Source organism: Oncorhynchus tshawytscha, linkage group LG12 (genome assembly GCF_018296145.1).
Source record: "Oncorhynchus tshawytscha isolate Ot180627B linkage group LG12, Otsh_v2.0, whole genome shotgun sequence".
NCBI lineage: Eukaryota > Metazoa > Chordata > Actinopteri > Salmoniformes > Salmonidae > Oncorhynchus > Oncorhynchus tshawytscha.
In genome coordinates, this window is record NC_056440.1 from 19,338,896 (window position 1) to 19,390,538 (window position 51,643).

At 42.2% G+C, this 51,643-nt stretch overlaps 1 pseudogene; it reads right to left on the minus strand.

Annotated features, from left to right (window-relative positions):
• Positions 1 to 247: 247 nt before the first annotated feature.
• On the minus strand, positions 248 to 42,521 carry LOC112263926 (annotated as a pseudogene).
• Positions 42,522 to 51,643: the final 9,122 nt, after the last annotated feature.

The window sequence follows — 51,643 nt, forward strand, 5'->3', positions numbered from 1 at the left end:
CAAGAGGAGGAGGTCCTCAGCTGCAAACAATTTCAGTCATATTCCACTGCCTGCCCCAGCCCTCTGTACAATTAATTTGGATGTTGAGTCAGTCACTCAGGCTGCACCCCACACACTTGGAGAACAGAGACTGTTTCTGCACCCTATGATTTAATGCAGATGAAATGGATTAAATATAACTTTTATCTGGTGTTATTACAGGGTACCACTAGGTTTTCTGTGAGCTGTCCAGACTCCTGGTTTCCATTCACAGGCAGGCAGGAAGTGGTTCTGGAGGGGAGCATACCACACAGTGCTCTGGGTATGTGTCCCAAATGGCACCCTATTCCTTATGGGGCTCTGGTCAAAAGTTGTGCACTGTAAAGAGAATAGGGTGCTATTTGGGATGCATCTGTGGTAATACCACATAACCACTCGGTCGCACATCGGCAGCAGGTCACTGTGAAACTAGCTAGCTAGCACTGCACAACACATCAATATGGAGCTAGCCCAGCCCCTACTTTAACATCTAATATCAGGCTGCATCACCCAACTCATTGTGCTGTTATTGTAATACAAGCAGTTTGTATTTCTGTGTTTACATCTGCAAGGTAAACCATTTCTGACAGACTTAATGAAGGCGAACGCATTGAAGGCGTTTCCAAATGCCCTCAAATGGCCAAGTTTTCTGTGGGTACTGAAAAAAAGCAGAATACTAATTCTAAATAGTGTTTTTTCTATCTAACTGGTTTACCCTGTGTCCCTAGCACGTATTGAGACTGCATCCCAATAGGCACCATTTCCTATATGGTGCACTACCTTACAAAGTAGTAGCCTTAATACAGTAGGGTGCCATTTGGGACAGTCTGAGTCTCCTTTCAAAAATAGACATGTTGCTTTGATGTCTATAAAACTGCTTGGTGTAGAAGGATATACCTCTGAGGCCTCTCTCAATAGGGTCGATGAGGAGAAGACCTCGTGCGGCATAGATCTTACCATTCTGCTCCTGGATGAATTTGGCAATCTTCTTCAAAAGCTGAAAAGAGACAAAATAAAACATTTCAATTTTATAGCTGTCCTTGCTATACATAGTTTAAGTTCAATTATTCCATGTTGGAAGATTGCCAACTTTATTTTCAAGCTGGAGAATTTCCTTTCACCAATAAGGAGAGTAGACTTGTGTCTCTCTCAACCTTGACCTCACCCCCTCATGTTCTAAGTGGACAGGAAGGAGGTTCATGGCTAGAAGGTAGTGTATCAAGCTTTTGTCAGACTTGACTTTTTGGAGCAGGTTTAGGAGAACTTACGCAGCAGGTTAGGATAAATAACAGAGCAGGTTAGGAGAATCAGATTAAGGTTAGGAAAAGGATTAGGGTTATCTAAAATGCAAAAAACACATATTAATCAACTTATGATGTACATTTTGTCAAATTTACTGTAGTTAAATCTTTTAGGTGTGCTCAGTTAAGAAGTCATTTCAAATCATTCATCTTGACTTCTATCTTTATGAGCCCTCATAAAATATCAAATCAAGCCAATGGTTCAAATCATCCCATATCAAATCTGTCTGGTCGAATAGAAATCCAGATGAGATTGGAACACCAATGACACACTTATTCCTGTACATAGTGTACTATAACTTTTCTATGGTACCAGATTCATATAAATCACTTTGTCAAATGTCGATTTACAGCCAAGCCGCATAGATGCTCTCCATTACGACCCATTTTCCGTCTATGAAAACAGTGATGGACGATTTCACAAAGTCCCTGTCACTTTATTTTCATTAGGGGGCGATACAGTCTCTAATATAATGAGCCTTATTGGGCCTTTTTGGGATGTAGGCTGTACTTTGTAGGCCTATGCAACCAGCTATTTGATAGGCCATAAAGGAGTCTTAATGCTGAGACATACAGTATATAACAATATTTCACCAATATGCGAGAGCCCATGGTTTGCTTCCTAATAATCTCACCTTTCTCCCAAAGTGTGCACTTGTTCACTTCAGGGATTTGAAAGAAAATGACTGGCATATGGACATTCCCTCTAGCTTGCCCAGGGCTCCAAACTAAGATTTTCACCTGGTTTTCAGTTGGTGGCACCAGCCCATGATTTGGTAGCACAAAAAAATAAATGCGGTGTCACAATAGAAAAAATCAGTAGTTCAGTTGGTAGAGCATGGTGCTTGCAACGCCAGGATAGTGGGTTAGATTCCTGGGACCATCCAAACATAAAATGTAGGCACGCAATGACTACGTCGCTTTGGATAAAAGCATCTGCTAAATAGTATATTATTACTATAGTCTATAAAGTCATTCACTGTGCTTTATTAAAAAGTGTAATAGACTACCGATATGGTATTTAATAAACAAGGTATTGTTGTATTTTACTGTTAAAATACGGCCCTAGAATTTTCCAATTTTAAAAACTATTTTTTATAGAGATGAATTTGCCTGCATCTTTATGTGATCTAATATCATAGGCCAATTTATTTGGGGCTAATTCACCACCTGAGAAAGTGGAGACTTTAAACACATTAGCTAGATCACTAACTCTAAATGTAATACCCACTGCTAGTAGCCATGTATTACATGTAATGTTCCAAAAAAAAACTTTGAAGTTGTATCCTACTGCCCAATGCAATGGCAATGCGTATTTCACGCGCTCAAGGATCTCAAAGCCATATCTAATATCTTCTTTGTAAAATAGTTGCTACTGACCTCAAAATTTAGATTTGTGAAATACAATGTATACCTACAGAAATCTGAGAACCTCCTCTCTCAGACCGTTGTTATACAATCAGAATACTTTGTTTTCTGCCGGAGCATTTTTCCCCCTGGGAAAAGAGAGAGAGAGTGGACCCTCCCCCTGGGAAAAGAGAGAGAGAGTGGACCCTCCCCCTGGGAAAAGAGAGAGAGAGTGGACCCTCCCCTGGGAAAAGAGAGAGAGAGTGGACCCTCCCCTGGGAAAAGAGAGAGAGAGTGGACCCTCCCCTGGGAAAAGAGAGAGAGAGTGGACCCTCCCCTGGGAAAAAGAGAGAGAGTGGACCCTCCCCTGGGAAAAAGAGAGAGAGTGGACCCTCCCCCTGGGAAAAAGAGAGAGAGTGGACCCTCCCCTGGGAAAAGAGAGAGAGAGTGGACCCTCCCCTGGGAAAAAGAGAGAGAGTGGACCCTCCCCTGGGAAAAAGAGAGAGAGTGGACCCTCCCCTGGGAAAGAGAGAGGGAGTGGACCCTACCCTGGGAAAAGAGAGAGAGAGTGGACCCTACCCTGGGAAAAGAGAGAGAGAGTGGACCCTACCCTGGGAAAAGAGAGAGAGAGTGGACCCTCCCCTGGGAAAAGAGAGAGAGAGTGGACCCTCCCCTGGGAAAAGAGAGAGAGAGTGGACCCTCCCCTGGGAAAAAGAGAGAGAGTGGACCCTCCCCTGGGAAAAGAGAGAGAGAGTGGACCCTCCCCCTGGGAAAAGAGAGAGAGAGTGGACCCTCCCCCTGGGAAAAGAGAGAGAGAGTGGACCCTCCTCCTGGGAAAAGAGAGAGAGTGGACTCTCCCCCTGGGAAAAGAGAGAGAGAGTGGCTCGCTAGAGGGTCGGGGAGGAGAAGACCCCGTGGGGTAGCAGGCCCCATTGAAACAGGTACAGGGGCAGGCAGGCACGCACTTTCATTACACCAATCTAAAACGTTTACATTTGTTGGGTGTAGTAAACAAGTGCACACCCATATCTCTTATTGGGGTCCCATTACATGCGTAGGACTGGCCAAGAGGAATAGCATTTATCCTCCTAAATTACAATGATCCATTTTCCCACTAGGATTTCCTTTAGGCACATGACCAAGTCTCCACATTATTTCCAGGTAGGAGGACGTTAACATGTAAGCCCCTTTATGACTCCCACGAGGAGTCTGAATCAATGGATCAAAGGAATAAATCAAATCCTATATGGTTGTCTGTGCCAACCGGTAGAGCTGGATCTGAGAAAGGCATTTGTGTAGTAATAGTATACTATAAGTCGCTCTGGATAAGAGCGTCTGCTAAATTACTAAAGAGGTACATTTTAAATCACATTTAAAATCATATCGTCTATATCTGCTTGTTTGGGCTCTACTGTTAGAGCTGCACTGCTCGCTGCCATTTTAACTGACTGCATTTCATAAAGGTGATTATATTAATATCAATGCCTCACATCTCATGTTCCCTTTACTGTACTGATTTGGGTTCCTTTCTCCTAATTCAGACTTACTAAATTGCAACATGAAGATAAAAACCATTGATCAAATTTCTTGATGGATTACATGACAGCGATAAAGACCTTCAGTGTGGGAACAAAATGCCCTTTAATTTCAAGCAATTTCTATGAGGGGGCCTTTCTTTCCAACTCTAAAATAGGGCTGCTGATTAGCATGAAATCTATTAAATCTGTTTGTCCTCGATCTAAATTGGATAACTACAAAGCATTTTTTAAAGTACATTGGCTCTACTTGGTGGAGCTTTGTTGTCAGCATACATTAAGTAGCATGCAGGGTTGCAGAATTCTGTTTTGTGTCTCAAAATTTCCAGGATTTCCAGAAATCCTTGAAGGATTCCACATTTCCTTCTCATTCCCTTCTGATTCATGGAATCTTTTTGTTGTTGTTGTCATTTAGCTGACACACTTATCCAGACCGACTTACAGTAGTCAGTAGTTTGTACTTCCAATCTCGATATCTGGAAACCTGGGAATCTGGGGAAAGTTAGCATATTTTACAACCCAAGTTGTGTGGCTGGGTGAGGGTCTCCCACCCTCTTGTACTGTGTCTCCATACAGAGGAAGATGGTGTGAGCTGTGAGGCAGGCCAGACAGCCCTCCAGGTGCGACGAGCCTCCCAGCATATCTGCCACAGCATACAAGCTGTTCAATGTCCTCAGTCTCAACAAACTGCTGCTTATCAATCTGAAACACCAACCACAATTGAAAAAAAGTTGTTTCTCAAATAGCACCCTATTCATAATGTAGTGCACTACTTTTGACCAGCTAGTAGTTAGTAGTGCACTGTACTGTACCTTTTGTTACGTTACAGCCTTAATCTAAAATGTATTAGAGTTTTTTTCCCCTCATCAACCTACACACAATACGCCATACCAACAAAGTAAAAACAGGTTTTTAGGCATTTTCGCAAAAAAAGAGAAGGAAATATTATATTTACATAAGTATTCAGACCCTTTATTCAGTACATTGTTGAAGCACCTTTGGCAGTGATTAGAACCTCAGGTCTTTTTGGGAATGACGCTACAAGCTTGGCACACCTGTATTTGGGGAGTTTCTCCCATTCTTCTCTGCAGAGCCTCTCAAGCTCTGTTAGGTTGGATGGGGAGTGTCACTGCACAGCTATTTTCAGGTCTCTCCAGAGATGTTCGACCGGGTTCAAGTCCGGGCTCTAGCTGGGCCACTCAAGGACTTTCAGAGACTTCTCCCGAAGCCACTCCTGCATTGTCTTGGCTGTGTGCTAAGGGTCATGGATCTGTTGGAAGGTGAACCTTCACCCCAGTCTGAGGTTCTGAGCACTCTGGAGCAGGTTTTCATCAAGGATCTCTCTATACTTTGCTCCGTTCATCTTTCCCTCAATCCTGACAAGTCTCCCAGTCCCTGCCTCTGAAAAACATCTCCACAGCATGATGCTGCCATCACCATACTTCACAGGAGCTCTATCAGAGTGACCATCATGTTTTTGGTCACCTCCCTGACCAAGGCCCTTCTCCCCCGATTGCTCAGTTTGGCAGGGAGGCCTGCTCTAGGAAGAGCTTCTTCCATTTGTGTTCTTGGAGAACCTTCAATGCTGCAGAAAGTTTTTAGTGCCCTTCCCCAGATCTGTGCCTCGACACAATCCTGTCTCAGGGCTCTACAGGCAATTCCGTTGACCTCATGGCTTGGTTTTTTCTCTGATATGCACTGTCAACTGTGGGACCTTATATAGATAGGTGCGTGCCTTTCCAAATCCTGTCCAATCAATTGAGTTTACCTCAGGTGGACTCAAATCAAGTTGTAGAAACATCTCAATGGAAACAGGATCACCTGATCTCAATTTCGAGTCTCATAGCAAAGTGTTTGAATACTATGTAAATAAGGTATTTCTGTTTTTTCTTGTTAATAACCTCTCTGGGATATGTGGGACGGTAGCGTCCCACCTAGCCAACATCCAGTGAAAATGCAGAGTGCCAAATTCAAATAAATTACTATAAAATGTAACTTTGATGAAATCACACATTCAATATACCATATGAAGGCTACACTTGTTGTAAATCCAGCCAACGTGTCAGATTTCAAAAATGCTTTATAGCGAAAGCAAACAATGCTATTATTTCAGGATAGCAGTAAACAAAGAGAGAAAAGCATATTTCAACCCTGCAGGTGCGTCACAAAACGCAGAAATAAAAATATAATTCATGCCTTACCTTTGACGAGCATCTTCTGTTGGCACTCCAATATGTCCCCTAAACATCACAAATGGTCCTTTTGTTTGATTAATTCCATCGATGTATATCCAAAATGTCAATTTATTTGGCGTGTTTGATCCAGAAAAACACCGGTTCCAACTTGCGCAACGTGACTACAAAATATCTCAAAAGTTACCTGTAAGCATTGTCCAAACATTACAAACTACTTTTGTAATACAACTTTATGTATTTTTTTATGTAAATAATCAATAACATTGAAGATGGGATAAACGGCGTTCAATACAGGATGATAACAATGTGTAGCGAGCATTTCTGGTCATGCGCCTCTATCTAACAGTACACTTCAAGTTACCCTCGTTCTGGATGGCCGTACTTCTTCATTACACATAGGAAAAACCTCAACCAATTTCTAAAGACTGTTGACATCCAGTGGAAGCAATGGGAACTGCAAGCCCCTGCCTTAGAATTCTAGATTACCAATGAAACCCATTGAAAAGAGAGTGACCTCAAAATATATTCCTGGATGGTTTGTCCTCTGGGTTTTGCCTGCCAAATAAGTTATGTTATACTCACAGACATCATTCAAACACTTTTAGAAACTTCAGACTGTTTTCTATCCAAATCTACTAATAATATGCATATCCTGGCTTCTGAGCAAGAGTAGCAGGAGGTTTACTTTGGACACGCTTTTCATCCGGATGTGAAAATACTGCCCCATATCCCAAAGATGTTTTAATGCAGTTGCAAATTTCTACATTTAAAAAAGTTTTAAAAACTATTTTTGCTTTGTCATTATGAGGTATTCTGTGTAGTTTGATGAGGAAAAAAATGTATTTAATCCATTTTAGACTAAGGCTGTAACGTAACAAAATGTGGAAAAAGTCAAGGGGTCTACTTTCCGAAGGCACTGTATAGGGAGCCATTTGGGAAGCAACCCGTCCCATGATAAATCAAAATCTGTACCCTTGAAGATGATACATATGGTGAGCTCTAAGGGAAGGCAATCAAGCTAGTAAGCAAGTGATGTATTTTTCTATTTTAAATGATGAAATGGAGTTTTAGATATCTAACAAATGGCAAGTACAATTTTTCCATTATATTCATCCTTGGGATAAATGAGTGGCTTGATTCCCAGAATCTATTGAATCAGAGAATGCTGCAATCCCTGTACACTATTGGCCAAGCCTCCCAAAATAATTAGGATGCCTTGGCCTTGTGCTCACCACATGTTTTCACTTCATACCCCTGCAGGACACACCAAAACCTCTAGTGAGGAATCTCTCCTTATCTACTGGCAGAGACTAGCATAGTAAAAGAAACTTTCCCAAGGTTTCCATCAAACCAGTGATGATAGGTGTTGCTGATATGAGAGATGCAATGTGGCTCTGACAGAGTTCAAGCAATCACACTCCCTAATTACATACAGAGTGAAAATAAGGGGTGGCTAACATAAACTCATCATGCCAGGTTAGGCCAAGGGGTGTTGGACCACTGGAAGTAGTGAAGACTGTCAGTGCGAGTCTCCAATCTGGTCTCCTGAGCAGGCCCATTGAAGAGACTGAGGTTGCATCCCAAATAGCACCCTATCATCTATATTGTGCACTAGGGCTACAGGATTAATAGAATTCAGATCGAAATTGCTATATTGACATGTGCAATAGCCAATAGCCAGGCTGCGATTTTCTCCTTTTTTTGACACACGCCTATCCCTATTAATTAGGGATAGGAGTCCCATCAACGGGACAGTTGTAAATCATGCAGCGCCGTTTGTCACGATTGCAGATTTGAGAGAAAAAACAAATGTCGGTACATATAAGTGTCTCATATCGGCTGAACGCTTAAATTCTTGTTAATGTAACTGCACTGCCCAAGTTACAGTAGCTATTACTGCAAACAAATGCCATGCTATTGTTTGAGGAGAGCTCCTAATAACAAAACACTTTTTACACTGTGATAGGTTTGATAAATTCACCTCTGAAGGTGAAATGTATATTTACATTCTGAAATTTTGCTCTGGTTTATCATCCAAAGGGTCCCAGAGATAACATGAAGACTTGTTTTGTTAGATAAAATCATTTTTCATATCCTAAAAAGGTCCATGCACTATCGATTTTGTATTTCCACTCATTCAATTTGCAAAGAAAGCAATCTGTGAAAATCTAACCCTAAACGTTGTTTCAACCAGTCAAATCACGTTTGTATTTATTCCTCAGAGATCCTAAAACGTAACCAGACTTCACCATATCATTAGGAGTGTAGTTTATCCTATAGGACACCAAATTTGGTCAGAGAGCGAAGCCTTCAAAGCACGCCGATGACGCGGGAAGTTTTCACTTGATTGACTGTAACTTTGTCAAATAAGCACCAATCGGGGTCAAACAATGATAGCTAGATAGCCAAGAGTTGGGCTTTAGGGGAACCCCGTATCTGTCGCAAGATGTTGCTGCTAACCTTATGCGACAGCAAGCCTTTTCCTTTTGGACAAAAATTATAAGAATATGGAGAGTTATGAAGTCATGAAAACTGGGTGTTTTGCAAATGTTGAACTTGTAATATGGCTACTAATACTGGAAAGCTAAATCAAAGTCCAAGTAGACAGATTTGACGATATTCTTGCAGAAAAATGTAATGTAAATGTAAATGTCTCCTTCACGATTTGCCCAAATGTACCTGGGTGACTTCACACTAAATGTCATGGAGTTTGCTCATACTTCAAGTTATCCATCTGACACTTTGCACATACACTGCTGCCATCTTGTGGACACCATCGGACTTACAACCAGAGTGATGGCTAGAGTTGGGACCTTTCTGTTGCATTTCAAAGATGGTGTAGAAAAATGTTGTACTGTTTTTGTCTTTGTATTTTATATTCTACCAAATCTATTGTGTTATATTCTCATACATTCAATTCACATTTCCACACACTTAAAAAGTGTTTCCTTTCAAATGGTACCAAGAATATGCACACCCTTGCTTCAGGGCCTGAGCTACAAAAGATTTTAGGCAAAAATTGAATGTTTTTTAAATTTATACCAGGGTCCAATGTGGCTCAGATGGTAGACCATGGCCCTTGCAATGCCAGGGTTGTGGGTTTGATTCCCACAGGGGACCAGTATGAAAAAATGAAAATCTATGTGCTCACTACTGTAAATCACTCAGGATAAGAGTGTCTGATAAAGTCTCTGAAAGTACAACAAAAACTATACGGTGCCTCCTCCAGTGAGATGTGCTAGACTCTGTTTAGTCACACTTTACATGCACAGAGGATGCAGACCAATCACAAGCAACCTCTCTCACTCTTTGCATAGCATGCACATACTGGTGAATCACAAGCGTCCCTGCTTAGATGCTGGTGGGGAGAGGCTATACGGACACGCCTGCAGGCGAGTGTAGAAACGAATGGATTCGGTCCTGATAAACCCTTGCTGCCCTTCCCAGCTAGTTTATGCTGTCTAGCTGGCAATAGCATGGTGCTCGTTGAAACTTGCACAAGAACGTGATGTTTATTTTTCGATGAGGGAGAAATAACTTGTAGTATTGATCACCATCTGGATTTGGTCACCATCTCCAAATTGTTCCATCCCACTTATTTTTAGTAGGAAAGCAGCCTTCATGAAAAATAACTTGTAATATTGGTAGTAACCATCTGTTGTCACCGTGATACAGTCTACACTGCTCAATGTGGAGAGTTTGCGCTGCAAGCCAACAACACTACAACACTTGGCACTGTCATTTTGCAAGCAAAATTCAAACAGGAAGTACCAGTGACGCTCAACACAGAAGTGATCTAATGAAGCCAATGCTAAGCTACAGGACCGTTTTGCTACTGGACTGGAATATGTTCTGTGATTCATCTGCTAGCATTGAGGAGTTTAACACATCAGTCACAAGCTTCATTAATAAATGCATTGCATCGTCCCCACGGTGACAGTACGTACATATCCCAACCAGAAGCCATGGATTATAGGCACCATCCACACTGAGCTAAAGGCTAGAGCTGCTGCTTTCAAGGTAGTGGGACACTAATCTGGACACTTATAAGAAATCCCACTACGACCTCCAACGATCCATAAAAAAAGTCAAAACAGGACTAAGATTAAATCCTAGTATGCCGGCTCTGATGCTCAACAGATGTGGCAGGGCGTGCAAACTTTCACAGATTACAAAACAAAACCCAGCCGCAAGCTTCCCAGTGACATGAGCCTACCAGACGAGCTAAATGCCTTCTATGCTCGCTTCGAGGAAAGCAACACTGAACCATGGATGAGAGCACCAGCTGTTCCGGATGATTGTTTGATCTCATTCCTCGTAGCCGATGTGGGTAAGACCTTTAAAAAGGGTTAACATTCACAAGACCGCAGACCACCATAGTCTTTGTGCTCAAGAACGCCAAGGTAACCTGTCTAAATGACTATCAGCCTGTAGCACTCAGATCTGTAGCCATGAAATGCTTGGAAAGGCTGGTCATGGCTCACATCAACACCATCATCCCAAGGCCATCCCAATTCGAAATCTGCCCCAATAGATCCAAATATGACGCAATCTCTAATGCACTCCACACTGCCCTCTCCCACCTGGACAAGAGGAACACCTATGTGAGAATGCTGTTCATTGTTCAACAGCATAGTGGCCTCCAAGCTCATCGGTTAGCTCAGGAACCTGGGACTGAACACCTCCCTCTGCAACTGGATCCTGGACTTCCTGACAGGCCACCCCCTGGTGGTAAGGGTAGGCAACAACAGATCCGCCACGCTGATCCTCAACACCGAGGCCCCTCAGGTTTCCGTGTTTAGTCCCCTCCTGTACTCCCTGTTCACCCACGACTGCGTGGCTGCAGACAACTCCAACACCATCATTAAGTTTGCTGATGACACGATGGTAGTTGGCCTGGTCACAGACAACGATGAGGGATGAGATCAGTGAGGGAGGAGATCAGTGAGGGAGGAGATCAGTGACCTGGCAATGTGGTGCCAGGAAAACAACTTACCCCTCAATTTCAGCAAGACAAAGGAGATGATCATGGACTACAGGAAACGGAGGGACATGCACTTCCTCATCCTCATCCACAGGGCTGTAGTGGAGCGGGTCGAAGTTCCTAGGTGTCTACATCACTAAGGATTCATCATGGTGCACACACACCAACACAGTCATGTAGAAGGCACGACAACCCCTCTTCCCCCTCAGGAGGCTGAAAAGATTTGTCATCCTGTATATAGCGGGGCTATATACAGGAGTGTACCGGTACAGAGTCAATGTGCGGGGGCACCGGTGTCGAGGTAATTGAGGTAATATGTACATGTAGGTATAGTCATTAAAGTGACGATGCATAGATACTAACAGAGAGTAGCAGCAGCATAGTCAACATGTGATCTCCTTCAACTTCTCCCTTAAATGCATACTTCGGGATTCCCCAGAGTAAGATGAAGTCGTGGATACCATTTTTATGTCTCTGTGTGCAGTTTGAAGGAAGTTGCTTACTAGCGCGAGAGCAATTGCTAACTATCATTAGCAAAAGGACCAGAAGTCCATGGGTATACCCATAGACTTCCAGTCATTGCATAAACGCTAGTTAGCATTGGCTTGCAAAACTACCTCTAACTTCCTTCATACTGGACACAGATATACAAATGGTATCCACAAGTTCATTGGACTCTGGGGAATCCCGAGAGTTCATTGGACTCTAGGGAGAAGTTGAAGGAGCTCACATGTTGACTATTACGTGACTACAACGAACATTTGGTCCAGTAGAACAACCGAGCCCTACATTAATTTTACAGAACACTTTATTGATGAGAAGCTTTAGCCGCCTGGGATCTGAATAAGTAGCAGCAAGGGTGCATAACGATATCGGTGCAAATGTGGTAAAGGTCATCCCGTTGAATGACTGGACCAGACTCCAATGTTTTGGACACAGGCTGCACCTTGCAATCGGTATGTGTTACATGTTAAGGCACTTTGGCTTATAATTTATATTATAATAAAGACAAAGCCTACTTATACATAATTACAGAATCATAAGCTACCTATTGCATTTTCAGCCTATAGCTGCCTGAATAAATTACTTAGGTTACTTAAGAACTCATAATGGTAAAATAGAAACTCATGTTATTAATTAATTAATGCTGCGCTCATAGTACACTATATTTAGATGATCATGTAGAAAAGTTATCTTTGTTAATAAGTAGGTGTAATAATCCTATTATCATATGTAGAACAATTGTGGAAAATATTTGTTTCATTTGTTTTTTTAAATTCAGTTAGCACAGTATGTATTGCACTATATAGGGAATAGGGTGCCATTTGGGACACATAAGAGAGGGGACTTGCAGTGTCCTGCAAACCAGACCAGATGAGGAGAGCAGGCAGGCCTTTCGGGCCTCTGAACAGCCTCCAAGTTATGTTCCCATGCACCCACTGCCCAAGGAATGTAACAACAAGCGCCAACAGATCAGTTGTCTTAGGCATGTTTGGTGCCCGCCGTGAGGAGTCTTTGTTCTTCCTCTAATTTCCCATCCAAAGGCTGGGATTCAAACCACATTTCTCCTTCGTCTGAACATATTTCCATTACGTTGGATGCAGTAATTTGAACATTAAAAACTGTACGGCACACAGGCTTTAGGATAAGAGTGTGCTACGATAGGAGTTTCTGAGGATAGATACCATCTTTAACAAGTTATTTAGCCTACTTTGTGTCAAGCGATCTACTGTAGATATGTGAATAAGGAAAATTAAAGGGAAAGGGGATGTGGAGAAAATTTGACAGCATTACCAATTTATTTTATTGTCCTTGGCTGGTCTGGCTCGCTACCTGCCAAATACACTGAATGCTTAGAGCTTCGCCAGACCTTTTCTTGTACTAAACCTTGGAATAGAAAATAACATTTAATAATAAGTCAATATTCTTCAATAGAGGTGGAAATCATCAACAAAATGTTCTGCCCCATGATATATTTCAGATAAAAGACCAACATGGATCCAAAGTTGAATAAAATAAAGTATTTTATGAATTTATGCATTTGGTATTTTGTCACTTGGACATCTGAAAAAAAGGAAGAAAAAGAAAGTCTGGTGAAATAAATATGACTGTATAAAAAATTACAAGCTCACTTAAAAAGTTTGGCATTACAATTCCTATGATATACTGCTAGCAAGGGGATGAGAGAAATGTTGTAGAGGTTTTATGATGAGGCACTGTAGCTGTGGATGGACTCCCTGAGGAGAGGCACGCTGTATTTCTTCAGCAGTGGTATGTGTAGTGCATCCTACAGGGGAAAAAAGTGTGCTAAAGAGAGACCACCCAATCAAGAGGGAAGTGCCATTAAACCACAAAGCTGTGTTGTAAAGCTACCTTTTTCATGTGGCACATGCATGGCAAGAAAAATGTTTTTGTCCTGTGAACTCTGCTCTAACCATTTAGCTAGCTGCACATTCTTTAATGTGGGCATATAGCAGAAGTGTTTATCCTCATGGACCTGCTTCACTCCATTCCCTGGATTATTACCAAATCCTGTTTTTCAAACCAGTTTCTGCTCTCAAGTGTGACAGTTCAACTGAGGATAAAGACCAGATCAGTGAAGAGTGCATTGGAGTCATCAGCGGCACTTCTTGACGTGTTCGGCGCCTAGTCTACAAAACCCCACAAGGCACTAACTAAAAGCAGGAGAACAGAGGAGCTGGACACGGGACATAAACATGTTATGTGTCTCAAAATGATTTATAGAGCAAATGGGTCTGACCAGCAGGAGCCTTAGCAGATCAGGGGCCGTAGGTATCAAGCATCTCAGAGTAGGAGTGCTGATCTAGGATCAGGGCCCGTATCCACAAAGCATCTCAGAAAAAAGTCCTAGGAATCCTGTTAAAACCTGTTTTAAGACTACAAAACCTCCCAGCTCAGAGTAGGTTAAAGGATGATGTTAAAATACTGCTCAAACACACTCTGAGCCAGGAGTAAAAGCAAGTCATAAAAGTTGCTCAGCTGGCAATCACGACAGCTTGAGGTACCGCAAAGGAAAGCTAGTGATGACGCTCGTTGACATTTTTGCAAATGGGGAAAAAAACAATGGCAATGAGGCATCACCAGCTGTGAACTTTATAGCAAGCTTCAGACTCCCACTGTGTACAGTGCATTCGGAAAGTATTCAGACCCCTTCCCTTTTTCCACATTTTGTTATGTTACAGCCTTATTCTAAAATGGATTAAATCACATTTTCCCCGTCATCAATGTACACACAATACCCCATGATGACAAAGCAAAAACAGTTTTTTTAGACATTTCTGCACATTTAGTTTAAAAAAACTGAAATAGCTTATACAGACGAAATTGAGCTCAGGTGAATCCTGTTTCCATTGATCATCCTTGAGATGTTTTACAACTTGATTGGAGTCCATCTGTGGTAAATTCAATTGATTGGACATGTTTTGGAAAGGCACACACTAAGTAAGGTCCCACAGTTGACAGTGCATGTCAGAGCGAAAACCAAGCCACGAGGTCGAAGGAATTGTCTGTAGAGCTCCGAGACAGGGTTGTGTTGAGGCACAGATCTGGGCAAGGGTACCAAAAAATGTCTGCAGCATTGAATCCCCAAGAACACAGTGGCCTCCATCATTCTTAAATGGAAGAAGTTTGGAACCACCAAGACTCGGCCAAATTGAGCAATCGGGGGAGAAGGGCCTTGGTCATGGAGGTGACCAAGAACCCGATGGTCACTCTGACAGAGCTACAGAGTTCCTCTGTGGAGATGGGAGAACCTTCCAGAAGGACAATCATCTCTGCAGCACTCCATCAATCAGGCATTTATGGTAGAGTGGCCAGATGGAAGCCACTCCTCGGGAAAAGGCGCATCACAGCCCACTTGGAGTTTTCCAAGAGACACCTAAAGGACTCTCAGACTATGAGAAACAAGATTCTCTAGTCTGATGAAACCACATTTTAACTATTTTGCACGAATGCCAAGGGTCACATCTGGAGGATACCTGACACCATCCCTACTGTGAAGCATGGTGGTGGCAGCATCCTGTTATGGGGAGGTTTTTCAACGGCAGAGACAGGGTGACTAGTCAGGATCGAGGGAAAGATGAACAGTGCAAAGTACAGAGAGATCCTTGATGAAAACCTGCTCCACAGCGCTCAGGACCTCAGACTGGGGCGAAGGTTCACCTTCCTACAGGACAACAACCCTAATCACACAGCCAAGACAACGCAGGAGTGGCTTCAGGACAAGTCTAAGAATGTCCTTGAGTGGCCCAGCCAGAGCCCGGACTTGAATCTGATCGAACATCTCTGGAGAGATCTGAAAATAGCTGTGGCGCGACGCTCCACATCCAGCCTGACAGAGCTTGAGAGGATCTTCAGAGTAAAGGGTCTGAATACTTATGTAAATGTGATATCCATATACATTTGAAAACATTTCTAAAAACCTGTTTTTGATTTGTCATTATGGGGTATTGTGTGTTGACTGATGAGGGGGAAAAACTATTTAATACATTTTAGAATAAAGCTATAATGTAACAAAATGTGGAAAAAGTCAAGGGGTCTGAATATTTTCTGAAGATCAAATCTGTACATCAAATGTTGCATTTGTAAAATGTTTTACCTATTTTTTTCACCTGACACAATAATTTTGCATACTCTTAATCATTACCAAACTATTGGCATGCATAACATTTGTTTTAACCAATTCTGAGGGCTGTTAAAAGCTAATTTTTTTACAATAATACAATAGTCAACACACTCCCCTTTAACAACTCTAAATAGATTTGGCACAGTACATAAAGTCACTTGCCAATGATGTTGCAGACAACGTTTGGAAGGTCTATTTTCATCTAACACAATCAAAGTTAACATACAGTGCATTCAGAAAGTATTCAGACCCCTTGACGTTTTGCACATTTTGTTGCATTACAGCCTTATTCTAAAATAGATTTTTTTTAAATTCCCTCCTAAATCTACACACAATACCCCATAATGACAAACCAAAAACATGTTTTAAGAAATGGAAGCAATTCCTAAAATAAAAAAAACTGAAATACCTTATTTACATAAGTATTCAGACCCTTTGAATTGTGCTTCAATAAAGTACTAAGGAAATGGTTTGAATACTTATGTAAACGTGATATCAGTTGTTTTTATACATTTGCAAACATTTCTAAAAACCTGTTTTTGCTTTGTCATTATGGGTTATTGTGTGTAGACCGATGAGGGGGAAAAAAAACGATTTAATCAATTGTAGAATAAGGTTGTAACGTAACAAAATGTGAAAAAAGTCAAGGGGCCTTTAATTGACCAATTTATAGGCATGCCTAATTTAGGCATCTTTCTTTTAACAACGTGATGTCGTGCTCCAAAATGATAACATGAATTAACATGATGTAGGTCATTAAATATTTGAAAAGATATTTATTTATTAGCCTAGTGGCAAAAAATATTTAGACATATCATGTGAAATAGGCCCCGTATGAAAAAATTGTCAAAAGCGCAAGAGATTATGCTACATGTAACCCTAGATTATTAATGGATTGATCATATAGAAATATCAACATATTATTTGAACAACTCCAAAGCAATTGCATCCACTGACTTCCTGACTGAATTTTTCTATTATCAAGAGACATGCTGTTAACTCTTAACCTCATGAGGTCTCCTAAATATCAGCCAACTAGGTTGGACTTATGACTAAAAAGGCTTCATGCATAGCTTTTATTTTTACTCATAAGAGTAGGAGTAAAATAGCTATTCTGAGCACTTATGACCAATGTTCTACTCTAAGATGCTTAGATACGGACCCTGGACCCATGTCCATGCAATCGTATTTATTGTGATCACAGTGCTATCAGAGTGCTATAGCGTAGCCTGTTCTCCAGTTCAGAAGGGAACATGTTCTGGAAATGGCAGACAGTGCCACTGGATGAACACTTTGGCAGCAGTAGCTGCCTGCTGCCTCATATCCTGCAAGCTGTGAGTCTAGAAGGAATTCAAGAAGGAAGGAAGGAAGGAAGGAAGGAAGGAAGGAAGGAAGGAAGGAAGGAGAGGGCAAACTTGCTTTAGTTGAAGAGCTCAGTGAGGATTTAACACATAATGAATACATGTTTAGGCCTAGATCGCACACATAGTTGACAGCCTAGAGCCACCCGGGCCACCCCCAGGTGGTGAGGGTAGGTAACAACATCTCCACCCCGCTGATCCTCAACACTGGGGCCCCACAAGGGTGCGTTCTGACACCTCTCCTGTACTCCCTGTTCACCCACGACTGCATGGCCATGCACGCCTCCAACTCAATCATCAAGTTTGCGGATGACACTACAGTGGTAGGCTTGATTACCAACAACGACGAGACGGACTACAGGGAGGAGGTGAGGGCCCTCGGAGTGTGGTGTCAGGAAAATAACCTCACACTCAACGTCAACAAAATAAAGGAGATGATTGTGGACTTCAGGAAACAGCAGAGGGAGCACCCCCCCTATCCACATCGATGGGACAGTAGTTGAGAGGCTAGTAAGTTTTAAGTTCCTCGGCGTACACATCACAGACAAAATGAATTGGTTCACCTACACAGACAGCATCGTGAAGAAGGCGCAGCAGCGCCTCTTCAACCTCAGGAGGCTGAAGAAATTCGTCTTGTCACCAAAAGCACTCACAAACTTCTACAGATGCACAATCGAGAGCATCCTGTCGGGCTGCATCACCGCCTGGTACGGCAACTGCTCCGCCCACAACAGTGAGGCTCTCCAGAGGGTAGTGAGGTCTGCACAACGCATCACCGGGGGCAAACTACCTGCCCTCTAGGACACCTACACCACCCGATGTCACAGGAAGGCCATAAAGATCATCAAGGACAACAACCACCGGAGCCACTGCTCGTTCACCCCGCTATCATCCAGAAGGCGAGGTCAGTACAGGTGCATCAAACAGGGAACGAGAGACTGAAAAACAGCTTCTATCTCAAGGCCATCAGACTGTTAAACAGCCACCACTAACATTGAGTTGCTGCTGCCAACACACTGACTCAACTCCAGCCACTTTAATAATGGGAATTGATGGAAATTGATGTAAAATATATCACTAGCCACTTTAAACAATGCTACTTAATATAATGTTTACATACCCTACATTACTCAACTCATATGTATATGTATATACTGTACTCTATATCATCTACTGCATCTTTATGTAATACATGTATCACTAGCCACTTTAAACTATGCCACTTTGTTTACATACCCTACATTACTCATCTCATATGTATATACTGTACTCGATACCATCTACTGCATCTTGCCTATGCCGTTCTGTACCATCACTCATTCATATATCTTTATGTACATATTCTTTATCCCTTTACACTTGTGTGTATAAGGTAGTAGTTTTGGAATTGTTAGGTTAGATTACTCGTTGGTTATTACTGCATTGTCGGAACTAGAAGCACAAGCATTTCGCTACACTCACATTAACATCTGCTAACCATGTGTATGTGACAAATAACTTTGATTTGATTTGAGATGTACACACCAGGCAATTTGGATTTCTACCACAAACCAATTATTTAGGCCTAATAGTCTAATTATTTAACATCTATTGCATGACGTTGCAGGAACAACAACCATATCAATAAGCCTCATTTATTTGATTAACTGATTAACCTATTCTGTTTACAAAATAACATGGCTTCCATTTAATAACATAGCTGCCATCTAATAACATGGCTGCCATTTTTGGCAGAATGAAAAACAGATTGCAGTTTCCTGTTGCAAAGATTACAATAGTGTGGACTCTGTCTGCTATGAAGCTTGTTTTATCTTGCACAGGAACACTGATAAATAATGAATGTTAACAAATGGAGCACAGTTGAAAACAAAATATGTAGCCTATGCATCATGAATAAGACTAGGCTATGCTTAAACAATAGTATGAACAAGGAAACATATGACATGAAACACTGCTCTATGAAGTGAAGACAATGAATTAGAACGGCTAACGTTAATCATTCATAATCCTATCCTGTTTTATAATGGAAACCACTACCAGACTGGGAGACCATCTACCGCCGTGGAGTAGGAGGGATGGCTTGATTTTTTTTTTACATTCCAGATGGCACCCTATTCCCTTTATAGTGCCCTATTTGGGCCCTGGTAAAATTTGTGCACTACATAGGGAATGGGGTGCCGTTTGGGACAGAGCCTCTGATTCATGATTAACCTACAGTGTGCTGTGCTAACAGGATATAATTTGTGATCCTTCATAAATCGTACAGTAAGTCAGTGTCTTCGACTACTGAAGCGTACGTATTAGGAACAGGATACAGCCTATATGATCTATTATGCTCATCACAACTTTGTTTGGTTACGGATAAAATGTCCTCAAAATACATAAACTAACTTTGTCTGTCTTCCATTTAAGATTTAGGCCCTACAGCTATTATGTGATAATCCATCACTCTGACAAGCTGTTTTAACACAGGTCTCTGGCTATTCCTCAGACAGCAGATAACATCAACTCTAATCTGACATGTTTATCTAGCTAGGTTATCATGATTTATCCAAACAATTATGTTTTAATTGCTGGGAGAGTAGGAGTAGCTAGCTATAGCCATTTCAGTGTTATTTTTTTTCTGAAGGAAAAATCAATTTGCTTTAATATGCCTGAGAAGAGGAATAGGCTAATATAGTTTATGAAGTGTGTGTGTGTGGGGGTGTCTGTGTCTGTGTGTGTGTGTGTAAAAGTTTGACACACAAAGGTTGGTTAAAACTACAACTTTAAATCAAGCACCAACAAACAGCTTATATGTTTTGTTCTCAACATAGCATTCAGAAAATAGGAATGAGGACCAGAAAATGCTAAACAAGAGCTACCGCTATACTTAATTTTATATAAGCCTCCTTACCCTCATGAAATGCTTCAGCCTTCATCATGACTAAATCTAACTAGCTTACGTTATCTAGCTAACTATAGTGTTATTGTAAAGTATGCATATACAGGCTTAGATAAGGGGCATTTAACTCTGTCCTAAAAGTTTTGATAAGCTAAAGTATGCAAACACAATCAAACCCACAATTAAATATCTACTCTCATATGCTGACTTGTCTAAGTTCTCTACCCTACAATTATCTACAAGGTGGGCCAATGAATCACTGACATTGCATTGTAGCTAATACGTGAATAGTTATTAGGGTGAAACATTTTCAACTTCAAACTCAGAAGACAGAGGAATGAGGGAATGTATTATTGTTTCATCAGATTTAAAGTGGTACTCGCAAATTTAATTTGCTAACTCAACTTCAAGAACAACAGAAGAATAATTAAGTTATCAATGTGTTGATTAACTAGCTGACTATCTAGCTAGCTAGTTAAAATTTGCATTTGTCAAAATGGTTAGCCAGCTAGCTAGCAGCTGCCTCACACATTCATTAAGAAAAATAACACCAGGAACAAGTTAGATAATACAATTTAATACAAAACAATTTAAAATTCAATAATGCTCCATCTTTAGTGATTAGTAGCTGAGTACTGCTACTAATGTGTCCATATACAAGTTGTCCAATTCACAAGGTTCCTGGCCAGCAAATTGATACATTTTTTTTGTGTGGGAATAATAAACCCAAAATATCTAATTTGCTATCAAATTTATAGATAGACTTTATTAAAATTATATTCACAGTAAGCATGATAGGAAAAAATGAATCAGAGTTTGAGTGAATTTTCTACATTTTCCAACTAGCTCTGGTCCAGGGCATCACGGCCCTGCACTCGAGCCCCTCTCAGATACTCGCCAACCAGTCCGTGCTATCCGGTTTCCTTGGGACGTCTTACTCCTACCCTTACCCTTCATTTTAGTCTTTCCCAAACCCTAACTTTAACCCTTACCTTAACCTTTTTAAATTTCAGCTTCCTGTGGTAGGGCCTAGTGATGCACAGATTGACTCATAACCCGCAGTCCCCATGGTTAACTCCACGGGGCACACGGGTTTAAGGTCATTAATTATTGTGTGGCTAAAGGGCGGGTGGCTGAAAGGCGGGTTGAATAAAGAGAAACAATACCTTTCCAAAATCGCCAAAGGTATAATTATTGTACAGTTTATATAGGCTACATTGAGGTTTTTCTTTCATTGTTTAAGGCTGTCTTGTATTACCGCATAAGCCTAAACAGCCAATCGCCAAATAATGCTTTCCGGGTGGGCAGAAAAAGTTAACGTCAATCCACAGAGTTAACATCAATCCACGTAGGAAAAATGACGAAGTTTAACTCAATAAGACAGAAAATAAGCTGCGAAAGGAGAGTTGAAAATAAAGAGAAGACAGGACCAGAAACGTAATGTTTGGAAAACATTTGGTGAAGTGGTAAAAGAGAATTATAGTAGTGCCGGTGTATGTGTGATGATTATACAAATTCGCAATCACAAGACGGGACTTCAAAATAGCCTATGGCAAGGGAACTGTAGCCTACTGTTTAGATGGGTTAAATGGAAACTGAAATCTGGACATTGACTAACCAGAATAAACTACTGTCTTTTGACAAATTCCAAAGTCCTCTGATAACACTAGTCCTGTGCGAAACGACATCCCTGTGTATCGAGATAAATGTCTGTGTTTGACAGGTGTTGCTTGCGGTTTGAGCAAGAAAACAAAAACTGATTCGATAAATCGAATGAAGTGCTGCACATAGCCTATAGATGAAGGGCCTACATTTATCGACTTTCACAGTGAACGCCATTGTTTATACATTTTGTGCGAATGAATTGAATCGCCAAATGCATCATAAAAAAAGATTGCGACTCTGAAATAACGGACATTCTGGAGTAATGCAGTCGAAGTCGGAAGTTTACATACAACTTAGACAAATACATTTAAAACCTAGGTTTTCACAATTCCTGACAATCCTAGTAAAAAGTCCTTGTCTTAGGTCAGTTAGTATCACCACTTTAATTTAAGAATGTGAAATGTCAGAATAATAGTAGAGAGAATGATTTATTTCAACTTATGTTTCTTTCATCACATTCCCAGTGGGTCAAATGTTTACATACACTCAATTATTATTTGGTAGCATTGCCTTTTAAATTGATAAACTTGGGCAAACGTTTCCTGTAGCATTCCACAAGCTTCCCACAAACAAATTGGGGGAATTTTGGCCCATTCCTCCTGACAGAGCTGGTGTATCTGAGTCAGATACAAGCTTTTTCAGTTCTGCCCACAAATTTTCTATGAGATTGAGGTCATGGCTTTGTGATGGCCACTCCAATACCTTGACTTTGTTGTCCTTAAGCCATTTTGCCACAACTTTGGAAGTATGCTTGGGGTCATTGTCCATTTGGAAGACCCATTTGCGACCAAGCTTTAACTTCCTGACTGATGTCTTGAGATGTTGCTTCAATATATCCACATAATTTTCGTACCTCATGATGCCGTCAATTTTGTGAAGTGCAGCAGTCCCTCCTGCAGCAAAGCACCCCCACAGCATTATGCTGCCATCCCGTGCTTCACGGTTGGGATGGTGTTCTTCGACTTGTCCTTTTTCCTCCAAACATAACAATGGTCATTATGGCCAAACAGTTCTATTTTTGTTTCATCAGACCAAAAAAATGTGCAGTTGCAAACCGTAGTCTGGCTTTTTTATGGTGGTTTTGGAGCAGTGGCTTCTTCCTGAGTGAGTGACCTTTCAGGTTATGTCGATATAGGACTCGTTTTACTGTGGATATATATACTTTTGTACCTGTTTCCTCCAGCATCTTCACAAGGTCCTTTGCTGTTGTTCTGGGATTGATTTGCACTTTTTGCACCAAAGTACATTCACCTCTAGGAGACAGAACGCGTCTCCTTCCTGAGTGGTATGACGGCTGCGTGGTCCCATGGTGTTTATACTTGCGTACTATTGTTTGTACAGACGAACGTGGTACCTTCAGGCATTTGGAAATTGCTCCCAAGGATGAACCAGACCTGTGGAGGTCTACAATTTTTCTGGCTGATTTCTTTTGATTTTCCCATGATGTCAAGCAGAGGCACTGAGTTTGAAGGTAGGCCTTGAAATACATCCACAGGTACACCTCCAATTGACTCAAATTATGTCAATTAGCCTATCAGAAGCTTCTAAAGCCATGACATCTTTTTCTGGAATTTTCCAAGCTTTTTAAAGGCACAGTAAATTTAGTGTCTGTAAACTTCTGACCCACTGGAACTGTGATACAGTGAATTATAAGTGAAATCATCTGTCTGTAAACAATTGTTGGATTAATTACTTGTGTCATGCACAAAGTAGATGTCCTAACTGACTTGCCAAAACTATAGTTTGTTAACAAGAATTTGTGGAGTGGTTGAAAAAAACGAGTTAATGACTCCAACCTTAGTGTATGTAAACTTCCGACTTCAACTGTAAATACATAACCAATGTTCTCTATTTATACTAATCTTGTGCAAATAGGGATATAGCCTCAATAATAACTCCTACAGAATTAAACATGTATTGCAGTAAAATTAAGAGTGGAGAATACGATTAATTTATTTATGCGTCTTGAGAGAATGCAATGCTCAGTTAGATGCCATATGTAGAGGTGCTGTCTTCATCATGAAAGCATAACACAATCTCATAGTATTTCAACCACATTTTGCTCTGCGAAAGATGACAGAGAACTTCACCATGTCAACTCGATATATTACATTAATGTGTGGAGCAAGTGTTTATTTTGTCTTCTAGGGCAACATATATAAACTAAAGAGAAGCTATGTATCTAATTATAGACAAGTTGACTTACAAATAGTTTGCCAAAAAGTCAGAAATTATTAGCATAAACATATCGAATTCAGGCGTTCTGCAGTCTTTGACTATGGCCGATAGCGCATTTTCTATATTTGAGGGTTAGGGTTGGGTGCAGGCCTCTGATTTTCATTTCGTCACATATAGTCGGGTGATTGCGGATGGGGTATTAGGAATTGCGGGCGGGTGCAGGTGAACAAACAGCTGACCCGCGCACCACTAGTAGCTAGTAGGGACATCCCAATGATCAAATAAAATAAAATAAAAATGTCACATGCGCCAAATACAACACTGAAATGCTTACTTACAAGTGAACATTCTTACTTACGAGCCCTTAACCAACTTTGCAGTTTTAAGAAAAAACTCCCCCCAAAAGTAAGAGATAAGAATAACAAATATTTAATGAGCAGCAGTAAATAACTAGCGGGGCTATATACAGGGGGTACAGGTACAGAGTCAATCTCAATGTGCTGGGGGCACCAGTGTCGAGGTAATTGAGGTAATATGTACATGTAATTAGAGGTATTAAAGTGACTATGCATAGATAGCATAGAAGGAGTAGCCATTTGATAAGCTATTCAGGAGTCTTATGGCTTGGGGGTAGAAGCTATTTAGGAGCCTCTTGGACCTAGACTTGGCGTTCCGGTACCGCTTGCCATGCGGTAGCAGAGAGAACAGTCTATGGCTAGGGGGGGCTGGAGTCTTTGAAAATACCACCTGGTATACAGGTCCTGGATGGCAGGAAGCTTGGCCCAAGTGATGTACTGGGCCGTACGAACTACCCTCTGTAGTCCCTTGCGGTCAGAGGCAGAGCAGTTTCCATACCAGGTAGTGATGCAACCCGTCAGGATGCTCTCGACGTTGCAGCTGTAGAACCATTTGAGGATCTGAGGACCCATGCCAAATCTTTTCAGTCTCCTGAGGGGGAATAGGTTTTATCGTGCCCTCTTCACGACTGTCTTGGTGTTTTTGGACCATGTTAGTTTGTTGGTGATGTGAACGCCAAGGAACTTCAAGCTCTCAACCTGCTCCACAACAGCCCTGTCGATGAAAATGGGGGCATGCTCGGCCATCCTTTTCCTTTGTCTTGATCACGTTGAGGGAGAAGTTGTTGTCCTTGCACCACCGGGTCAGGTCTCTAACCTCCTCCCTATAGGCTGTCTCATCGTTGTCAGTGATCAGGCCTACCACTGTTGTGTCATCAGCAAACTTAATGATGGTTTTGGAGTCGTGCCTGGCCGTTAGTGAAGACACTTGCCAGTTGGTCAGCGCATGTTCGGAGTAAATGTCCTGGTAATCCAATTGGCCCTGCGGCCTTGTGAATGTTGACCTGTTTGAAAGACTTACAGAGGCTGCTGTTCTGTCCTGCCGATGGAGTGTTTTACCCGCCAGCTGAATGTTCTTCACTTTGTCTTCAGCCACAACTCGGTGAAACATAAGATGTCATTAATGTCCCGTTGGTAGTATATGCGTGCTTTCAGCTCGTCCCATTTATTATTTCCAAAAATTTAACAATAGTTAGCAGGACGGAAGGCAAGGGCAGATTAGCCACTCGTCGCCTGATCCTCACAAAGCACCCAGATCTTTTTCCACTAAATCTCAGTTTCCTTCTCCAGCGAATCACGGGGATCTGGGCCTAGACGGGTGTCTGTAGTAGTACAGTGCCTTGCAAATGTATTCATCCCCCTTGGCGTTTTTCCTATTTTGTTGCATCACAACCTGTAATTTAATTGGATTTTTAGTTTTGTTTCATGTAACAGACATACACGAAATAGTCCAAATTGGTGAAGTGAAATGAAAAAAAGAACTTGTTTCAAAAAATTCTAAAAAATGTCAAATGGAAAAGTGGTGCGTGCATATGTACCCCCTTTGCTATAAAGCCCCTAAATAAGATCTGGTGCAACCAATTAACTTCAGAAGTCACATAATTAGTTAAATAAAGTCCACCTGTGTGCAATCTAAGTGTCACATGATCTGTCACATGATCTCACCTGTTCTGAAAGGCCCCAGAGTCTGCAACACCAGTAAGCAAGAGGCACCACCAAGCAAGCGCCAAGAAGACCAAGGAGCTCTCCAAACAGGTCAGAGACAAAGTTGTGGAGAAGTACAGATCAGGGTTGGGTTGTAAAAAAAAAATACAAATCTTTGAACATCCCACAGAGCACCATTAAATCCATTCTAAAAAATGGAAAAAATAGGGAACCACAACAAACCTGCCATGAGGGGGCCGCCCACCAAAAACTCACAGACCAGGCAAGGAGGGCATTAATCAGAGAGGCAACAAAGAGACCAAAGATAACCCTGAAGGAGTTGCAAAGCTCCACAGCGGAGAATGGAATATCTGTCCATTGGATCACTTTAAGCAGTACACTCCATAGAGTTGGGCTTTACGGAAGAGTGGTCAGGAAAAAGCCATTGATTAAAGAAAAAGAATAAGCAAACACGTTTGGTGTTCGCCAAAAGGCACGTGGGAGACTCGCCAAACATATGGAAGAAGGTACTCTTGTCAGATGATACAAAAATTGAGCTTTTTGGCCATCAAGCAAAATGCTATGTCTGGTGCAAACCCAACACCTCTCATCAACCTGAGAACACCATGCCCACAGTGAAGCATGGTGGTGGCAGCATCATGCTGTGGGGATGTTTTTCATCGGCAGGGACTGGGAAACTGGTCAGAATTGAAGGAATGATGTATGGCGCTAAATACGGGGAAATACTTGAGGGAAACCTGTTTCAGTCTTACAGAGATTTGAGACTGGGACTGAGGTTCAACTTCCAGCAGGACAATTACCCTAAACAAACTGCTAAAGCAACATGCAAGTGGTTTAAGGGGTATACATCAAATGATACAAACCCCCCCAAAAAAATATTTTTATTTTAATTCCTGGTTTTAAGGCAACAAAATAGGAAAAATGCCAAGGGGGGTGAATACTTTCGCAAGCCACTGTATATCCCTCCCGTCTGGTAATAAGAGATGGTAGCAGAAACATTATGTACAAAACAAGTTACAAACAACCCGAAAAAACAAACAATAGCATGTTTGGTTGAGAGCCGATAAGACGGCAACCTCCCCTCCGGGGCCAATCTTGTTTACAGTCCTCAAAGGGGTACGTTCAGTTCGATAGAACGGTGAAAACGTTTCCTTTTAAGGAAAGAGTACTGTACTGTAGTATCAGTATGTTAAGCTACAATTTCACTCCATGTACTCCATTTAATTTCTATACATGACAGTTCCTTAAAAGGTGTTGGCAAAAGAGCAGAAACAGACTGGCACCCAGGCTGCTGAACGACCAGTTGAAGAACAGCATGATTATGGCGACCCAGAGAGCAATTAGAGGCCTATGGTGTGTGTGTAGCAGACACGAGTCGGTCATGGTATCTCATTGTCATGTGATGAGCTAGAGGAGCCTACAAAATAAGTGATGCCCTTCTGCCGTTCCTTTTGGTAAAATGGTCAAGATGTTGGTGTCTCCCATGGAAGACCTGGGTTCAGATGACCTGGAGTCCCGTAGGGTGCTGCACAATTGGTCCAGCGTCATCCAGGATTGGCTGGTGTAGGCCGTCATTGTAAATAAGAACCTGTTTTTAACTGACTCACCTAGTTAAATAAAGGTTAAATTTAAAAAAATTATAAATAAATGTAACCCATAGGAAGCCATTTGGAAATATGTAATCTGTAAGCATTGGTTTTAGGGTTAGCAAAAAATAAGCAGTTTTTTCAACTTCCACTGTCCTCCAATAGTTGCTGAATTTCATTCTCACATCAGTTTTCTCCTCAATTTATGCACCTTGGTTGGAGAGATATCCCCACTACTCCAATAGTTGGACTTAATACAGAGATTTCTCAGCTAAAATAGACCAGCAGCAGTCAAACCAATCGATTTGGATAAACCTGTTTAAAAGTGAAATCGCTGGGCTATTTGTTTGTGTAACCAAATAGGGATGTCACACAACACTAATCTTATAGACACAATCGAATTTGAGAGATTAGGGGCATGGTATTTTTAGCCTTTGGTGACAAAATAAAGGCCTCATTCTAGTCATTAGTTAGCATGAGTTTCATGTTGGATTATGGAACTGCAGACCAAAACAGCTGTTTTTTGCAAATACGACCATGAATGTGTGAAAAAGACCACCTTAACATTATCTACCTACCACCACCATTACATTGCACATTTTACTGTACCCTTTAACAGGCTGTGAGCCCTCTGTCTAGGCCTAACACAAGGCCATGTCCAGGTAAATAGTAATTCTAAAAGTCACTTTTACTAAGCAATTCAGCTGCAGCTGACCCATATAATTCCCCAATCCCAGCACTGCAATGGTCAGCCTGTGTGTGAGAAGGAAGTATAGTCTTTCCATTAGAGCCCCACTTCAGCATGAGTGGACTGAGCTGCAGTAAAACCCTCATCGTGGGCTATTAACCAGCATGTGTTGTAAATGATGGGCCAAAATGGTGCTCATTAGTGGGCTCTCCTCCTCTCCCAGACTCCGGCCATCACAGAGGGGAGAGAGCTGGGGCTTTAAAGGCCTGCTGCCTGCCCCATTGCCAGGAGAAAAACAAACCCTGTAGAGGAGCAATATAGGGATTTTTACATTTATGCAGATTCACTCTAATTACCCTTTCCCTGAAAGCCAATCTAGGCAGGATCCCAAATGACACCACATTCCCTTTATAGTGCACTGCTTTTAACCATAACCCTAAGGGCTAAATAGGAGATATTGCGCCATTTGGGACGTAAACCTAGTCTCCAGCCCTCGTGATGCATGGGAGGGATGGCTGTGAAAACGCATTCCTCCCTGGCGAGTCACACAGATCCACCAAGTAAACACCCATTTATCCTGGGCTGTGAAAAGCTCTGAACCTGGCAAAACCTGTTACTTACTGTAGCCTAGCGCTAATACCCTGTTAAATGTCATTGGTAATGTTTACCACTATGTATCATCCATATAAAGGGATATGATTCAGTCAGCCATACCATGAGGTTCTGGAGTATTCTTGACTAAACAAAAGATACTAGTGATCCCAAGTGATACTTGTGATGTTATATTAATTTCTAATACATACAGTATAGCCACTTGTTTTGCAATAATTAAGAAAGTAATGTGCTATATAGATGTTTGAAGCTGATAATGCCCTTTGGGTGGTGGACCATTGTTGATCTACATGGGAAACTGTTGAGCGTGAAAAAGCCAGCAGAATTGCAGTTCTTGACACAAACCGGTGCACCTGGCACCTACTACCAAACCCTGTTAAAAGGCACTTAAATCTTTTGTCTAGCCCATTCACCCTCTGAATGGCACACATACACAACACATGTCTCGATTGTCTCAAGGCTTAAAAATCCTTCTTTAACCTGTCTCCTCCCCTTCATCTACACTGACTGAAGTGGGTTTAACAAGTGACATCAATAAGGGATCATAGCTTCACCTGTTCAGTCTGGATGTTTTGTACACTCAGTGTAGTTTACCCACAATATACTTCATAGCATCTCAACTGTCTTTGAGCCTATTCTGCAGTTTCTATAAATCTAGTTATGTAGAAAATGAATGAATTACATTCATTTAGAACTGAAGGGGCCTGGTAGCATTAGGCTACCAGCATTATACATGGTAGCATTAGGCTAGAAAAAAGGATTGTTTGTATGACACATTTTGGAGTAGATCTACACGTCAGATATTGCAAATACATACCAGATGACATCAGATGACATCCCTCAAGAATGTTAACATTTATTTGAAAATGCCTGTTGACACTATTGATGAATTTACTAGATTTTTCTTTACTACAGAGGCATATACAAGCAAAACAGGCATAGAGTGAAAAAAGCTGGAAGAAAGGAGTCATCAATGGCCCAAACTCCCAAAAGAGGGACGGGCCTACGTAAGTAATGTCAGGGAAACACAGGGAAACGGGGGGAAATGGGGGCCAACAGATATCATCAGTTTAGCATGCAGTAGAAGAAACCGTAGATCCCGATGAAAGCCTGCACAACCCACCCACAAACCTATTCCACCATTACATGCTCAATTAACAAAAAACTCAGAAACATTAGTGTTGGTTGATGTGATGCATGAAGAAACAAGTCTGATGCTGAATGGGATATAAATGGAGGTTGTCTTGAGGGCTCCAGTGATCCATCTCAAATGGCACCCTATTCCATATATAGGTAGGCTCTGGTCAAAAGCAGTGCACTACAGTATATAGGGAATAGGGTACCATTTGGGGTGCATATTCAGTCGATGCATACTGTGTATGTCATCTTCTGAGCCAGAGAGTCTCAGTGCTGTTTGCAGCACCCCATACCAGCATGATTCTCCAGGAGACAAGCGTGAAATGGGCCCCCACGCCCACTTGGACTGCTTGGGGTTATTATCATTTTAAAGGCATGCAGATCTTTTCGTGAGGCAGAGGCCGGCCTTTTGCTTTGGCTTGAGATCCTGAAGCCCAGGAGGGGTGATGCAAGCTGGTTCCTTTTAAAACAGATTTACAGCCATGAGACTAATAAGTGAAGACACACAACTGGAAGAGATTTCAATTTCTTTCCTAGAGTAAATATAAAACCTGCTACGTGTGCTGCTAAGCTGAGATCCTTGTGTTTAATATCCCTTAATGTCCACTCTGCCCCAACAGCCTCCTTGTGGACTCGCTGTGGAAGCCAAGATGGAATAGCATAGTGTGCTTTGTGCCAATCTGGAGCAAGTGGAAATAGTGTTTCTTTGCTTGCTAAACAACATGCTAGGGGCGGCAGGTTAGAGCGTAGTGGTTAGAGCGTTGGGCCAGCAACCGAAAGGTTTCTGAATCGAATCCCCGAGCTGACAAGGTAAACATCTGTCATTCTGCCCCTGAATAAAGCAGTTGACCCACTGGTCCCCAGTAGGCAATCATTGTAAGTCAGAATTTGTTCTTATCTGACCTACCTAGTTAAATAAAGGTTAAATAAAAAATGGTTGAGGCAAAATATCAAATCTTTCATAAAGCAAAGGACTTTTATACTGAGAAGAGTTCTGCATTTTGTTCCTGCCTGTATTTGTGTTGGAAAATTCAACAGCCTTGTGGAATTTATGAATGATTTCTCTGCACTTCAATCATTCCTACTCACGTAATCACAGATGCAGGAGGTTAATGGAAAGTGAAGCGTGCCACCCCAGGAATCCCATGGTCTACCCCAAATTCCAGACATAATGACGTGATTTCATTATCATCTCACATCCTTGTGATTTACTGCATCAAATGTGGTCGTCAGTTTGAAAATGTAAACAATCACTCTCTTCAAGCTACCACGTAGGCATTTAAGGATAAATTATATTATATGGCTTTAAATGTTTATTAGCTGTTTAATATCCTGTTTAAAGTGTCTTTTATCAGTTTGCTGCATTTTAGTCTCTTGTTTGAGTCACTTCTTCCCGTAATTACCAAAGCCTCCCCCTCCCTCTCTCTCCCCTCCTATTTGGACCTACTCAGATATCACTGTGTTTAAACTGTTCCTCTTACTACAGACATTTTCAAAGATATGCAAAATACGTATCTCAACCGTAGTTTTGGTATAGCGTAATTCATTTATTTACATAGAATACTTATTCATTAACAGTCAAACATTCTACTGTTTTATCGAGGACATGGTTTTAGGGTTCAAAAGATAAAATAATGACTAAAAATGAATGTGTCCCCCCAAAAATTAAATCAATACCCTGACACCAATAGTGATTATGGTAGTATTTGTGATCCAAATATTAAAATGGAGGTATAACCCTAGCCTACATAATCACAAATGTTTATCATTCATTCTTGGAGCCAGGATGTGGGTTACCCTCATAGTAGGCATGTTTTGACTGGGATTGGGGAATCAGATTACCTCATATTTTGCTCAGCAGTCTGAGAGGCGTTAATCATCCCGTTAAATCGAGACAGTTTCATAGCCCCGTGTGTGAGTACCTGCCTATGACCCACATAACTCTACTGCTCCCTAAAATGTCTAATTTAACAAGCAGCAATCTCTTAAATGGCACATTCCTAAACAGTATCACTGACCAAAACACTTGGACCACCAATACCACTTAAATCCTGTTTCTCCTTTTGTCTAGTAGTGGGTATAGCACAATACAACTGGAATCCAAATATGTTAAAAGGCATCAATATCCGTCACAGTATGTTCCTGGTTTATGTAATCCTATATGATTGAACCTACACCATTTTATTTGCTTTGCATGAGATTAAGGACATTTCTTTATGTTCAATCTTGCTAATACTTAGATATTGCACAAGTTTTGTAATAGTCAAATTGCTTTGTTTTTTAACTTAGCTCTTACATCGTCTTCAATTAAACTATCAAATTACTTTTTCTCGGTGCAAATTAGGCTGATCAAAGCAAAACCACAGTATTCACTCGATTTTGTCTCTTAAAAATGTTCATACATTTGTGGTTCATGAAGGGCTTGCTCATACCAAATGGGTTGGGGAAAGGATTGTGTTTATCCCTCCAAAACCACTTGAGATTTTAATTTATTTATTTAACCTTTATTTAACTAGGCAAGTCAGTTAAAAACAAATTCTTATTTACAGTGACAGCCTAGGAACAGTGGGTTAACTGCCTTGTTCAGGGGCAGAAGAACAGATTTTTACCTTGTCAGCTCAGGGATTTTATCTAGTGACCTTTCGCTTACTGGCCCAACACTCTAACCACTAGGCTACCTGCCACCCCATTACATGGTCCTAAATTGAAATCTCTCCTTTCGTCTGGCTACCTTATCACATAGCGCTGTTGGAACCATTGGAATGTTGTGCTTTCTGTGCTTAGAAGTATTCCAATTCCATCTGATTTCACGCAATGATTACCAAACAATAAGAGGCCCAAGGAGCCAACGGTCAGACTAGTCCTGGGGCAGGGTCATCATCCGTGGCCTCAGCGGCAGGGCCCTGAGATATTTACAGCAGTTACAGTATGTTCGCTTTACATGTCAACATTTCCTCTGCTTTGTTTAACCTCCCTGAGGTTTTCTATTGTACTTTAAGCTTTCCAAAAGGTGTCGGGACCACCACTTTGAGACAATCATGAGACAATCAAGTCCAAAGGAACATGCTGACAGCAGTTCATGGTTGCTTAAATGGTACCCTATTCCCTATGTAGTGCATTACTTTTGACCATGGAACATTTTAGCTCTAGGAAATAAGGAATAGGGAATAGGGTGCCTTTTGGGACACATACCATATCATGCAGTAGTTCGTTGCAACATGAAGAGCAATTTCTCACTCAGGAATGTCATCACAAGGATGATTCCAGATTAGATTACATTTTGTTTAATTGATACTGGCATTCCTCTAGTTCAGTGGTTCCCAAACTTTTTATAGTCCCGTACCCCTTCAAACATTCAACCTCTGGCTGCATACCCCATCTAGCACCAGGGTCAGCGCACTCTCATGTTGTTTTTTGCCATCGTTGTAAGCCTGCCACAAACACACTATACGATACATTTATTAAACATAAGAATGAGTGTGAGTTTTTGTCACAACCCGGCTAGTGGGAAGTGACAAAGAGCTCTCATAGCACCAGGGCACAAATAATAATTTAATAATAATCAATGATTTTGCTCTTTATTTAACCATCTTACATATAAAACCATATTTGTTAATCGAAAATTGTGAATAACTCACCACAGGTTAATGAGAAGGGTGTGCTTGAAAGGATGCACATAACTCTGCAATGTTGGGTTGGGTTGTATTGGAGAGTCTCAGTCTTAAATCATTTTCCACACACAGTCTGTGCCTGATTTTAGTTTTCATGCTAGTGAGGGCAGAGAATCCACTCTCACAGGTATGTGGTTGCAAAGGGCATCAGTGTCTTAACAGCACGATTTGCCAAGTCAGGATACGCTGAGCGCTGCCCAATCCGGAAATCTGGCAGTGGCTTCTGATAAAAATTCAATTTTCACAGGACCGCTTGTTGCAATTTCGATGAGGCTCTCTTGTTCAGCTATCGGTAAGTGGACTGGAGGCAGGGCATGAAAGGGATAACGAATCCAGTTGTTTGTGTCATCCATTTCGGGAAAGTACCTGCGTAATTGTGCACCCAACTCACTCAGGTTCTTCGCTATATCACATTTGACATTGTCCATAAGCTTGGCTTCATTTGCACACAAAAAAATCATACAATGATGGAAAGACCTGTGTGTTGTCCTTGTTAATGCAGATAGAGAAGAGCTCCATCTTCTTAATCATAGCCTCAATATTGTCCCGTACATTGAATATAGTTGCGGAGAGTCCCTGTAATCCTAGATACAGATCATTCAGGCAAGAAAAAACACCACCCAGATAGGCCAGTCGTGTGAGAAACTCGTCATCATGCAAGCGGTCAGACAAGTGAAAAACATCACCCAGACAGGCCAGTCGTGTGAGAAACTCGTCATCATGCAAGCGGTCAGACAAGTGAAAAACATCACCCAGACAGGCCAGTCGTGTGAGAAACTCGTCATCATGCAAGCGGTCAGACAAGTGAAAAACATCACCCAGACAGGCCAGTCGTGTGAGAAACTCGTCATCATGCAAGCGGTCAGACAAGTGAAAAACATCACCCAGACAGGCCAGTCGTGTGAGAAACTCGTCATCATGCAAGCGGTCAGACAAGTGAAAGTTATGGTCAGTAAAGAAAACTTTAAGCTCGTCTTTCAATTCAAAAAAATGTGTCAATACTTTGCTCCTCGATAACAGAGCACTTCTGTATGCTGTAAAAGGGTTACATGGTCGCTTCCCATATCATTGTATAATACAGAAAATACACGAGAGTTCAGGGGCCTTGCTTGAACAAAGATAACCATTTTCACTGTAGTCTCCAAAACGTCTTTCAAGCTGGCAGGCATTCCCTTGGCAGCTAGAGCCTCTCGGGGGATGCTGCAGTGTACCCCTGTGGTATTGGGAGCAACTGCTTGCACGTGCATTACCACTCCACTGTGTCTCCCTGTCATGGCTTTTGTGCCATCAGTACAGATACCAACATGTCTTGACCACCAAAGTCCAGTTGATGGCACAAAGCTGTCCAGTACTTTTAACATCTTCTGTTGTCTTGGTTTCCAGTGGTTTTCAGAAGAGGATGTCATCCTTAATTGACCCCACATAAACGTAATGGACATATACTCGGAGCTGGGCCCGCCAAGTCTGTTGATTCATCCAGCTGTAACGCATAGAATTTACAGGCTTGTATGCGAAGCAGCAGTTGTTTCAAAGCATCTCCTGCCATGTCACTGATGCGTCGTGAAACAGTGTTGTTTGATGAAGGCATTGTCTGTATATTGTTTTGGGCCTTTTCCCCCAGCATTGTCCCTGCCATATTTGCGGCAGCAGGAAGAATTAAGTCCTCCACAATAGCATGGGGCTTGCCTGTCCTAGCCACTCAGTAGCTCACCATATAAGACGCTTCAAGCCCCTTCTTATTAATCGTACCTGTTGCTTTTATACATGACTTACTACTCGAAAGTTGTCTTAATTCTCGCTCAAAAAACTATTGTGGCTTATTTTTCAAATTGGCATGTTTGTTTCTAGATGTCTGTGCAAGAGTGAAAGTTTCATTGAGTTGTGAGATAGTAATTTTGCACATATAACACACTGTGGCTGAGGAAAGGCACTACTCCCAATATAAATGAACCCCAAATTAATGTAGTTCTCATCATATTTGTGCCTATTCGATGGTCCAACATCCCTGTCTGTTGTTCGGAGCTTTCCCGGGTAAGGGGGCAGTAGCTCTTCGGCTGAATCAGATTCACAACTGTCAGGATCCATTCTAGCTGGGGTAACAACAAATGTGGAATATCCGATGCTAGCATTTGATGTGCTTGTGGAAGCAGAACAACTTGTACTACCAGTAGAGCTGGTATGTGTCCCTATGGACGCGGGCCTTACTTTCTTTAACCATTTATCAATTTTCAAGCAAACGGAATGAGCAGCAGCTACGGTTGGCTACATACGGACCATAAGTGGAATTCCCGCGAGAGTAACGGTTAATGTGATTGGATGTTAATTATTTGACTAGTCTACCTGTATTTGACATTGTGTTGTTATTTCGCTGAATACTAGATGGTTTAATTTTGTTTTTGGCAGTGAAATGAGGCTACTCAGGTGATACAAAAACTCATCCAAATGTATGGATGTTTTTTTTATTTAAAAAAAAATGTGAATCACATTTTTATTTGGCGAACCCACGACAGCATTGCTCGTACCCCTGGGGGTTTGTGAATATCTGCTCTAGCTGATTGAGATTCTGTTACTGAGAATGAGAGTGTCCATTAAATAAATTATGTGAGTCTGATATTCGCTGGTCGCTGTTTCAGGCATTCTGAGCTGGCTGCCAGCAATCTAGAGACTCATACTGTGGGTACCCTCTCATGGACAACATCTGCCGAGACCCTCGTCTCAGAACAGAGTACCTACCAGCTATCATGAACAACAGAGAGCTATGGCATGCCGTCATACGGCCATAAGCAAGTATGCAACGTCCTGCCAAATCACAGTTTTTAACTTTAGTGCCTGATAGGCAGCCCGTGTTGATACCCACAATTTTCAATTAGAAAATTCACAACTCACATATCTTTAACTATACTTGTCAGTGTGGGACCTTGGCTGTCAGAGGTTGAGGCTATATTATATATTACAGTATATTGGCTTATCTATACCAGAGTACAGCAAATAGTATGTCAAATAGTGAACCTGAGTGGAGGCCCATCCACCATGAGACATTTGTTGGAAAATGGAGACCAAAATGAATCAGCATGTGTGTCGTGTGTTCTGTCTATTGTACTGTATTGGACAGAGGAACTGCCAAATGGCTCTGTCTGTAAGGATTGTTTGCAGGGCTTAGATCTGTAAGAAGCCAGAGAACTTACCATGAGTTCTGCATCAAAGACTTGACCTTGGATGGAGCCTGTCCATAAGCCGTATTATAGATGAACAGTACGAAGCCTGTGATCAAGCATTTGGAGATAGAAAGGCTTGGTATACTAAAACCGACCGTCATTTTTGTGTTCCTTGTTCAACTCTAAAAAAGTCTGGGAGCAAAGGAGGAGTGAGTGTATAACATCAGTTTGTTATTATGTTAGCTACAGTTTTTGAGGTCAAACTTTTAGGTGTATATTTTTTAATAGGCCTTCTATGGATGCTACCTATAGAACCTCTATGCTGACTCATAATTTGAAAGTGAGTTGGAAAGGAGAAGGACATCCTTGTTCACACAGCTTACAATTGCATGCCACCCCATGAGTTACAGGCAAATCAAGAGAAAAGCCTAATTAATTTGTGTATGGTCATGGAAATCCCATGTACAATGACCCTGAGATTAGACTGTTTTAGGCTGTCTCCTAAACAATCCGAGGGAAAAGCCTGAATGTCTAGAGCTGGAGTGAAGGCATGGGTAGAAGAAGAGGGGGTGTATATTCAAGTGAACCCTGCCCAAACAAAGACTCCCTGTTTCTGGGACCAGATATCCCCCACTTCTCCAAGCAAGATAAATAAATAAATACAAATGTAAAAAGAAACCACATACGCCCACTGAAAAGGTTCGTAAGAGAGAGAGTGACAGACAATTGAAAGACAAATTGTTGCATTGTCTTTCATTGGGGGTTGCAGGAGAGTTGATGCGCAAAGGTAATTAAGAGGAGATGAGAACCAGGGGGCTAAAGGTCAGACAATGTGTCAGACCCCAAGTTTTAGGCCATCCAGAGGAAAGACAGAGAGGGGCTGAATTGGACCAATGTCTGTCTTACCCCTTCACTATAGCTTAGCCTATACTGGTCGCCTGGTGACACAAAATGTCTTAGTCTTTTTTTCCCTGAGGGCTCTCTTTCTCACTTTCAATACTCCTTTTTCTTTCAACACCCCTCCTTCAAAAACCCCACAGGCTTTTCTCTGACCGAGCTGAAAAACGCTGACGAGGTATTTGTCCTGCAGCCACTCACCCATGTTTGATTTAATTGCTTTTCCAGCCCTCGGTGCCATAGCACTCAGCAGCTGTGTCTTAAGGGACCGTGCTGCCTGCCTGAGGGAGAAGTACTGTTATTTTGACAGTCAGGCGAGGAGACAAGGTTGACCTGACCCATACTCAATTGGCTGGCTTTCCCATGGTGCTCAAAGGCTGGGAATGACTACCCTGGTCCTGTTGTCCCCATAGCTCAGCCAGTCAGTCAATGCTGCTTGCATGGTGGAAGCTTCTTGTGTTTGAGAGACACTGCAGAGTGAAATGGAACCAATGCTGTTCTTTAGTCATCTCGCTATAGCGCCCATGTTGAGCATTTTGACTGTGTGTGATATTTTATGCGAGACATTACACAGACTCACACAAAGAACTTGTTGATAACATACAGTAGTTACAGGTACAATACGTATCAATGGATTCATCTTTGATCTAAGCAATTGACACAAAAACTTTAACTGTGAAGTTACAGTATATGAAATGTGATTGTTGCAATGAGCTGCAGTGGAATTTGCATGTCCAAGAAAATGTTTAAGTGTTTCACACTTTCAACACTGTAACATGATTTCTATCAAGTATAGGGTGGGGAGTAGGGTAGGTAGAAACATCCAGTGGTGAGGATGACTAAACTCAAGCCAACATGCTTTCCTTGTTAACTGCAATGGGTTCCTAATGAAACCACATTGGGGTTGCTATGTAAGGGATTTTTTTATTTTTTTTAAGTTGGAAGGATGAGACGTTCTCAATTTCCTTTGGTGTTACTTACCAGCGTGTGACAAAATGTCCAGTAAAAATCTGCTCTTGATTACTGTCTTAACTCTGCTCATATGTGATGTTGCTGTAGGACGATGAGAGGAATGATGCTGTTACCAAACTGGCCTATGACATCATTATTTGCTTCATGTCACCAATTACTGATCACAGTCTGCAGTCCTGATAGAGACACTCATTTTGAGAGGGGCCAATGTGCTATGTAGGGAATAGGGTGCCATTTGGGACGCACTCTTGAAGACATTGCTTTTTATAGCACTGGAAATCGAATGTTTTCTAGAAAAAGCTACAGTACTATATATCACATAAACTGTGTACAGTTTGGAGCGAATAGTACAACAATACTAACTCTACCCCCTACCAACAATGCAATCAGTACAGCCATTAATTAAAAGTCAGAAATCATTTGTAGCTTTCCATCAGTGAGAAAACATGATGAAACTCTCTCTCTCTTTGTGTGCGTGTGATTATGCATGTGTGCACGTTTGTGCATTAGCATATGCCCCAGCTGATCTTAAACAAACAGTGTAATCGGGGAAGATTAGCCAGATCGTGTTAGTAGGGTGCAGATGGCCTGGTCGACCGACCTGCAGGATTTAATTGCTGTTTTACTTTCCTCAAGTTGGCAGGGCAATTCACTGTGGCCAGTTTCGTCATCCTATGTGTAGGAAAACTAGTAAAGACACCATACAATCACTTAGTGGGGGAGGGGGGCAAATAGCCTGGGGCTGGGGGTGAGGGTTGGGGGTGGGCTGGGTTTGCTTATAATTTACAGGGCTGTAGTAGTATTAGCCTCATGGTGAAGGATGGGGTATAATCGATTGCATGAAAAATGACACTACATTTGTTTTAGGGGGAGAGTTGTGTTAGCCTTTCGCTGTCACAAAAGACCCATTCATGTGAATGTTTATGCATGTTAATGTTAACCAGAGTGCCCTGCAAGCACTGCTTTGTGTCAAACAGACAGTGTGCATGTGACAGAGAAGGGAGCCTAGAGAACAGAACTGTGGTCTAATGTCTTTGCAGAATGCACTGGGCCAAGGAGCCATGGCACATATCTCTCTGGCTCTGTCCACACTCACTCACATCATGATCATGCTCTGTACATTTTACAAGTGTTCAGCTGCTTTCTACTCTTACATGGGCCTTTACACTCTTTGACAGTGAGTGAGCATTCCCTGAATTCTGATAAAACTACCTCAAACTCAAAACCTCTATATTTTTTATACTGAAGAAAATGTTGTAATCTGTATCATTATAATAGTGAACTGATCCTGAATGCAACAAATTATTTACACTGAAATCAGTAGTAAGGAAAGGTACAGGAGCTAGGCAGTCACCCTCTAGTAAAAATGTCTCTCTTTTATTTATTGGCTGATTTCAACTTAAAGGAATGTAGCAAGATTCATATTACTAAAAAAGGAAATAAATGACGCAAAGATAAATATCATATGAAAATAAATACATCCAAATGTGGCCATGAAGAGCAAAAGTAATTACATATAGATGGATGTCAAAAGCTACAGTCGCCCCCCAAACGACTACAACCACCACACTGTTCTCTGAAGCAGTTAATAAATCTGTAACTCATCACAACTAGCTGTCAGCCTGTAGAGAACTTGTAAAGAGACATTTCCCTGTCAGGAAATGTTAGTTGCTGTGTGTGAATGATAATATCCAGAACAACATAATGTAGCCAGAGAAACAATCTAATATTTTATGTCCGTGCTTTCTAAGTCAAGTCATTCATCACGCGATTTTGTATCATCGTCACCACATTTTGAGTCTGCTTACTGTTCGACAACAAACTTAATTTGTAATAAACACCCCACTGTTTAATATTATGTCTAACAAGAGAGCCATTTATTTCAAAAGTTTCAAGAAGGTACCTAAAACATCCACTGAAAAAGGTAGAAGAAGAATCCACTAAATGTTTGCCCAGCTAGCACATTTGGCTCTTTGGAAGTTGTGGGAAAGTATGTTTTTGTTTTCACATTGGTTGTGGGAACGAAGCCATGCATTTCCTGACCGGTAAAACAATTTTTTTAACATTCGGAGAACAGAAGTGAATATTTCGCCTGTTGTGTAAGATTGTATTTTTAGGTTGCAGGGAGGTTAAATGTTAAATGCTTAAATGTTTTCCTGGGAGGTTTAATTAACGCTCTGAGAACAGAAATTATAGGTTATTTGGAGGTTTTGGATAACTTCCTTTTCTTTAGCCGGAAGTTTCAGTAAGAGTTTTAATAACACTGCTAGCTTATTCTGCAAGCACAGATAAGACACATGAAAATGCATTTTCTTAGGTATTAATGATAAAAACACATCATTGGCATGGTCAAGACACCTGAACACACTTAACAAGATAGAGGATAGAGAGAGTTTTGTTATTGCTGAGAACATAATGCATATGTTTTTAAATAACATTCTTATAACGTTTTATGAACGTTACTAAAGTTTTCTTGTGGATTTGAATGGAATGTTTTCTTCATGTTCTGAGAACAGAATTTAGAGCTTATTGATCTTAATGTGTACAATTCATTTTTTTTTTACATTCCCAGAATATTGCCAAGAACTGACATAAAAGAGAACCTTACATTCTCTGAACATTCTGAGAACATTGCTTCAGTCACTGTTCCCAGAATGTAGTAAAAATATGACATTAAATAGAACCACATCTTGTGTGGAATGTTCTGTGAAAGTACTGGAATTCCCACATACAAGTTGTTTCTCAATGTTCTCGGAACAATTTGAGATCATGACTTTACATAGAACTATAAAGAAACCTGTAAGAAACATTATGCTGAAGTACTGAAATTCTCACAATACAATGTTGTTTCTTAACGTTCTTGGAACAATTTGAAAACATTCCCAATGTCAAACCAGTTGAAAATTGTTCCAAGAAAATTACCAAAATGTTTATGAAATATAACCATGTTTGAACTTTTAGGAAACATTCTGTTAAAGTAATGAAATACCAAGAAAATCTAAATGTTTTGTAAATTTCTTTAAATGGGTGAGAGTTTTACAAAGCCAAGCAACTATCCTGCACCATTTCTAGAAAGTTGTGGGAGGCTGTATGCAGTGGTGTAAAAACACTTTAAAGTACTACTGTCACGACTTCCGCCGAAGTTGGTGCCTCTCCTTGTTCGGGCGGCGGTCGATGTCACCGGCTTTCTAGTCTCCACCGATCTACATTTCTTTTTCCTTTTGTTTGGTCTTGATTGTACACACCTGGTTTCCATTCCGTTATAATTTATTCCCTATTTAACCCTCTGGTTCCATCATGGTTTTGTGCGTGTTTATTGTTGTCAAGTTGTCTCGTTTACAACAACCCACACTGCTGTCCACCCCTCTTTCACCTGGATCCAGTGGGATTCGGCTCGCGCTCCCAAGGGTATATGATGGAACGGCTGCCTGGTGCCAGGGGTTCCTACCCCAGCTGGAGCTCTACCTGGCAACCGTTCACCCGACTCCTTCGGGACGCGATAGTGTGAACACCCTCATCTCCTGTGTGACTGGTAAAGCACTTGAATAGGCCAATGCCATCTGGGGAAGGGAAGGACAGACGTTGGACAACTATGAGGATTTCACCCGCCGCTTCCGGGCGGTTTTCGATCATCCACCGGAAGGGAGAGCGGGGGAACGCTTTTATCATCTCAGACAGGGGATGAGGAGCGCACAAGAATTCACTCCGGACTTTCGAACTCTGGCCACCGGTGTGGGATGGAATGAGCGGGCCCTGATTGACCACTACAGGTGTAGTCTACACGAGGACGTTTGTAGGGAGCTATCCTGCATGGACAACACCCTTACCTTTGACCAGCTGGTGGACCTCTCCATCCGGCTGGATAACACGTTGGCCTCCGGCGGACGTCCAGATCGGGGTCCGTCAGTTCCATCCCACAGCACCTCCGATCCGACGCCAACGGAGCTAGGAGGGGCTGCTATGAGGGGGACCGGAGGGGCCATTCCCTGCATCACATGTGGCCGCAGAGGGCACACTGCTGGTCGGTGCTGGGGAGGTTCCCCAGGGAGTCGAGGCAACTGTCAGGGCACTGGTGGATCATCCCAGGTGAGTAGGCACCCAACTCACCCAGAGTTGGTCCGCTCCTCCCTGTTGCGCACGTGTGTATGTATAACATGTATGTAAGTTTTCCCCGCATTCCCAGCATAAGGTGCTAGTAGATTCAGGCGCAGCTGGGAACGTTATTGACCGTTCATTTGCACTTAGATTAGGGATTCCTATTGTTCCTGTTGATGTGCCCTTCCTTGTACATGCCTTAGATAGTTGTCCTTTAGGGTCGGGGCTGATTAGGGAGGTCACAGCTCCACTACGTATGATAACGCAGGAGGTCATGAGGAGAGAATTAGTGTCTTTCTGATCGATTCTCCTGCTTTCCCTGTGATGCTGGGGCTTCCCTGGTTGGCCTATCATGACCCCACTATTTCGTGGGAACAGGGGGCTCTTAAAGGATGGTCACGTCAGTGCTCAGAGAGGTGTGTAGGTGTTTCCATAGGTGCAACCACGGTGGAGTGTCCTAACCAGGTCTCCACCATGCACATCTCCCCTGAATATGCCGATTTGGCTCTCGCCTTCTGTAAGAAGAAGGCGACTCAACTACCACCCCATCGACGGCCTTCCACTTCACCTGCCTCCTTGAGTTTCTTTTTTGTGAAGAAGAAGGATGGAGGTTTACACCTGTGTATTGACTATCAAGGTATAAATCAGATCACGGTGAAGTACAGTTACCTCATAGCCAGTGTGACAGGGTCATTGCATGGGGTGCGCATCTTCACAAAATTGGATCTCAGGAGTGCTTACAACCTGGTGCGTATCCGGGAGGGGTATGAGTGGAAGACAGAATTGAGTCTGGGTACTATGAGTACCTCGTCATACTGTATGGGTTGATGAATGCTCCATCAGTCTTCCAATCCTTTGTAGACGAGATTTTCAGGGACCTGCACGGGCTGGGTGTAGGTGTGTACAGTATATAGATGACATTCTAATATACTCCGCTACACGCGCCGAGCATGTGTCCCTGGTGCGCAAGGTGCTTGGTCGACTGTTGGAGCATGACCTGTACATCAAGGCTGAGAAATGAAAAATGTCTGTTCTTCCAGCAGCCTGTCTCCTTCCTAGGGTACCGCCTGTCCGTGACAGGGGTGGAGATGGAAAATGACTGTATTTCAGCCGTGCGTAATTGGCCGACTCCAACCACGGTAAAGGAGGTGTAGCGGTTCTTAGGGTTTGCTAACTACTACCAGAGGTTTATCAGGGGCTTTGGTCAGGTAGAGGCTCCCATTACCTCCTTGCTAAAGGCGGGATCCTTGCTAAATGGGGGACCGGTGCGACTGCAGTGGTCAGCTGGGGCAGACAGGGCTTTTTGGCACCTGAAGGCTCTGTTTACCTCGGCTCCCGTGCTGGCTCATCCTGATCCCTCTTTGGCATTTATAGTAGAGGTGGACGCGTCCGAGGCTGGGATAGGAGCTGTGCTGTCTCAGCGCTCGGGTACGCCACCAAAGCTCCGCCCTTGTGCTTTCTTTTCAAAGAAGCTCAGCCCGGCGGAGCGAAACTATGATGTGGGGGATCGGGAGCTGTTGGCTGTTGTCAAGGCTCTGAAGGCGTGGAGGCATTGGCTTGAGGGAGCTAAACACCCTTTCCTCATTTGGACTTACCACCACAATCTGGAGTATATCCGGGCGGCGAGGAGACTGAACCCTCGCCAGGCAAGATGGGCCATGTTTTTCACCCATTTTGTTTTCACCCTTTCCTACAGACCGGGTTCTCAGAGCGCTAAGGCAGACGCACTATGGGAGGTGGACGCGGACATCGAGCGGGCGTTATGTACAGAGCCCACTCCCACCCAGTGTCTAGTGTCTAGTTGGGCGTCTGTACAATCCGTCTGATGTCCGCGATCGTTTGATCTCTTGGGCCCACAAGTCACCCTCCTCTGGTAATCCTGGCATCGGTCGGACAGTGCGCTGTCTTAGTGGGAAGTACTGGTGGCCCAGTAGGGTTTATGTGAGGGTTTATGTTTCCTCCTGCTCGGTGTGCGCCCAGTGCAAAGCACCTAGACACCTGCCCAGAGGGAAATTACAACCCCTACCCATTCCACAACGGCTGTGGTCACACCTATCTGTGGATTTCGTGACGGATCATCCTCCGTCACAGGGAAACAACACCATCCTGGTCGTTGTGGATGGGTTTTCTAAGTCCTGCTGTCTCCTTCCTTTGCCCGGTCTCCCTACGGCTCTACATACTGCGGAGGCCCTGTTCACCCACGTCTTCCGGCACTACAGGGTGCCTGAGGATATAGTTTCTGATCGGGGTCCCCAGTTCATGTCTAGGGTCTGGAGGGCATTTATGGAACGCCTGGGGGTCTCGGCCAGCCTCAACTCAGGTTTTCACCCCGAGGGTAACGGGCAGGTGGATAGAGTTAACTAGGATGAGGGTAGGTTTCTGCTGTCCTATTGCCAGGACCGGCCGGGGGAGTGGGTTTTCATCCCCTGGGCAGAGATGGCCCAAAACTCCCTCCGCCACTCCTCCACTAACCCACAAACTAATCTCCTTTTCAGTGTGTACTGGGTTATCAGCCTGTTCTGGCACCGCGGCATCAGAGCCCGATCGAAGCACCTGCGGTGGACGAATGGTTTCGGCGCTCGGAGGAAACTTGGGACGCTGCCCATGTGTGCGTGCAACGGGCCATCAGGTGGCAGAAGGCGAGCGCCGACCGCCACCGCAGTGAGGCCCCGGTGTAATGGCTCTCGACCCTAAACCTACCCCTTCGCCTGCCCTGCCGGAAGCTGGGTCCGCGGTTTGTGTGGCCATTTAAAGTCTTGAGGAGACTGAACGAGGTTTGCTATAGGTTACAGCTCCCCCTGATACCGTATTAACCCCTCGTTCCATGTGTCTCTCCTCAGGCCGGTTGTGGCTGGTCCGCTCCAGCAGTCTGAGGTGCGGGAGGTTCCTCCGCCCCCTCTGGACATCGAGGGGGCCCCGGCGTATACTGTGCGAGCCATCATGGACCAAATACTTTTAAACTTTAACTCAAGTAGTATTTTACTGGGTGACTTTCACTTTTACTTGAGTCATTTTCTATTAAGGTATCTTTACTTTTACTCAAGTATGAGAATTGAGTACTTTTTCCACCAGTGACTGTATGCAAATAACCATAGGACAATCACGCTCTCACCAAGCTCTAAGAAACATATGGTTCTCAGAATGTTATGTGCTAGCTGGGATGTACCTTCATTGATAGGCCAGGCTTGGGCAGTGACCCAGAGACCTGCTCAGGGCCCTTCCACCTTGAGCGGCTAGCTGGGTGAAAGATTATGTTTTCTCACTTGAGTGGTATCTCAGGACAGCCAATGCTAACAGATTAGACCAGTGTATAAGAAATAAAAGCAAAGACTTGTTGTTTTTTTCCTCTACACAAATCAATCTGTAATTTCTGTCTGAGGGATAATTAAAAAATGTGCTGTGTTAAGATACTTTATGTGGAGAGGGTTAGATAAGCAGTGTCTGGTATTGGCAACCCCTGATAGCATGCCGTGCATTGTGCTCAACTTAAATATGTATCATATAAAATGCATGGTCTCAGTGATTTCACCATGAATCAGGATATTGTCACAAATAGCTCACATTTTCCATGCCTAATTAGGCCTAAATGTGGTTACTTGAAATATTTATGTGTGCAGATCAATAGTACATCCCAAATTAATTATAAGAGCAGTTCACTTCAGAAGATGTCATTCAAAGCTGACTTTGCAGTGAGGTCAAGGTCATATTTTATGTAAAGTAAAAGAGAATATGTTTGAGAGGATTTTCTTACTCAATAGGCCTACAGTACATCCACTTTATGGTTTCTGTTTCGGAGTGTGATTAGATTTGTTCCAATTAATTCTGTCAATTTGAGTTGTTTCTTTCACATTTATGACTTTAACATGCAAACTAACTTGACCCATCATTTCCACAGAAATTGGGAATTGATATCAGAGTACCACAGTACGAAGGGTGGAAAAAAACATTTCCCTGTTTGACCGCTAGGTTTTATGGGTATTATGACACTTCCACTGTGGTGCTCCATTGGTGAGTCAATCTACACAACAGGCAGTAAATCCAGCTAGCACATAACATTCTGAAAACCATATGTTTCTTATAGTTTGGTGAGAGAGGTATTTTTCTTGCTTCTTCTTGTCTTGGGGTCAAGTTGATTCAAATCCAAGAACAGAGAATGATGCTTGTTGGCTTCGTCTACATGCTCTTTTTGTATCTCGTGGCTGTAACGTTAGGGTGTAATTGACTTTCACTTCCTCTCCAGCTCCAGGGCAGCAGGGTCATTCGAGTAGGCTTGATTAGCGCAAAGACACACCTTGCTCAGCAGGCCAGCGAAAAGCGGCTCAGGCCTCAACCCAGTTAATTTGGTTCAAAATAAAAACACTACACAAGAAGTGACCAGCGGATTTCTGCTTTACGGAACTTGACAAAAAAAATGTTTTTGTTTGGTGTTTCTTTACTTTTTGCAGATTTCCTCATGGTTCGATTTAATGTCAGGATCTCAGAACATTAACAAGAATTTAAGCTTTCTGCCAATATCAGATATGTCTATGTCCTGGGAAATTTCTCATTACTTACAACCTCATGCTAACTGCATTAGCCTATGTTAGCTCAGCAGACTCGTGGAAGGGACACCGATCCCGAAGAAGTTAAATAAAGTGCACCTGTGTGCAATCTAAGTGTCACATGATCTGTCACGATCTCAGTATACACTGTCACGGCCCCTCTGCAGTGCAGGGGTGGTTCCTCCTGCAAGCAGAGGAGGGTCATTAGTGATTGGAGTCACCTGGGTTCAGGGTATTTAAACGGCTTCACTGATCACTATGTTCTCTCCAGGTATGATCCTGTTTTGTTTGTTCCTTTGTAGTTTTGCATAGTTTTCACTCAGTCATTCACACACAGATTCAAGCATTCCTGCACTTTACATACACCTCACATTATGATACTTTCACACCTCATTCCTTTTTCTTTGTTTAAAGTTAATAGTTTTGGTTTACAATTAAGAACCTTTTTGATTGGCCTATACCTGTTGTTCGCGTCCCCTCATTTTTGCCACAGGCTATGAGCCGGCCTGTGACAAGTGGGGGCTCATCCATAAGTTAAAGTTAATTGTACTTTAGTATTTTAGTTTACTTTAACATTTTGTCATAGTTGGTTAAGGTTTTGTCTAGATTGTCTTTGTCTTATTATTGATACGTTTGTTTATTTGTAATTTGGCTTATTTGATTATTGTTTTGTAGTTAACTTGGGTTAGTTAGTTCAGATTACCAATTTCTTTGTTTGAGGGGATGTTTTGGTTGGGCCAATATTGTTGAAGAGAGCGTTGAGAGCCATGTGTTCTTTTGGTTTAGTTAGCTTGGTAGCTCAATTTGGTTAGCAATTCACTCTGGGTTTTTTCTGGGTTTTGTTCAGGTGGGAGTCCTCTCCTGTTCAGGCTTATCGGCGAGTGTCAATAGGAGGCTCGTGGTGTTTTTGTTTTAGGTGGCAGTGAATGTGGTTAGAGCATCCCTTTCCCTTGTCCCTTACATCGGCTCGGGAGCACCTCCATGGTTGGGGGGGGGGGCAGTTTCTGGTTGTCTTTTCCACTCCACTGGTTTTGTGTGCATAAAACCCCACCACATGTGACTGCACGAAGACCAGAGCCAGTTAGTTAGTTGTTTTTGGAGGATAGTGGGGTGTGGCTCCTGTCCTTGAACCCAGACTGACAGCAGGTGAGTTGTGTTTTTTTTGAGAATTTGTAATAATTGTATTGGTTGAGGAAAATGTATTCCATTCTGAGCAGTTTCGTTCAAGCTCCTTCAGAGGTAGCCTTAGAGTTGTGTATTAAGGAGCAGTTAATTGAAATTGCTGAACATTATCAGATTGAGATTGTTGATAAAAAAATTAGACTGTTAACTAGATTAAAGCAGGGTCTTAGAGAAGTGGGGTGTGGCTCCTGTCCTTGAACCCAGACTGACAGCAGGTGAGTTGTGTTTTTTTTGAGAATTTGTAATAATTGTATTGGTTGAGGAAAATGTATTCCATTCTGAGCAGTTTCGTTCAAGCTCCTTCAGAGGTAGCCTTAGAGTTGTGTATTAAGGAGCAGTTAATTGAAATTGCTGAACATTATCAGATTGAGATTGTTGATAAAAAAATTAGACTGTTAACTAGATTAAAGCAGGGTCTTAGAGAAATGGGTGTTTTTGGGGCTCAGTCTGCTAGTAGTGAGGGTGCAAGTTTTCAGTCTAGTCCTTCATTAACTTTTGAGCAGCAGAGGGAGCTGTTGCAAATGCAGTTGGAAATGCAGTGCGAAATGCTAATAGACCAGAAGGACTACTACAGTTTGATGTTTCACAGAATCTTCGTTTGTTGCCTAAATTTGATGAGTCAGATCCAGACACATACTTCGCTTTATATGAGTGTATTGCGGAAGCTAGAGCTTGGTCAGATTTGGACATGACTATGTTGTTGCAATGTGTACTTACAGGTAAAGCACGTGAGGCTTTTGGAGCACTGAGTGTAGCTGACTGTAAAGTTTTTGCTAAAGTTAAATCAGCAGTTCTGAAGGTATGAGCTTGTGCATATCCTCAACGTTTTTGTTACAGTAAACAGATTCACAAACCTATTCTGAGTTTGTTCGTGATTTGACTTCTGCATTTAATCGTTGGTGTACAGCTTCTGAAGTTAGTACTTTTGAGGGTCTGTCTAATTTTATTGTGTTAGAACAGTTCAAAAATTCTGTCTGACCAGGCTGCTACATACATGAATGAACGTAAAGTTAAGTCTCCAAGTGATGCAGGGGACGCGAACAACAGGTATAGGCCAATCAAAAAGGTTCTTTATTGTAAACCAAAACTATTAACTTTAAACAAAGAAAAAGGAATGAGGTGTGAAAGTATCATAATGTAAGGTGTATGTAAAGTGCAGGGATGCATGAATCTGTGTGTGAATGACTGAGTCAAAACTACAAAGGAACAAACAAAACAGGATCATACCTGGAGGAGCAGAGAGAGAGAGAGAGAGCAGAGTGATTAGTGAAGCCGTTTAAATACCCTGAGCCCAGGTGACTCCAACCACTAACGACCCTCCTCTGCCTGCAGGAGGAACCGCCCCTGCACTGCAATATATATACACCTGTTCTGAAAGGCCCCAGAGTCTGCAACACCACTAAGCAAGGGGTGCCACCAAGCAAGCGGCACCATGAAGACCAAGGAACTCTCCAAACAGGTCAGGGGCAAAGTTGTGGAGAAGTACAGATCAGGGTTGGGTTCTAAAAAAATATCAGAAACTTTGAACATCCCATGGAGCACCATTAAATCCATTCTAAAAAAACTGAACGAATATGGAACCACAACAAACCTGGCAAGAGAGGGCCGCCCACCAAAACTCACAGACCAGGCAAGGAGGGCGTTAATCAGAGAGGGAACAAAAAGACCAAAGACAACCCCTAAGGAGCTGCAAAGCTCCACAGCAGAGTATCTGTCCATAGGACCACTTTAAGCCGCACACTCCGCAGAGCTGGACTTTACGGAAGAGTGGCAAGAAAAAAGCCATTGCTTAAATAAAAAAATAAGCAAGCACATTTGGTGTTCACCAAAAGGCATGTGGGAGACTCCCCATAAATATGGAAGAAGGTATTCTGGTCAGATGAGACTAAAATTGAGCTTTTTGGCTATCTAGGAAAATGCTATGTCTGGTGCAAACCCAACACCTCTCATCACCCCGAGAACACCATGCCCACAGTGAAGCATGGTGGTGGCAGCATCATGCTGTGGGGATGTTTTTCATCGGCAGGGACTGGGAAACTGGTCACAATTGAAGGAATGATGGATGGCACTAAATACGGGGGAATTCTTGAGGGAAACCTGTTTCAGTCTTCCAGAGATTTGCGACTGTATACATGAAGGTATACATGAAAATCATCAGCTTGAAAAACTCTGGAATGTCCGAGGGAGAGAGGAAAAGGAAAATGTTTTGAAACAGCAACCACAAGTGCTTTTTGTCAGGTAGCACCTAAAGGAAAACTCCACCCAAAACCAAATGCTAAAATGTGTCATAGAAAATTTATTATACCGGCTGTATTTTGAAAGATCTAGATTTTGAAAACTTGATTGCTGACATGCAAAATATTATAGGACTGTATCAACAATGGACTAATAAAACAAATACCAAAACCTAGTTTTGGGGTGGAATTTTCCCTTAACGCTGGGAGAGTGTAGCCCTCGCTCATGTCTTACTTTAGAGAGCCAAGTGTTGTCTCTGTCACAGTTGACAACCTTTGTGGGTTGTGCTCATGGGCATTGAGTAGAGTCTGAGAGCTAACATTGCTGCATAATACCTGCATTGTGGGTATTTGACTTATCATAAGACGGAGAACAACCTCTTGATAAGACTCTCTGCATGACATTAGAATAAACAAAGCTTAACAGCTGGAGGTCCATGCTGATGGTCCATTAATGTTAAAGTAAGGCTATTGTAGGAGTAATGATGAAGATCCTTACCAAATTATGCATATCTTCTTGCTAAGAAATAAAAACAATTTATTCTTACCGCAAACAGGATTGACACATAGGAAGCTGGCCCATTGTGAAAGGTCAATTAGGGGGTAAAATGCAGATTGGATCCCTATCTTTACAATGATAAACTGTAAAGATAAATATAACCTTTACCTTGGTAGAAGTGAATGGAACTGAAACGGATCACAATCCTATCAAAATATGCATTTACATTTTTTTTTAAAT